Below are 62,700 nucleotides of genomic sequence, written 5' to 3'. Positions count from 1 at the left end.
TTTTAGAGTTAGGTTTTTAAATATGCTATAAGATTCGACCAATTAACTTTGATGGTTATATAGCCTACTGAATTTCATTTATTGTATATTTATTTTGTTCCCTTTATGCAGTTGGTAACGTTTTTGTAAAGGCTATGGATTCGACCCCAGATAACACATGCTTTTAACCAGGACTTTATATGTAAATTTTAAGAAACCATCAGTTTAACTCATTTTAAAGTTAATGTAAATGCAAACATTACAATTGTTAAACATTTTGGACATTCATGGTGACTTTAAATGTAACCCAAGTCTTTCCAAATAACATCATTCATGTGAAATATGAAGAAAAAAACGCGTGAACTCACTCACCAGAAGCTTTATTCCTGGAGCGCGCTGGCCACTTTCCTTCGTTTCTCTCTGGATTATAACGGGAAAGTCAGCTGTGTGTCGTTTAAATAACGCGTCCCATGAGAGGAGCTGTGCGTGGACACGCGCCAGGAGGATCTGTGACAGAGGTCGAGGGAGTCGACATCCTCACGTCCATCCCTCAGAGGAGTCCGAAATCATCACAGCCCCATTTTTATGACGTTTAATGGAGGGCATAGGCTGCCAAATGCGCTCATTTATCCTAACATATCAAGACAGTTGTGTTATTCTGCACGCATGCGTTTGGAGAGCCTTGATCTTTTCCAGCATACTTAGAAAATTAAGGGAAATGGTGTGCATAAACTATTTCTACATGAAATGGGGTCTTTATTTATTGCATAATTAAAGATCCAATCTTATTCACCTTTACTGTAAATAAAACAACAAATGTCCTATTAGTTGACTACTCAATGTACACAATTGTTTAAGTTGTTTTCATAGGCCTGTGATATACTCAGAAAACCAAATCATGTGGACACGTACGTGGAATAAAGATGTAGGTTATCTGTAGGCAGTACTCCTACCACATTTTCTCTGCTTAATATCTTGCATGTGAACTTGTTAATAGTCTGTTTGAGTAAACACACACATACCAATGTTGTGCAAATCATAACGATGTTAACGTTTAACTAATAAATAATTTTAGATCAGCTTGTACTTTCTTATTTCAAAATAAGAAAGGAGAGGTTGCGTGGTAACTAGGAGTTTTATTTATCATGATATGATGTAGTGGCAATAAGTTTCCACAATAATCTAGTTTAATTTCCATTTAGTGTACAGATAAGCGCCAGATATGATGCGACTTGACTTAAGGTTGTGACAATATTAACATTTTTAAATTAACATTAATCAAAAAGCTTTGTCTTGTCATGTTTTTTTCTATCTGAGAATGGTGCATTATGGGTAGGTGTGGCATTGTTACAGTAAAACTGGGGCCAGAAAGTGTAAGGCAGTGCTTGACCACGCCTGTAAATTACTGTAGAGTCAGACAACTGACGCAAAGCTTGTTTAAAATTTGATCAAATCCAGACCTCTGGGGAAGATTCCTGTCTGAGACAATATCACGGACAAAACAGCATTAACAGACTGAAGCACACTCATTTCCTTAAGCATTGCAATCTGTGCATATGGATAAACATATCTTCATTTCTTCTGTATCATTCTTGTAGTGGAAGAAAGTAGTTCTAATGAAGTCTACACTAGTGGTCTCTAACATGGTGCCCTCCAAAGCACATTTTATTAATAGCCTTAATTATATTTTTACATTAGCTTGGCTTCTTTTATGAATACAATTTTTGAACAATGATAAAACAAATTAACAACTAAACTAAAATAAAATCAACAAGTAAAACAAAAAATTTTAAGTAGACCATTTCAAAAAAGTAGCGCTCCAGATTGTTTTATCTATTGTGATAGCCCTTGCTCACAAAAGTTTGGAGACACCTGGTCTACACCATATAATGCTTGCCAGATATTCTTTTTTTTAAACTCTGGGACTAACATTTTATGACTTAAAGCTTTATTATTTATACACTTCAAAAAAATAAAGTGCTTAAATTGTTCTTGACAGCGATGTCATAGAAGCAGCATATTTGTTTCTGTAAAGAACCAAAGTCAAAGGTTCTTAAAAGAACCATTTATTTCTTACAGTTTTATAATCTAAAGAACCCCTTTTTACAACAAATAACCTTTTGTTAAAATGTAGGATGTTAAAGGCGCTCTAAGCGAATTGACGCGTTTTAGACCATAAAACATTTTTTGTTACATACAGCAAACATCTCCTCACTATCTGCTTGCTGCCTGTCTGCTGATCAACCTGTAAAAAAACGCAATCTCTGTAGACAGCTCAGGCTCGACAAACGGCAATATCAACATAGTGGCCAAACCTAGCACAACAAAACATAACAAAGTGTTCCAGCCAAAAAACGGCAAGAAGGTTTGGGGGGTGGGGGTTGGGCGCGTTCATGAAAGCACGGACAGGAGAGGGAGGGGGAGGCGTTAGCTATGCTCCGTTTGTTTGAAAACAGTTCAAACATCAACAGGAAGTGACGTCCCACATTATTCGCTTAGAGAGCCTTTAAGTAAGGTATAATGTATTGGCTTATTTAACAATAACATCCGGCTGTCTGTATATTATTCCGCTTATTACACGTCTATTTATCTCATAAGTAAGGTAATGAACATTAAATATTAATTAGAAATATTTTATTAGCGCATTTTAACTAATGCCTTTCGAGTTTTAAGACAAAACGATCAAATGTCACGAACACGCTTGGTAAATATTTGTAAATAAATATTTGTAAATAACAGTTTTTAGCAATAAAATAGGTGCCCTTTAATTCCCATAAAATTGTATAATATACTCACCTAAAGGATTATTAGGAACACCATACTAATACCGTGTTTGACTCCCTTTCGCCTTCAGAACTGCCTTAATTCTATGTGGCATTGATTCAACAAGGTGCTGAAAGCATTCTTTAGAAATGTTGGCCCATATTGATAGGATAACATCTTGCAGTTGATGGAGATTTGTGGGATGCACATCCAGGGCATGAAGCTCCCGTTCCACCACATCCCAAAGATGCTCTATTGGGTTGAGATCTGGTGACTGTGGGGGCCATTTTAGTACAGTGAACTCATTGTCATGTTTAAGAAACCAATTTGAAATGATTCGAGCTTTGTGACATGGTGCATTATCCTGCTGGAAGTAGCATCAGAGGATGTGTACATGGTGGTCATAAAGGGATGGACATGGTTAGAAACAATGCTCAGGTAGGCCGTGGTATTTAAATGATGCCCAATTGGCACTAAGGGGCCTAAAGTCTGCCAAGAAAACATCTCCCACACCATAACACCATTGCATTAATGAGAAATTGAACACGTGTTCCTAATAATCCTTTAGATGAGTGTAGTATCTAATATGCAGTATATCCTCTATAGAATCATGTCTGGCTCTCTCTCTCGAGGGTTTTTTTACTGATTTTTCTGTTTTCTCCTGCTTTTATCAATGTAAAGCTGTCTTGAAACAATTAAACAATTGTGAAAACCGCTATATAAATAAAATTAAATTGAATAATCAGAATTTTTCTGAAAACAACTAATACAACCAGACTGATCTTACGGAAAGTCGTGTTATAGTCACACAAAATTTGATTAATTTATTCGTGTCCATGGCACGAAATTCAGCTTTTTTGTGCCTTGAGCATGAATGTCTTTTTTGTGTCACTTGCACAAATTTCTATAAATAGTTTATCGCGTCTGTTGCACGACTTTTTTAATTTTCATTTTATGTATTGTTTTCTTATTGTTTTTTCCCTATTTTCTTACCATTGTCGCTTGGCGTTGAGGTTAGAATCACTTTCCATTACATTGTTAGACATCCTAACCCAAACCCCAACTTCAGGCGAGAATAGTTTTAAGTGGAAGAAAAACATGTAGAAACCAAAACATTAAAGTACATCCTAACCCAAACCCCAAATCTAACCCCAACTCCAGGCGAGAATAGTTTTAAGTGGAAGAAAAACATGTAGAAACCAATACATAAAAGTACATCCTAACCCAAACCCCAAATCTAACCCCAAGCGACAATGATTTAAAAATAGTAAAAAAAGAGAAAACAATACAAAAAAAATGACACAAAAAAAGTCATGCCATGGACACAAAAACTATTTATAGAAATTAGTAACACGAAAAAAAGACATTCATGCTCAATGCACAAAATAAAGCTGAATTTCGTGCCATGGACACATATAAATTAATCAAATTTTGTGTGACTACAACACGACTTTCCGTGAGATCATGTTGAATACAACATACCACAAAATTAATTGTCCATTTTCCCCACTAAAACAATGTCACTTCTTAATTTATTTTGAGATGCTGTTAATTGTGACATTGTGATCAAACAAATGAACATGAAGTCCATATATTTAACCGAGACTGTACAAATTCATGCTCAAACCTGATTTGGTGTCCCAGATTTCTTTAAAGTACAACAAATAGTTGCTCTAAAGTTAAATAAGCTTTAGTGGCTTGTGAGGAAAAACCTGAAAGATGAGTCCTTTCAATCAAATCAGTTACTGTTATCCTGTCCAGCAGGAAAACCCAGAATCCTTCTATAAGCAAACAATAAGAGGAGGTTTCACTGACATTACTAGAGTCGTAACCGAGGAAGATATAAATTGGTTAAAGATCACATACTGTATTTCACAGGTTTATGTGTACATTTTGACTCAGAGTTCAGATGCAAAACTCTAAGTGTGTGTTTTCATGTAAAGGAGCATTTTTAGTTCATGTTTAGATTCAATAATTTCACTTAAATGGCAATGAAAAAGTTATTAGTCAGTAATTTCATTGGTGTAACAAATTTGACTTTCACTGCAAAACCCTCTAAGTTCATGGAAGCTTTTTTGGCAAAAACACGCTTCGACATCAATGTAAAAAACAGTGTTGGGCTAACACATTACAAGTAATGCGCATTATGTAGTAATATTACTTTTCTGAAATAACAAGTAAAGTAACGCATTACTTTATAAATGTACATATTGATATTTGAGTTACTTTTTTAAAAAAATAATCTGAGTTACTTCTCAGTTTAATTAATTCGATGTAAAAAAAAGCAATGTACTGCATTAAACTTAACATATTAACGTAGATTTATGCACTCTATGCGTAAGCGCCTGAGCGGGAACAGTTTCAGTCCGAAACGGAGATGGCAGTATGGAAATATGCAATTTCTGAATACAGAACTTCTCAGTCGTAAAACCACCTGCAAGGCCTGAAAGAGATCAAGCCTCAGCCAAGTAAGAAAAAGAAACGCAAAAGTAACGAAAGCATTACTTTACATGAAAAGTAACTAAGTAACGCAATTCGTTTTTTTGGGGGGAGTAAATAAATATTGTAATGCATTACTTTTAAAAGTAACTTTCCCCAACACTGGAAAAACCTTTCAAGCATTTTTATTTTTAAGACCTCCACTTCTTGGACAAGACATAGTAAGCAAGTGCAAAATCACTAAAAATGCAACACGAAACTGCAAATAATGAAAGTCAGAATGTAAAAATGAAGAAATTGAACACATTGGGGTCTGCGATTCATGTCACTGCTACCTTCACGTTTTGCACGTCATTGTTCAATTAAATAATCTTTTGTGTACTTAATAGGACACATGCACAAAGTCGATGTGGCATTTAGTGGATTCTGCCAACAAATCGGTGTGGCATTTAGCAATGTCTCTGAATGGCGTGAGGCCAGGATAAAGCAGATTTTAAGCAAAGGTATTCTCATGCTGAGAGTATTCAGTCAATATCATTATCCTATTTTTGATGGTTTGGTGGCTTTTGCATCTGCATCACACGACATTATAAAGAAATTTAAAGATGAACAGAAGAGAAAGTTGTCAAAAATCTGACATCACACTCAGTTTAATGTCTTCAAGGTTCCTAATGACAGCATAAACATACAGTATCCCATGATGCGCTGCTCATGTATGGGACAGAACAGTTAATTTTGGTCCTTCAATCTGATTGGACATGTAGACTTCCATCTTTCCATCTAAAAAATAAAGGTGCTTAAAAGGTTCCTCACAGCGATGCCATAGAAGAACCATTGTGAAACGGAAAGTTTCTTTAGATGTTAAAGGTTCTTTATGGAACCATTCAGCCAAAAAATGGTTCATCTATGGCATCATGAATCACCTTAATTGAGTGTGAGAAATTTAAAGCGTTATTCGAAGTATTTTTAAACAATCACAGTTCATTGGTAACCCCTTAAATCGTTTCCCCTAAAAATATTCCTACTACCTGACAGGTATCACTGAAATTGGTTTCCTGAGAAATCACACCCATCTCTGAGACAGGCCTAAACTCTATGGGGTGGTTTCCTAGATAGGGATTAGTTTAAGCCAGACCTAGGCTTTAGTTTAATTAGAAAATACTAAACATTACATTACTAAAAACATCATTTTGAGGCAAAACAAAGGGCACTGATATATTTTAAGATTTTAAAATATAAAGTTGTTTTCAGTTTGGACAGCTCTTATATTTATTTTAGTCTAGGACTAATCTAATCCCTCTCCAGGAAACCGACCCATTAACAGTGCATCACAACATTTTGACTTCAATTACCCTATTGTCCACACCAACAATATTTGAAGCCGCCCCACTCGTAATTTCTACCTTATAAAATACTCTATAAAATAAAATAAAATGTCTTTTTTAAGTTATATTGAGGTCCCCTAGTAAACACTGATCTATATACAGCAAAAAATAATTAGTGGATTAGCTGGTGTTGTTTGTGGGCGGGGTTTTAGAGAGGAGTGTGTCTAATTCAGTTGCTAACATCGCTTACATCATATTAATAAGTATTATCTATGTGCTGTTGATGTGAAACATCCCACATCAAATATTGTTTTTTGTTCATGTTTATAACATCCATAAGTATCCTCTGCTCATACTGGTAGTTGCTAGAGAAAAATCTGACTGTTGCTTCAGGTTTCTCCAGTTTTTATTTAGCACCGTACATTCTCTCGATGGCATGCTGGTAATGAGTTTTCAGTTCCTTTCGTTTGAGTTTAAAAGCGTCTGTCACCAGGCCGGTCTCTGGGGTCCAGGGATCTGAGCTCAAGCTGATCTTTCGTGGGATCTCAAACCTTTCTAACTGGCCTGTAAAAACACAAGAATAAGAAATACACGACCATCAGACTTTAACTAGAGATCGATCATGGCAAAAACAGGAAGTTCAACATATTTGGAGATTGTGCATGCTATAGAATTTTTTTTGTAAAGGATTGCAAGAAACATTTCATACAGACAAATGATTGAAAACTTGACCAGTATGACATGAGTGTACTCTCACTATGATTTAGTCACAATGTCAGTGACTTTTTCATGTAGCCTATATTTATATCAGATGCAAAACATAACAAACTATCAATACTTTAATCATGTGCCCTGATTGCATGTGTCCGACTTCATGCAGTGCACATCACAGTACAATACATGCAACCAAATAATCTGTTTGTTATCAGGTTGAAAAAAACATTTGCATAAAAAAAGTGCTCCTGATGAATTTTTATTTTAATCTGCAATATCGCGATTAACCACTAGCCAATTTATGAAAAAAACTTTAAAAAAACAATTAATACAAATTATTTCAGCTTTTTGCTAATTTTTAAAAGCAGAGTAGGCATGTTTAAGTCTAAAAAAAGTCTAAAACACTTTTTTCCAAATTTGTTTAAACTGTCTTTATATATATCAATACATAAGTAAAATGTAAGTACTCTGAAAAAGAGAATATAAAAATCGAGTGTCTGTAGACCTCTCACATCTGTTTTAAACACAGCTAATTATTTCCATTCACTCCACCCCCTCCCTTCTGGGTTTCTTCTAAAGCCACGCCCCCAAAACACATGAACGCTGACCGCTCTGCTGGTAGAAGCATTTACCTGAGACGAGTGGAGAGGAAGGAGCGCAGTGCATGTAGTAACATCATGTCAGAATCACATGGAATAAAACACCTAACTTCATCAATATGAATATAAAACAAATACGATAGCTTTAAGTACTCACTATTAAGCTAGCATATCAATACTGGTAAAGTTTAAAAAACGATATCGATACTGGTAAAGTTTAAAATATATATCGATACTGGCAAAGTTTTGGTTGATTCGGTAACAAACGAGCTAGTTATATTTATAAGACAAAGCTAAAAACAGATTGAAGTTTTTTTATTACCATCAGTTACACTGTGATGAAGGTGAATTTCGTGGAAGATTCATAACATATACGGTGTTTTGCATGGAAGAGTTTCCGTGATGAAAGCATTGTTGACTATTGTTGAGGACTACACTCGAGACAATACCGCTACCGCATCGTCGACTCGAGGAAAAGCCACGTGATATTTGCTCTCATTTGATTTCTTCGTTTATTCCTTTTTTTGCCTTGTTTGCCTTCGCTGACTGGATATGCAGGTACTGTGAGTTCTGAATGCTCTTTCTCTGCCGCACTTTTGCTCTTTTTAGATTTCGTACCTCTTGCACGTTCAAATCAATCGGGTGTGCGCATGTGTGGGCACATCCTGTAGCAACAGGGGTGTTGTCATGGTTGCGAGAGACAGTGATAGTCGCGCAAGCCAATCATTTGTTTCGTCCCGAATGGAAATAATGAGCTGTGTTTAAAACGGTCGTGAACGGTCTGCAGACACTTGACTTTTGTCCTCTTTTTTTCAGAGTACTTACATTTTGATTGTGTATTGGTATATGGAGACAGTTTCAACAAATTTGTAAAAAAGTTTTTTAGATAATTCCTGCCTACCCTGCCTTTAAGGGTTTATAAACAGAAAAAATAAAGATAGGATGAACCTTACGTGAACTTGACAAGAAACGCTGTGCGCAGCAAGGCGTTGCCAAGTCCTCTACTTTTTGGTGGAGTTCATGTTTGGACAACTTTTAAACGGTTTCCGCAAGTTTTTTCTTTGCGCAAAAAAGGGATTTATTTCATTTATTAGTTATTGGTATTTGGGCTGTGAATAGTTATTGGGATGTTTTGGGGCTAGTTTTGAATGTTCATTGGACTGGTTTTGATTCGCGAATCTGGCAACCCTGGCTGTTCGGTTTGGATTATATAGAATGTGAACAAAATTTTTTTATCAGATCGCAATGTTTAGGGTGTATGTAAACTGTACTGTCGTAACCTGCTATCTAGGAATGACTATCGCATGCAAATTATTGCGCATCCCTACTGCTATCTGATTAAGTTCAGTCAGATTGACTAAATTTTGTGCATGTAAACATAGCTAGTGAGACACACCTATCGCAGTTGATTGTTTGTATTCTCTGATTGGCTGTGTTACCTGCCAGTGCCGTATCTTTGATGACTTTAAGCACCTCCTCCTCAATGACCGGGTTTTTACAAAGCTCCTCCCTTGAACCTCTGACACACCTCTTCTCTGCGAGTGCAAGGAGTTGCTTCTCATTCGGTACCACGAACCCAATCACGTACGACTCATCGCTGGAAAACAAAATATTATGCGTGGGTGGAAATTCAGTGTGGCAAAACTTAAATAGAGTACTATTTATTTATGCACTAATATTTTATCTAAAATGCAGTGCTCACTAGAGTAGTTTTAGTTATGGTATCGGTTACCATAGCTCAATTGGTAGAGCACTGAATTAGCGATGCAAAGCAAGGTCATGGGTTCAATTCTCAACAATGCAATGCAAGTCACTCTGGATAAAAGCATCTGCCGAATGCATAAATATAAATGTAGGTTGTGTGTTTCACCTGTTGGCATAAGCACAGATGTTGTCGATGAGAGGGCAGTTTTTCAGGACAGCTTCTACCTTTCCCAGAGAAACATATTCTCCAGCCTGTAGCTTCACCAGATCCTTCTTACGGTCTGAAACGCACGCACGCACAAACACACGCACACAAACACAATGTAAACATGTGTCCTTGCTGATATCATCTGTTGTGCATGCGACTTTGTGAAACAGGAAGTTCTCCCATTCCTCCCTCCTGGGGTTTATACTCTTATCTGCTTTCTTCAGGTTCTTATCGTTATGATTTCGAGAATAAATATACAGTAGATGTGTCATTTACAGGAAATACAGAGCTGTAGAAATAAAGGGAGTTTTACTCTCTCACCAATAATTTTCAAGCATCCGTCTCCGTGGATTTCCCCAATGTCTCCAGTGCAAAACCATCGCTGGCCGTTCTCATCCACGAAGAAATCCTCACTGTTCTTCTTGTTCTTGTAGTAACCCATGGTTACACTGGGTCCACCAATCAGAATCTCTCCTCGTGGACAGGGTTTATCTGTGCTCCGATATCCACCTAGATACAGATGGATATGTTATGAATGCATTATAAGTTTCCTTTCTTAATCTTATAGTGAGGGACGCATTAAAATGGATCGACGCTATAAGTTTCTTAGCAACAGCCTGCAGTTCGGTTAATGAATTAGATAGTGTAATTCATATATTTAATTATTCATTGAATATTTGCATTTCTTTCTTAATTGATCGATCGATCACTTGTGCTTTACTGCTTTGGTAATGATGTTGTTATATAACGGTACAGTAAATGTGAACCGTGTTTCTTTTCAAATAAATACATGCAGTTACTTACAAACATTACAGTCCGGCGCAGTTCTGCTCAGTAATGGCGGCTATAAATATTACTCTTTATTTTCTTTCCCCATTCACTCCCTCAGCTTTGTCTCACCACTCATCTTTTATTAAAGGGGGGGTTCAATGGTATTTCATGCATTTTGACTTATTAACACAGTTTAAGAGTTGTTTCCTCATGCTAAACAAATGCAAAGTATCAAAAAGCAGTTGGATTTGTTTCGTTACGAGTATTTCTGTGCGGAAGGCACTTCGCCAGGGTTTGTACAAGTTTCAGATAGTTTTTTCGAATACGGGTCCAGCAGTTGTTTCATGGGTAATCTATACGCATCATTTTTTTTATGGGCACTTCCCATCAAATGGCACTTGCGGGAACTTACCAAACCTGCGTGAACATGCAAAAACAGTTTGCACCTTTCGCAGCTTTTCATTGATGTTCACGTCGCATAACTACGTCACTTCCTAACATTGCCATGATAACAGGCTGCGCATGTGTGAAGTAAACGCAACATTTTTCAACTTTCTGCTAAGATAAATGCTACGAAAATGCGGGAATTATGAAATCATGCAAGCCATGCATATTTTGCAAGCAGATATATGCAATTTATGCGGCAAAAGTGAGGCGTATTTAATTGCGGCCCCCGCATAAATATGCGGATTATGCGTTGAATCATGCGAATGCATAAATTGCGTTTTTCTGGAGGGACTGTATTATAAACAACACAAACATGTAGTTAATCATAAGTTATCCAGTCAGTTTTGTATAAAGTGTTGACTCGTGACTCGCTCCTCCCGCAGCTCGTAACTCCTCCTTCTACTTTTTGCGTGCGTTATCGTAAAGAATCGGTAAAGCTGATCTGTATTTTATAAATCTGGTGAGCTTGTGAATTGTAACCACCGGCTCAGTCCACAGCTCACCCCTCCCCTTTCACAACGTATAGAAAAGCTATGGTAGCCACTACAAGACAAACACATCATAGTCTGAGACAACGTAATGACGAAACATAAAATATAGAGCAGTTTATCCATCTAGGGCTACTGTAGAAACGTGACTTCCATGTAAGGAGACCCGCGGTGTATGGAGATATAAACGGCTCATTTAAGGTAATAAAAACAATACAGTTCATCATATGTAAGGTCTTTACACACCACTGATAATATAGTTATGTATATAATATTGCATTTCTGTCAAGAGATCCTCCTTAAACAGATGCAGCTGTGTGATTTAAGTCATAAGACCAGACAGATGTTTGTGTAACTCACCCTCTGCCCAGTCCTTCAGTTGGAGTTCACAGCAAACCAGAGGTGCGCCGACTCTTCCCGTGCTATAATCCCAAACTATACACACACACACAAACAAACACACAAAACAATGCGTTTCAAAAGACAGTTATGTCAAACGTGTGGCAGCCTGTTTTCAGAGTCACCAGCTGTTTTACCCCCTATGAACATAAACCTCAATTATTTTAGCAGGCGACTGTCAAGTGAACATCATCTCAGTCTCTCGTGACTGCTGAAAAACAGTACATGCAGTCCTGACGTTTGAGTGAAGCGGCCGTTGACCTATTTTTACTTTAATGGTCGTCTTGATAATGCCACAACATCTTTTAAGCGTGTACAGTTTGTTCTCATATTGAACTCTGTCATAACATTCTCAGCCTTATATTAATTTCCCAATCAATTGAAACAAACAACGGAATACAATAAATGTCCCTGAAAGACACATTTTATTTGTATAAACAGCTTTAGAGATAAACAAATCTTTATGAATACTCCGTAGGCTTGTTTGAACTGGATATACAGAAATTTGTTATGACCTTTTTGTGATGGCTTTAAAAAGGTCCCAAGCTGTCACTGGGGCAGCACCCTTTAAAAAGGTCCTAATATGTACCATTTAGGTACAGAAATGCATACATGTGGTACCTTCGAGGTACTAATATGAGCTCTTTAGAAGCAACGGTGTATTTTTTGAAAGGGAACCACCCCCAGTGACAGCTACACTGCAAAAAATGACTCTCTTACTTAGTATTTTTGTCTTGTTTTCAGTGAAAAATATTTAAAAATTCTTAAATTAAGATGCTTTTTCTTGATGTAAGAACATAGTAAAATATTGAAAAATGGTGGTGTTTTCCTTTAAGATGCCGTTTGTTAAAATATTTATGTTGTAAAATTCACATACATTGTCATTATTTACGTTTACATGCATGCATTTGGCTTTTATCCAAAGTGCATTTAAAGGCGGGGGGCACGATTTCTGAAAGCCAATGTTGACATTTGAAATCACCTAAACAAACCCCAATAGAATCTGGACCTTCTTTTGATAGACCCGCCTACACATACGTAACCCAGGCAATGATGTTGATTAGTAGACACGCCCCTTAATGCTGATTGGCTACAAATGTGTTTTGGTACTCGGCCTGACTCCAGAGTTTTTTATAAATCATGCACCCCGCCTTTAATCTATATATTTCTGTTATTAGTATTTGTATTAAGCTAAAATAAAAACATTTAAAAACACACAGCTTTCAAGCACCTAGAGGGCGAGTAGATAATAAAAAAGTTTTCATTTATAGATGAGGTGTTAAATAATAATGATGTGTATGAATCTCACGTTGGCTGATGGTTCCAGCGCCGCAGGTCTCTGTGAGGCCGTACCCCTGACCCACAGGACAACAGAAACAGACGTTCATGAAGCGCTGGGTCACAGCCGACAACGGGGCTCCTCCTGATAACAACACCCGTAAACGGCCACCTAGCAATGCACGAACTTTTCGGAAGACCAACCTTAAGAAATGTACAACACTTTTGTTACATGTTGTTACTAGTCACATGTGGAAGTGTTGTTAGCGTATGCATTAGTGTGTGATGTACCGGTCACACAGGGGAGTGCTGTATCCCATTGCGAGCTGCTCCATCTTGTAGTTGTAAGCCAGAAGAAACAAAGTTCTCTGAAAAACGCTCATCTGCTCCACCTTAAGCATCACATTCTTATAGATACGATCCATGATCTCCTGCATAGAGACAAAGGGAACATATCTGTATATGAAAGGCCGCCCATACTTTCTAACTTTGGTCATGACATAACCAATGATGACTCCTAAACACATCATTATTACCTGTTAGACGTATTATATATATTGTTAAAAACCATGAACTATTTCATTAATGCAACATCCTGAATAAAACTCTTTCTGTGGTGTAGCTCACCAGAACTGCAATAAAAATTAATGTGCGTGTAACTGTATTTATATATAATTTTAAGTGTATTTAGAATTATATATTATTACTATAATCCTCTTAAAAGTATCAGATAGTTTAAAGTTTTTGAAATGTGTCAAGTTTAAAAAAAAAGACTTTTTATTAGGCACATGCAAATAAATCTCAGGGTAGAGGACAAAGTTTCTTAAGTTTCTTACTGCTGATATTTTTCATCTTTGTAAAATGGGAGATTGTTAATGTGAGTGTTTATGGTAGTTTGATTGGCTGTTTTGTTTTTATTCCACAGGGAATCTCACATCCATCCACACTAAACCAATCTGTGCATGGGTTTATATATCTACAGTGTCCTCGGGCAAAGACAATCTTCAAATGAAACATTATTAATTGTGTATCTACAGTGTGTGTGTGTCAGAGGAGTAACCACACCGTGCTTTCTCACGTTCTGTTTACAGCTGTGATAAGTTTCGGACAACCCATTCGCTGACATTCAACCTTTACAGTCCAGAAAGGAGAGAGATACATAGAGCGAGATACAAAGAAAGAGAGCGAGAGCACTTCAATCTTACTGGTACTGCTGCCATTAAACTGGGCTGCAAGACGCTACAGTCTCCTTTGCTTCCCTTCTTTATCTTTGTTGACTTTAAAATAAAAACAAAGAGAAACAGAAATAAGTTTAAAGCTTCAAACTTCAGCACAGATTCACTGTATACGAGTTGTCACAACTGGTCCCAGTTCCAAAAAACCCTCCCACAGCACTGCATTTTCCAATCACGTGGTACTGCTGATGTCTTAAATTTTCCATTGTGACATTAAAGGCTTAACTGTGACGTCACAGAGCAATACTTTGATCCCCTTTGGTCCCCTGAGTACCTAACTGTTATAGGCAAAAGGCAATGGGTTCGATCCCAGGAACACACAGATTAAAAAAATGTAAAGCTTGAATGCACTGTAAATCGTTTTGGATTAAAGCATTTGACTAATGCATGAGTGTAAATAATCTAAGAGCAGCCTTTTGATCTTATTGATTAATTGTGACATCACATGACAGTGCTTTCATCTTCTTATTGCTTAACTGTGACATCACAGGACAGTGCTTTCGTCTAATCAGTGCTGCGACATCACAGAGCAGTGCATTCATTCAATTAGTGCTTAACTGTGACATCACAGAGCAGTACTTTCATTTAATTCGTGCTTAACTGTGACATCACAGAACAGTGCTTTTAACTACTTGGTGCTTAAACTGTGACATCACAGAGCAGTGCTTTCATCCAATTAGTGCTTAATTGTGAAATCACAGGGCAGTGCTTTCGTCCAATTAGTGCTTAACTGTGACATCACAGAGCAGTGCTTTCATCCAATTAGTGCTTAACTGTGACATCACAGAGCAGTGCTTTCATCCAATTAGTGCTTAATTGTGACATCACAGAACAGTGCTTTCATTTCATTCGTGCTTACCTGTGACATCACAGAAGAGTGCTTTTAACTACTTGGTGCTTAAACTGTGACATCACAGAACAGTGCTTTCATCCAATTAGTGCTTAACAGTGACATCACAGAGCAGTGCTTTCATCCAATTAGTGCTTAACTGTGACATCACAGAGGAGTGCTTTCATCCAATTAGTGCTTAATTGTGACATCACAGAACAGTGCTTTCATTTCATTCGTTCTTAACCGTGACATCACAGGGAAGTGCTTTTAACTACTTAGTGCTTAACGGTGACATCACAGGACTAATTAGTGCTTAACTGTGACATCGCAGTACAGTGCTTTTACAACGGGGAAAATAAGTATTTGACACATCAGCATTTTTATCAGTAAGGGGATTTCTAAGTGGGCTATTGACACAAAATTTCCACCAGATGTAGCCATCAAGCCAAATATTAAATTCATACAAAGACATCAGAACATTTAAGTATACAAGTTGAGTCATAGAAATCCTCTTAATCCCCTTACTGATAATAATGCTGATGTGTTAAATACTTATTTTTTCTGCTGTAACTGCTTAGTGCTTAACTGTATCATCTCAGTTCTAATTAGTGCTCAACTGTGACATCACAGAACAGTGCTTTCATTTCATTCGTGCTTAACTGTGACATCACAGAACAGTGCTTTTAACTACTTAGTGCTTAATTGTGCTTTACTTTGTCATACAAGTTAATATTAATAATACAATATTTCTATCAATATGAATGTGTGTGTGTGTGTTTGTATCACCTGGTCAGCGAGCGTTAGTGGGGAAGAGTAGCCGATTCTACAGCCATGAGCTAAACACACCAACTCAGCGCTCAACTCTAAGACATGAGCCAGTGGAAGATAACCGATGTATGTATCACCCTTACTGCAAAAAAAGCAATCAAGCCATATCAAACAACAACAAAATATAAGGCACACAATAACATTTCTAAAACATTCATTTAAATATATGAATATACATCCTGGGTCCATAACACTCCAACGCATACATTCCCATGCACACGTACATTGTGTGCGCGGACAATATACTACACAACACAAACAACGTGTATAACATATACAAAACCCCAGAGACATACACTCTTCTCTTTCTCTCTCTTTCTCTTTGTTTATTTTGTTCACAGGGACTGACTGGTTAACAAGGAAACGCTCATAAATACATGATATCCCTCATGTACACACAGCAGTAAAGATCACGGGATGTGTGTGTGTGTGTTCGTACCCAAGGTTGGGAATCCTCTCTGACATCCCGGTGATTCCCGCAATAATGTTACTGTGGGAGATCATGACTCCTTTTGGAATTCCAGTGGATCCGCTTGTATACATTATCACGGCAACATCAGACGCACACGGGGCTCGTCTCTGCTTCGACGCTGCAGAAAGAGCAAAAGTAACAGAGAAACATTTATTAAAACCTTTTTGGAATGTAATGAGAATCATTTTAGTAATCATATCTTGGCGATCACAACCAAAAGCTAAACGTAAGTTTAAGTGTAGAAAACATCCGATTTCTGATTATACAGTGCTTAAGAAGAGACAGAACAGTTTCCTGGAAAACAGTCTATTATTACTTGACATTTAAACCGGAATAAAGAACTTTATGGTCATTTCACATATCGCTAAGAAGAGGGAAAGACACATATATATGAGAAAGAAAACAAATATGTAGAGATTGATAGAAAGAAAAATAGATATAAAAATATACACACATTTTTTTTACTATAGACTATTTTCCCAAAGCGTAGATAAACAATAAATAAATATTAGAATACAAAGAGTAATAAATGGAGAAGTAAAAAAGAAAAGAAATGAGTAAATAATTACATACACACAAGCACAGATTCACATAAACAGCCTTTAAAGTCAACTTTACAAACATATTGATTTATACCCAATTTTTTATCTGAAAGTATTCAAGTCTTTAACCAGTTTGCAATGAGTATACTCTGTGTTGATACAAGATTTTATTAATCCTTTTAAAACTGAAACAACATCAGTTGGTCCTGTACTACTTCATTTTCAAAGAGAAAGAGATGTAGAAAGAGAGATGGAATAAGAGTGGAAGAGAAAGATGGAATAAGATATGGAGAAGGAGAGACAGAATAACAGATAAAGAAAGAGATGGAGTAAGAGAAAGATAGAGATGTGGAGTAATAGATGGAAAAAAAGTGGGAGGAAGAGAGAGATGTAGAAAGATATGAAGAAAGAAAGAGAAGGAGAAATGAAGAGATGAAGAAAAAGAGAGATGGGGAATGAGGGATGGGTAAGAGACAGAGAAACAGATGTGGAGTAAGAGATGGAAAAAGACAAGAGAGATTGAGGAAGAGAGAGAAAGAGATAAAAAAGAGAGTGATGAGAAAGAGGGAAATGGAGTAAGAGATGGAGAAAGAGAGATGAATAAGAGACAGAGATGTGGAGTAATAAATGAAAAAAATTGGGAGAAAGAGAGAGATGGAGGAAGATATGAAGTAAGAAAGAGATGGAGAAATGGAGAGATGAAGAAAAAGAGATGGAGAAAAAGAAACAGATGTGCAGTTAGAGATGGGGGGAGGAGGAGAGACATTGAGGAAGAGAGGGATGGAGAAAGAGAATGATGGAGAAAGAGAATGATGGAGAAAGAGAGATGAGTAAGAGGCAGAGAAAAACATAGATGTGAAGTAATAGATGGAAAAAGTTGGAAGAAGAGAGAGATGGAGGAAGATTTGAAGAAAGAAAGAGATGGAGAAATGGAGAGATGAAGAAGAGAGATGGAGAAAAAGAGATGAGTAAGAGACATAGAAACAAAGATGGAGAAAGCAAAAGAGGGAGGAAGAGAGAGTGATGGAGGAAGAGAAAGATGGAGAAAGAGATGAAGAAAGAAAGAGATGGAGAAATGGAGAGATGAAGAAAAAGAGAGATTGGGAACCAGAGATGAGTAAAAGACAGAGAAACAGATGTGGAGTAAGAAATAGAATAAGACAAAGAGGGAGGAAGAGAGAGATTGAGGAAGAGAGAGAAAGAGATAAAAAAGAGAGTGATGGAGAAAGAGAGATGAATAAGAGACAGAGAAAAACAGAGATGTGGAGTAATAGATAAAAAGACAAATGTGAGGAAGAGGGAGATGGAAAAACATATGAAGAAAGAAAGAGATGGAGAAACGGAGAGATGAAGAAAAAGAGAGATGGAGAAAGAGAGACGAGTAAGAGACAGAGATGTGGGGTAAGAGATGGAAAAAGACAGAGGGAGGAAGAGAGATGTGTAGGAAGAGATAAGAGAGAGAGAAAGAGATGGATGAAGAGAGACTGAGAAAGAAATAAAAAAAGAGAGTGATGGAGAAAGAGAGATGAGTAAGAGGCAGAGAAAAACATAGATGTGAAGTAATAGATGGAAAAAGTTGGAAGAAGAGAGAGATGGAGGAAGATATGAAGAAAGAAAGATGTGGAGAAATGGAGAGATGAAGAAAAAGAGATGGAGAAAAAGAAACAGATGTGCAGTTAGAGATGGGGGGAGGAGGAGAGAGATTGAGGAAGAGAGGGATGGAGGAAGAGAGGGATGGAGAAAGAGAATGATGGAGAAAGAGAGATGAGTAAGAGGCAGAGAAAAACATAGATGTGAAGTAATAGACGGAAAAAGTTGGAAGAAGAGAGAGATGGAGGAAGATATGAAGAAAGAAAGATGTGGAGAAATGGAGAGATGAAGAAAAAGAGAGATGGGGAATGAGGGATGAGTAAAAGACAGAGAAACCGATGTGGAGTACGAGATGGAAAAAGACAAGAGAGATTGAGGAAGAGAGTGAAAGAGATAAAAAAGAGAGTGATGGAGAAAGAGGGAAATGGAGTAAGAGATGGAGAAAGAGAGATGAATAAGAGACAGAGATGTGGAGTAATAAATGGAAAAAATAGGGAGGAAGAGAGAGATTGAGGAAGAGAGAGAAAGAGATAAAAAAGAGAGTGATGGAGAAAAAGGGAAATGGAGTTAGAGATGGAGAAAGAGAGATGAATAAGAGACAGAGAAAGACAGAGATGTGGAGTAATAGATAAAAAAGACAAATGTGAGGAAGAGAGAGATGGCAAAAAACATATGAAGAAAGAAAGAGATGGAGAAACGGAGAGATGAAGAAAAAGAGAGATGGAGAAAGAGAGACGAGTAAGAGACAGAGATGTGGGGTAAGAGATGGAAAAAGACAGAGGAAGAGAGATGTGTAGGAAGAGATAAGAGAGAGAGAAAGAGATGGATGAAGAAAGACTGAGAAAGAAATAAAAAAGAGAGTGATGGAGAAAGAGGGAAATGGAGTAAGAGATTGAGAAAGAGAAGAATAAGAGACAGAGAAAGACCGAGATCTGGAGTAATAGATGGAAAAAATTGGGAGAAAGAGAGAGATGGAGGAAGATATAGAAAGAAAGAGATGGAGAAATGGAGAAAAAGAAACAGATGTGGAGTTAGAGATGGAAAAAGACATTGAGGGAGGAGGAGAGAGATTGAGGAAGAGATGGATTGAGAAAGAGAGATGAGTAAGAGGCAGAGAAAAACATAGATGTGAAGTAATAGATGGAAAAAGTTGGAAGAAGAGAGAAATGGAGGAAGATATGAAGAAAGAAAGAGATGGAGAAATGGAGAGATGAAGAAAAAGAGATGGAGAAAAAGAGATGAGTAAGAGACATAGAAACAAAGACGGAGAAAGCAAAAGAGGGAGGAAGAGAGAGTGATGGAGGAAGAGAAAGATGGAGAAAGAGATGAAGAAAGAAAGAGATAGAGAAATGGAGAGATGAAGAAAAAGAGAGATTGGGAAACAGAGATGAGTAAAAGACACAGATGTGGAGTAAGAAATGGAATAAGACAAAGAGGGAGGAAGAGAGAGAAAGAGATAAAAAAAAAGAGAGTGATGGAGAAAAAGGGAAATGGAGTTAGAGATGGAGAAAGAGAGATGAATAAGAGACAGAGAAAGACAGAGATGTGGAGTAATAGATAAAAAAAGACAAATGTGAGGAAGAGAGAGAGGGAAAAACATAAGAAGAAAGTAAGAGATGGAGAAACGGAGAGATGAAGAAAAAGAGAGATGGAGAAAGAGAGACGAGTAAGAGACAGAGGTGTGGGGTAAGAGATGGAAAAAGACAGAGGGAGGAAGAGAGATGTGTAGGAAGAGATAAGAGAGAGAGAAAGAGATGGATGAAGAGAGACTGAGAAAGAAATAAAAAAGAGAGTGATGGAGAAAGAGAGATGAGTAAGAGGCAGAGAAAAACATAGATGTGAAGTAATAGATGGAAAAAGTTGGAAGAAGAGAGAGATGGAGGAAGATATGAAGAAAGAAAGATGTGGAGAAATGGAGAGATGAAGAAAAAGAGAGATGGGGAATGAGGGATGAGTAAGAGACAGAGAAACAGATGTGGTGTAAGAGATGGAAAAAGACAAGAGAGATTGAGGAAGAGAGAGAAAGAGATAAAAAAGAGAGTGATGGAGAAAGAGGGAAATGGAGTAAGAGACGGAGAAAGAGAGACGAATAACAGACAGAGATGTGGAGTAATAAATGGAAAAAATTGGGAAGAAGAGAGAGATGGAGGAAGATATGAAGAAAGAAAGAGATGGAGAAATGGAGAGATGAAGAAAAAGAGATGGAGAAAAAGAAACAGATGTGCAGTTAGAGATGGGGGAGGAGGAGAGAGATTGAGGAAGAGAGGGATGGAGAAAGAGAATGATGGAGAAAAAGAGACGAGTAAGAGGCAGAGAAAAACATAGATGTAAAGTAATAGATGGAAAAAGTTGGAAGAAGAGAGAAATGGAGGAAGATATGAAGAAAGAAAGAGATGGAGAAATGGAAAGATGAAGAAGAGAGATGGAGAAAAAGAGATGAGTAAGAGACATAGAAACAAAGATGGAGAAAGCAAAAGAGGGAGGAAGAGAAAGCGATGGAGGAAGAGAAAGATGGAGAAAAAAATGAAGAAAGAAAGAGATGGAGAAATGGAGAGATGATGAAAAAGAGAGATTGGGAACCAGAGATGAGTAAAAGACAGAGAAACAGATGTGGAGTAAGAAATGGAATAAGACAAAGAGGGAGGAAGAGAGAGATTGAGGAAGAGAGGGAAAGAGATAAAAAAGAGAGTGATGGAGAAAGAGGGAAATGGAGTTAGAGATGGAGAAAGAGAGATGAATAAGAGACAGAGAAAGACAGAGATGTGGAGTAATAAATGGAAAAAATTGGGAGGAAGAGAGAGATGGAGGAAGATATGAAGAAAGAAAGATGGAGAAATGGAGAGATGAAGAAAAAGAGAGATGGAGAAAGAGAGACGGGTAAGAGATGGAAAAAGACAGAGGGAGGAAGAGAGATGTGTAGGAAGAGATAAGAGAGAGAGAAAGAGATGGATGAAGAGAGACTGAGAAAGAAATAAAAAAGAGAGTGATGGAGAAAGAGGGAAATGGAGTAAGAGATTGAGAAAGAGAAGAATAAGAGACAGAGAAAGACCGAGATGTGGAGTAATAGATGGAAAAAATTGGGAGGAAGAGAGAGATGGAGGAAGATATAAAAAAGAAAGAGATGGAGAAATGGAGAAAAAGAAACAGATGTGGAGTTAGAGATGAAAAAAGACATTGAGGGAGGAGGAGAGAGATTGAGGAAGAGATGGATTGAGAAACAGAGATGAGTAAGAGGCAGAGAAAAACATAGATGTGAAGTAATAGATGGAAAAAGTTGGAAGAAGAGTGAGATGGAGGAATATATGAAGAAAGAAAGAAATGGAGAGATGAAGAAGAGAGAGATGAGTAAGAGACATAGAAACAAAGATGAGGAGTAAGAGATGGAAAAAGCAAAAGAGGGAGGAAGAGAGAGATTGCGGAAGAGAGATGGAGAAAGAGATAAAAAAAGAGAGATGGTAAAAAAGATATGAGTAAGAGACAGAGAAAGACAGAGATGTGGAGTAAAAGATGAAGAAAGAGGGAGGAAGAATGGAGAGAGAGATGGAGGGAAATTGTGAGTTTAGTAGCAAAAGAGAAGGAGATCTCAGAACTCTTAATGTGAATCAGGGGAGCATCTACATTACTGTGTGTGTGTGTGTGTGTGTGCGTGCGTGTGTGCGTGTGTGTGTACTTTAAAGACAATTGTGTTTTCACATCAACACAAAGACACACAACAGAATTCGCATCATGTGGAGCTGTAGGAGGAAGATCAACTGGATGTCGTGTGAAGTCTGAGGCAGTGTGAGAAAACACGACACGACCTGACACACACACATACACACTGTGACATACACCACAAACAGCTGCTGAGGGGCCGTCCTTCACTTCACACAGAATTAAGAAGAAGGAAGAAACGAGGAACACCCTCGACCCCTCAGCCTTAATCTGACACAGATGGAGGATTTCTCATTCACATGACCTGAGGTGACCTCACACATACACACACAGTACCATTCTCAGGCTGAGCTCCCAGTCTCTGAACAGCGTCCATACTGTGGACAGTGATCCCTCGAGGGAAATCAGACCCCACGCTAAACTTATCATCCACAACAATGATGTGACGTAACCTCGGTACCTCCAGCAGAATATCCTGAGGATTAAAATAAAGAACTACAGTAAATCATGTTAGAGTATGTAAATAAGATCACAGTTATTTTATGTCATGAGACAAAAAGCCTGCGTTTACTGCACCTCACTGTAAAACTTTTACACTATTGTGATTCAGTGATTAACAGTGTGTCAGTAATAACTGTTATGTGGTTTATACAGTGGTGTCAAAAGTATTCATATTCACTACTCAAGTAGAAGTATAGATACTAGGGTTTAAAAAGACTTTTGTAGAAGTTGAAGTATCAACTCAAGCTTTTTACTCAAGTAAAAGTGAAAAAGTACTGGTTTCAAAACTACTTAAAGTATAAAAGTAAAAGTAATGTAAGGAAAAAAATGTCATTAGAGAAAAAAGCCTAGGCCGCACCACAGGGGCCTTTTGGGCACTACCCTATCTCCTCTAAAAAATTTTTCTAAAGGCCATAATAACTATAGTGTTATTAAAATGTTAATGTTAAAAAATTTGGGATGCACTAGGGCCAGGGGTAGGCAACGTCAGTCCTGGAGTGTCGATGTCCTGCAGATTAGCTCCAACCCTTATAAAACCTTGGTTACCTGTAGTTTCAGGTGACTTTAACCTTTATTAGTTTGTTCAAGTGTGCTTGATTAGACCTGGAGCTAAACACTGCAGGACATCAGAACTCCATGTTGCCTACCCCTGCACTAGGCTATCTGTTTCAACCACATACGGTATATGCCCATTAAAAATGAACGCATTTCAATACAATGCAAACAAATACATTAAAGTAGTGGTTCTCAAACTGGATGTCGCCAGATGGTGCCAGGGGCCCTAGTTTTATAATATTTTATGAAATACATTACTTTATTATAAATTCTGTGTAATTAAACCTCAGAAAAATAAGGCTACTAAACAAAAGCAATAAATTGTATAATTTAAAATGTTTTGTTTAATTCAAATTTTAAGTTTTAGAATGTTTATGTCAATCCACTGTACACAAGGCAGGCCGCAAAAAATGTTTGATAACAACTGCATTAAAGAACCATATATGTGTACTACTGAGCATTAACATGTGTTCAATAGAGAGGAAGATATAATGACTAGTTGCCTATAAATATTGTAATGGTGCAAAAAGTCAATCTTCAGAGCAGTGCCGCTGGTGGCCAAACTTTTACAGTGGTGCCCTCTTTAGTAAAAAAACAACAAAATCACACACAACTATAGTATGTGTGAGAATACAAATATGCTATTGTTATCATTTATAATTGTATTTTGACCGCAACACAAACTACAAATATGCAATTATATATTATAGCCTATATTTCTGCATCTGTACTTGTGTAGCTAACGGACTTTTGTATACTTTACTTTAGTCAGTATAAATCCAAGCAATTTTGGAGAATTACTAAATGTCTTTATTGTAAGTAAATTAAAAGTCAGGTTTAAGGAAACAGCTGATGTCTATTAACAAAAGCAAAAGTTGGTATGTATGGTTATGTGTTTCATTGATTTAACACTCAAGCATTCAGCTAAGTAGGTTTTGTTAATGCAAATAAAATTTACGGCAGTTATTAGCATATACAAAACAACAATGTATTTAGCCTAGATATCTTTGCCATGCTTCAAAACGCAACGCAGCACAATGTCATTTAAGTTGAACAACTGAAGTTACATGATATTAAAGCAACACCAAAGAGGTTTTTTTACCTGAAAATAACGTTTCCAAAAAAGTTTCAGTGGTTCATCCACACAAAACAGGGCGAATGGCGCTTTCACATTCGCTTTGCAGCCCTCTATCGGCCAAAACCGCACTAAAGAAGTTTCCAACCGTCGGGTAGTGGTCCTGTAGTTCGAGTGAAAACTACAAAAACTTGCTTTACGGCAGACCTACAATCCAATCAGAGCCAGCTATGCTGCAGTATTTACGACAGTGCTAATGAACAATTACGCTTCTAACCTGTAGGGGGAGAAAAGAGTCAGAGTTCTTTAGTGTTGCTTTAATTAGTATTGTTACACTATTTAAATCACACAGATGAGTTGGTGTCAGCAGCCAGCTATACATTTACACAGGCTTGTGAATGTGAACTGACCTGAAAATGATCCGCGAGTTTTATTTCGTACTTTACCATTTGAAGACAGAATGCCGCGTTCTGTTACTGTACAAACAGATGGCGGATGATATCAAAGCATCGCGAGGGGAGACACTCTGCATGCTTTCTAATCGCTCTCGCGGTTCTTTTATGTTTCTCTGTGCAGCGCTATCGAACAAACTTTTGATCATCTGCAGTCAGCTGGGGAGCGGGGATTGCGTACAAACCAATAGGGAGTCGGAATGGTGTATGTTTATACTTCTCAACCAATCACAATCGCATTCATCTGGATGATGCAATTTATCAAGATTTTTTAACGATGACAAGCCGGAATGTAAAAAAAGAAAACAAGTTGAAATTAATAGAAGTAACGAGGCGATTTTTAAAATGTAAGGAGTAGAAAGTACAGATAATTGCGTGAAAATGTAAGGAGTAGAAGTAAAAAGTCGTCTGAAAAATAATTACTCAAGTAAAGTATAGATACCCAAAATATCTACTTAAGTAAGGTAACGAAGTATTTGTACTTCGTTACTTGACACCTCTGGGTTTATATGTATCCTACAATTCACAACATTTATTACAAACACAAGATTGTAACTTTAAAATATAGACTGTTACAGTAAAGCTTACTCATAGAACTCTTATACTTGTTACATTGTTAAAAAATAAATCTAATAGCATAAAATAAATAAAAAGTAACACATAATGCCTAATCACCTTGAGTTTGGTTTTCAGAAGTTCTTTACTGGTGATGATGTGAGAAACTTCAGCTTCATTGAGTCCATGAGCAATCGCAGGACCACCAAGAGTAGAGTAAAGAGTTACCACTGTAACACACACACACGCAATAAGGAGTTACCACTGTAACACACACAATAGAGAGTTACCACTGTAACACACACAATAGATAGTTACCACTGTAACACGCATGCACACAATAGAGAGTTACCACTGTAACACGCACACAATAGACAGTTACAAAATAGAGAGTTACCACTGTAACATGCACCATAGAGAGTTACCACTGACTGTAACACACACACACACACACACACACACACACACACACACACACACACACACACACACACACACACACACACACACACACACACACAATAAAGAGTTACCACTGTAACACGCACACAATAGACAGTTACAAAATAGAGAGTTACCACTGTAACATGCACCATAGAGAGTTACCCCTGACTGTAACACACACACACACACACACACACACACACACACACACACACACACACACACACACACACACACACAAGGGGTTACTACTGTAACATGCACACACACAATAGAGAGTTACCACTGTAACATGCACACACACAATAGAGAGTTACCACTGTAACATGCACGCACACAATAGAGGGTTACCACTGTAACATGCACGCACACAATAGAGAGTTACCACTGTAACATGCACGCACACAATAGACAGTTACCACTGTAACATGCACGCACACAATAGAGAGTTACCACTGTAACATGCACGCACACAATAGAGAGTTATCAAAGAGTTTCAATATTTTTACCACTGTAACACGCACAATAAAGAGTTACCACAGTAACATGAACACAATAGAAAGTTACCACTGTAACACACACAATAAAGAGTTACCACTGCAACATGCACACAATAGAAAGTTACCACTGTAACACACACACACACACACACACACACACACACACACACACACACACACACACACACACACAATAAAGAGTTACCACTGTAACATGCACGCACACAATAGAGAGTTACCACTGTAACATGCACGCACACAATAGAGAGTTACCACTGTAACATGCACGCACACAATAGAGAGTTACCACTGTAACATGCACGCACACAATAGAGAGTTATCAAAGAGTTTCAATATTTTTACCACTGTAACACACACAATAAAGAGTTACCACTGTAACATGAACACAATAGAAAGTTACCACTGTAACACACACACACACACACACACACACACACACACTCTAAAGAGTTACCACTGCAACACACGTTACCACTGTAACACACATACACACCAAGGATGCACCAAATGTTCAGTATCCTTAATTATTCAATTATACTATTTATTAAAAATGGCAAAGAACTAATTTCAAGTGTTTGGACAATCAAGTCAAAAGACAGAATAAATTTTACTGAACAATGAGGTCTTTGATGACGCAATCAAATAGTATCCAGCGCAGAGTGAGAGATGCACAAATGCAGCAAACATGTTTGTTAGATCGCTCTATTGAGCGCTTTTTCCTCAGTTCCATCTCCTGTCAATCTTGCCATCGTCTCTCGCTCTTTGCTTGTACTTGACCGTGCACGCAGGCGCACGTCCACTGCTCAACATACAATTATATATATGGCATAGTAATAAATAGGTTATTTGCTTTTTTTCGGTAATAGAGGATCAGAATAATATCCAATAAAAAGCCCTATAAGGACTGCTGGAATGTAAAAAAAACATTGTTAAATTATGTAAAATAAATGTAGTAAAAAGGACATTCTGATTGTATTTTGTGCATATGTTAAGAAAATTGGCAAAATAATTAGGAAAAATAGAAAAACATTTGTCTGGTATTCGGCCTTGGGCTGATATTTTCATTTTATTTGGCTTCGGCCAAGAATTTTCCTTTTAGTGCATCCCTAATACACACACGCACGCATGCGCACGCACACACAAAGTTAAGAGGTACCACAGACACGCACACCCAGACGTTCACACACATACACAGACAGACAGACACACAAAAGAGTTACAGCTGTATCTCACACACACACACACACACACACACACACACACACACACACACACACACACACACACGTGCATGTACAGTATGTGATAAACTTATGTATGACTTTAAAGTTCAGTGAGTGCCAAAAACCACAAACACACATTTAATACATACATGACACATTACATGCACCCTCACTTTCTCTCACACACACAGTTGGACTGATATGGGGTCAGTGAGCTCTTTTCTGTGACATCATCAGTCTGCGTCACAGCCTGAGGGCGCGACACTTCAGCCGTGAGACACAAACAGAGAGACCATCATCACGAAACATCAACACACACATGAATAAGCTTCATATACTGTCTGCAAATACAAATTTACACAAACACATCTGTAAAAACTGAACATGTTTCATACACACTCACACACATACAAGCACTTAGACCGGATGACAGGGAGTACGTGAGCATCTACTGTTGACAGAAACATCAGGGTGCAGAAGTCAGTAAAAGACAGACTGTGTGTATGTGAGATAGTGAAATACATCAGTCCAAATCATGATTTACTTTAAATCCAACTGTCAGAAGGTTAGCATGAAGGTCATGCTTAAGAAAAGAACCATCATTAACCTGGTATAGGGTTAAGTGTGGGTTTAGGTTAAACTCAACCCTGTGTGTGAGAGCTGAAAAAAATCCCATTCCCATTAGACAGTTGGAGGAAAAGGGAGAGAAAAGGAGGTGGGGAGCATTTATATAACATCAGTGAAGTGCAATGAGGACAATCTGACCTCCACACACGCACGCACACACGCACGCATGCACGCACACACATGCACACGCGCGCACACACACACACACACACACACACACACACACACACACACACCTACTTCGGTGCACATACAGTAAACAATCACCATGTTTTACAAGGGGTGTGTGAGAGATTTTCTCTTTGAACTGAATAACCTCTTAAGGAACATTGAACGTTAACATGCGCGCGTCTGTGTGTGACTCACGTGGGAAGTTGTGCATGAAACAGGCCTGAGCTGCTATGATCCACTCGGCTCTCGTCTCACAAAAGATAGCGATGTTTGTCAGTGGTTTCTGTCCCAGAGCAGCCAGACCGCTCCCAAACGCTTTTACCTCCTTATACACCCGATCATACGACATCCAACGATATTCTCCTAATATCACCTACAGAGAGAAGATGAAAATATTATTTTACTACCATTAAACTTCTCATTCCTGATATTGTATTAGAATTCTCATATATGGATAAAGAGCTCCTCCTGTTGGTTCGTTACATGAATCACAACACAAGTCACAATTTAGGAGACCTCTCCTGAAGTCCAATTGCAATGAGCAAAAATGCAAAGAAATGTACAAAAAAAACCAAAAATCTTTTAACTTGTATGAACAATGTTATACACACAAACCCACACACTCACTCACACGTGCACTCTCTTACACACACGTGCACTCTCTGTGTCGTCGCCCACACCCACCAGCCCGACTGGCTCGCCCACACCCACCAGCCCGACTGGCTCGCCCACACCCACCAGCCCGACTGGCTCGCCCACACCCACCAGCCCGACTGGCTCGCCCACACCCACCAGCCCGACTGGCTCGCCCACACCCACCAGCCCGACTGGCTCGCCCACACCCACCAGCCCGACTGGCTCGCCCACACCCACCAGCCCGACTGGCTCGCCCACACCCACCAGCCCGACTGGCTCGCCCACACCCACCAGCCCGACTGGCTCGCCCACACCCACCAGCCCGACTGGCTCGCCCACACCCACCAGCCCGACTGGCTCGCCCACACCCACCAGCCCGACTGGCTCGCCCACACCCACCAGCCCGACTGGCTCGCCCACACCCACCAGCCCGACTGGCTCGCCCACACCCACCAGCCCGACTGGCTCGCCCACACCCACCAGCCCGACTGGCTCGCCCACACCCACCAGCCCGACTGGCTCGCCCACACCCACCAGCCCGACTGGCTCGCCCACACCCACCAGCCCGACTGGCTCGCCCACACCCACCAGCCCGACTGGCTCGCCCACACCCACTAGCCCGACTGGCTCGCCCACACCCACTAGCCCGACTGGCTCGCCCACACCCACTAGCCCGACTGGCTCGCCCACACCCACTAGCCCGACTGGATCGCCCACACCCACTAGCCCGATTCGCTCACCCACTAGCCCGACTCGCTTGCCCACACCCACTAGCCCGCCCACACCCACTAGCCCGACTGGCTCGCCCACACCCACTAGCCCGACTGGCTCGCCCACACCCACTAGCCCGACTGGCACGCCCACACCCACCAGCTCGACTAGCTCGCCCACACCCCACCAGCACAATTAGCTCGCCCACACCCCACCAGCACGATTAGCTCGCCCACACCCCACCAGCTCGACTCGCTCGCCCACACCCCACCAGCTCGACTCGCTCGCCCACACCCACCAGCCCGTCTCGCTCGCCCACACCCACCAGCCCGACTCGCTCGCCCACACCCACCAGCTCTACTAGCTCGCCCACACCCACTAGCTCGCCCACCTTACTCACACTCACACCTTGTCACACACTCACTCAAACACGCTCGCTTGCACTCTCTTTCTCTCTCAGTAACCTTACTCACGCTCGCTCACTCACACTAGCTCACCAACCCGCCTTACTTGCTCACCTTACATACAGGCACACTTCTCTTTCTCTCTCACACACTCACAGATACTCAACTGACTTACTCACAATCACTCAAACATGCTTGCTTGCACACTTACTTGCACACGCAAATGCACACACACACCCCTCACCTAACTTGCTCACACTTAGTTACGCAGTCACACATTCACTCACACACACTCACCTTCTTGAAGACTCTTCCATCCTCCTGTAGCTCATCTTCCTCACTCAGCAGCTCTCGGGTGCCCAGGCAGTCATGATCAGGATATCGGCTCACAGATGCTTCAAACACCTGATCGAGCGTGTTCACCCCGGGCTGAACAGACCCAGTGAGCTCCCTCAGGGCATTGATGTCCCGGTACGGACCCGCCGCGTGACCGCTCGCAGAGCGGGCTTTTACTCTCCGCGAGCACTGAGACAGAGACTCCGAGCCGGATGATCTCAGCAACAGGTACGGCAGGTAGGAGACCAGAGAGTACAGCCAAACCAGCACTCGAAATAAGAGCAGCACTACAGGATTCACTTCATGTTTAAACTTCATACTGACACGCAGAAATCTAGACCGAACAAAACAAGAAGGACCTGTGATGCTGATGTCACTTCCTTCTGGTTTATCTTTAGGTCTTGTGCTGTTCCTGCTTCCCTATGATGGGTCCTAAGGGAGGAGGTAACCTGCACCGAAACACAAACGTCAGAACATTCCAGATCTCAGATTTACATCCGATGAAAATTTCACAACTTTGACCCTTTGGCACAACGCGGCTTAACAAAGAAAAGCATGGATCAATGTGAGGAAAGAAAGATTAAAGAGGCAAACAGTGCATGAACATGTGCATAACAACGGCCGGCTTTACAATCTCAGAACAGATTTCAGCACAAATCCACAAGTGGGAGAAAGGTGAAAACAAACCAAGCATGTGCATGAGTATAAACAAGAAGCATCTAGATGTGTAAAGACGTCTTGTGATGCTATATGGAACTTTTAATAAACATATCATTTGCTGTGCTTTACATAACATCAGCATATTAAAAACAACCCATCCAGGTTATTAAATTAACATTTTCCGGTACTGCCACAACAGGTTGACACTAAACTATTTACTTCTAGAAGTCCCTACAAAAGACCTGGTCTGACAGGTAATGATGGGTCCATATATGCATGCACACGGTACATTTTCCAGCTACATAAAATCCACAGAAGCTATTTCGGCAGAGATAATAACCTATTATTCACAGTCATCTGTATCTGTAAGGCCAGGAAGACATTTCATCTTCCCCATTAATATCCCACTCAAGCATTCTTGCTCAAGAGACACATGAATAACTCAGCAAGTGAATGATTTTCGCTGTCCCCATACTGCTCCGTTTCCCAGAATCCTGTGCAGGTTTTTTTTGACACTGTATTGTTTCCCTTGAGATGTTGAGCAAACATCTAAGCTTGTGTTTTCTATACAAAACAGATTATGAGTCATAATGCCAAGGTCTTAATGGACAAATAGGGGCTATAATGATTTGAGCTCTTAAATCTCAATCACACTAAAAACGGTACCTGATGACATCACAGATGCATCTACCGCTGGTTCTTATACGCGTCACATGACTGATGCAGAAGTACTTTACGGTAGAGCTCATTTAGTCCGTTTCTAACCTACAGTAAAGGGAAGCATGGCTTCACAAGACTAGGAATAAAATGCATGGGTATCGACTAAACTTATACTTTAATAGAGAACCATGCATTTGGGTGAACTCTCTAATTATTTCTCTTTACCTCGATTCACTCATGCTTTTTAGACACTGAATCACATCAGGTTTTATTCAGTATGTTAAAAAGTGGAAATATGATTATTTAATCTCTTGTCCAATGTGCAAATCCAAAGCAGAACAATAGGAACAGCATGTGAAAGAGTCTGAAAGAGTCTTTGTATCACAACACTTACCCTCGTACAAAAGAAGGGGTTGAGCGAGAAAGCAAGTGAGAGTGTGTTACTATTACAGTATGTCATGCTCTGTAGCATAACAATGAGCTAGACATGTGTCTGTTTTTGTCAGTTCTTGTGCTCTGTATAAATGCATGTACTATAACTGTACAATGTGTCAGCATGTGGTGTGATGTCACAGAAAAAGTCATATTTCAAAACCACAAACACAGGATAAATTGCACTATAAAATTGGCTGGGTTATTTTTAACGCATAATGGGTAAATATTGGACAAAACACGTGCTGGGTTAAAATTTGACCCAATGCTGGGTTATTTTAACCCAACTGCTGGGTTATTATACCCCATGGTTGCATAACAACAACCCAAAATTGGGTAATTTTTAACCCAGCATGTTTTTAGAGTGTGCATAAATAAATTACAGACCTTGAACATCATGATTTTTAGGCATCGTAACACTTTCATGCTAATTCACGACAACCCATAACTCTATTGTGACTTTTTATTTCCAAGATTTTCCCAACAAATAATAGGGCTTAGATAATCGTTTCATCGCAATTGTTTGACCTCATCGCAATGATTTCAAATCACCGCAATGATTGCACATCTCTTTAAAAAACACAAGAGGGAGCTGCAGCGCCTGTATAAACGAGACAGTATCAGATGGCGCTCCTTAACTGATATATTGCAAAGCTATTCAATACAGTGAATAAACAGCATGTAAAAAGTAATATGGACTACATAAAAAATATCAAAACAGCAATTCCAAATTTAGGGAAGTGAAGGATGCTATTCTTAGGAATCTGTAAGGAATTTATTTTTTTGCAGGCACTACAGAGATGTGGTTCAGTACTCTTATGACCTTAGTAGGATTGGCTACTATTTAAGGCCTGTTCTGGTATAGTCAGCTTATTTTATGTGTATTAATATTTACTGACAGGTAAACCTTGCAAAATATTTCATTTAAATAATCTAGGGCTGCATGACAACTAATCGCGATCATTTGCAGAATTAAAGTTTTTGTTTACATCATATATGTCTGTGTACTGTTTATAATAATTAGGTGCATATATAAACACACAAACACTTGATGCAAACAAAAACTTTTATTCTGCAAACAATTAGTTGTGTGAAAATTATTTCATGAACAAACAAAAAATGTATGAGAATTAAATGTCAAAGCAATAAAACAGTCAATTAATCGTCGTAATCGACACAACTTATTAGGCAATTAACCGTCAGGTAATTCCACAATTGTGACAGCCCTAACAAACAACTCATTAACACAAACTAGGGCTGTCAAAAGATTAATTGCGATTAATCACATACAAAATAAAAGTTTTTGCATAATTTATGTGTGTGCAATTATTAAATAAATAAATAAATACACATACATTAATGTTTGTATTTAAGAAACATTTACATGTATATTTATATACATTTTGATACATTTTATATTATACATATAAATTAAAAAAATACCTAAACAAAAATTCTCTTAAATTCATACATGTATGTTTGTATTTATATATACATAATATATCCACGCACACAGTACATACACACATATATTATGCAAACACAAACTTTTATTCTGTATGGGATTAATCGCGATTAATCTTTTGACAGCCCTAACAAACTGACCGAGCTTCAGTATATGTGCATGTATAAATATTTTATAGTGTGTGTGTGTATAAAATTATCTAACGCAAAAATATGCTATTGGATATATGATAGGCTATATAAACATTAAAGCTTGAAACCAAAAAATTACATGAACACAGCTTTTGTGAGATTAATTTATCCATCACACACTTTCCTTTTGATTACCAGCAGTGTTGCTATAGCAAAACCTCATTCATTGGGTGGGACAGTGACAAGCGTAGGCGAGAGACTGCGCACGAGAGAGAGAGAGAGAGAGAGAGAGAGAGAGAGAGAGAGAGAGAGAGAGAGAGAGAGAGAGAGAGAGAGAGAGCAGTAGAACTTGAAGAACAGGACTCAAGGCAAGCCAACTGAAAACTTACAAAATGAAGACTCTGAGATTTCGGATGAGGAAACTGAATGGGTTTCAGTGCAAAAAATTAAAATATATACAAATAACAAAAAGTGTTTAAGATGCCAAATACTGACCACACCTCACTCCTCATGACAACCTCATCTATTCATCTGACTGAGACCACACATTATTCTCAACAAAACCAGCTCTGTGTCCCGAAGTCTAATCAGATTTCTTCAGCCATGATATCCCAGATTCTCTGTCAATTAAAAATGTCCCAGCACACTATAGTCTCTGAAAAGTCTCTCTACAATCTCTCTAAGAGATCAGATTGAGTTCAAAATCAGACTGATGCTTGGATGTTTCTTAGGCAGCCAATAATCTCAATGGAAAGATATCACAGGTGAATTTTGCATTCAAAATTCAACTTTTAAACATTTCACACGAAATTTCTATCAACTCCATCTATCATATTCATGCAATAAACATTTGACATTTCCTAAACGTCCCTCTGTGGTAACAATTGTAAAAGAAAAAGATCGGACCAAAAGATCCACAACTCAAAAATGTTGAACTCATACTGCACAGATGCCTGGAATCCTGCACACATTGTTCTCCATCTTACTTTTATAAACAAACTTTCCAAGAGAAAATTTAAATCAACTTAAATAAGATTCAGCACAGACAGACATACAAAAAAAAACTTTCACCGTAATTATTCCCGCAAAAGAAACACACCTTTCACGTGGCTTCCGATGGGCACCTGCTGCTGCTCACCTGTAAAATCGCACTCGCGCCTGGAGCATCAAACCGGAAGTCTCAAGCGCGCATAACCGCAGTGGTTTGTCACAGGAGCGCGAGGGTGTGGAGGGCACACATTCCTCCGCGCGCGCTGTGATTGGATTCTCGGCGGTGGCGCGTGCCAGCTGGGTTCAAGAGAGGTTGCGTGAAGGTCACAAAATCAGTTCACTTCCCGAACAAACATGAAAGTTTATGAAATAGTTTTTATTGTATAAGAATCTAAACTTTACAGCATGATCAAATACGCATTTATTCAATCGTTAACCGAACGCTGGTCATCTTATCAGTTTTCCAAATTCTGCATTCCTTCACGTTGCATAAGAAGATCTAAAGTAATATTATTAATGAATGCACGTGTGTTTGATTATGTGTTTAAGTGTAAACCTGTGCCTGGCCTAAACATCACTTTTGATTATTTTGTCTCATCATCGTATAGGAAGTTGGAACAGTACAGAAGAGTGGGAGGTGAGGGAGGGAGATAATTATTTTTGCAGTTAATATACTAATAATAAAATTGGCAAGTAATGTATTAATAATTTTCCATTTATTTTCCTTATTTCAATACCTTATGAATGCGCATTTACCAAAGCTTGCAGTGATGTTAAACTGTGAAAGGTGCTATAAGATTTAGTTACGATACATTAAATAATACGGAGACATGAGAAAATATGTTTTTAATACCCCTATAAAAGTTTAAAGAGCTTCAAGTTTGTCATTAATTTTGCTTTTCATACCGTTTCAACTTATTTGGACAATGTACAGTTTTATCAAGATACAGCTCTATCTAGTGGTTGTAAAATAAAATTACAGTAAACCCACAAAGGATATAAAATAGGCCTATCCTGGATATTTATAACCTCGCTAATGGGCCAAATGGGACATTTTGGGCCTAACTTGGTGTTAGTTGCTTAAACAAATATGTGACCCCTGATATCAGACATTGATTTCAATCTTTTACATGACGTTACTCAGTCAATAATAAAGATATCAATGTAATATTTTTTACAGAATGATCTTTACATTAGAATGATTATGTAAATAACAAATAGGCCTACATGGTTTTAGCTGGGTTTTCACAAGCAGGATCACAAATTGTTGTTTTAACTTAATGTCTTTTTATTTTATATTTAAGTACCAATGTATACTGTAAAAACCAGTCCCTATAGTAAAGGATATTTATTATACTTTTTTTACAGGTTTTCAGTCTAAATATGTACAATTAATAGACATAAATTTAAATTCATGTGCATATAGCAACAAATATAATTGTTTTAAATATAATTTTAAATATAATTCAAAATATATTTGCTGAAATATATTTACAAAAATGAAATTTTTTAAATATTTTGAATAATATTTTAAAGTATTTTTATTCACGATGAATGAATTTGTAATAAAAACTTGTACTTTATAAAATTTTAGATTTTTATTTTACAAACATTTATATTTTGGCCAAAATATATATATATTTTTTTGCCATATATATTGTAAAATGAGGAATGCATTAGTTGCCCCTGAAATACATTTTGAAATATATGTTGATATATTTCAAATTCAAAAATATATTTATTAAGCTTTACTTTCTTCCAATGTATTTATCATAAATATAAAACAGATTTTTGCCCAGAGAATGTTTTTTTTTTTTTGCTGTATTGGAAGAGGAAAATGTGGATTTCACTGAATTGTTTAATAAAACCACTCAAGGACACAAGATGTTCAAAATAAATAATTTATATTCAGTAAGATCTGCTTAAACTCTTGACAGCTACATCATTATTTTTCTTCTTAAGACACAATCAAATCATGCCGTGTTTTCCGAATCTCATTTGCCTTTCAGTTTTAGCCTCGACTTTTTGCCCTACTTCTGTAAAAACTAAACACAATAAAACATAAAACCTTAAATTTAACTTTCTAGTAAACGTTACAGTATTTCATAAATATTAATGTCACAACTTCTTCATTTCTGACATCAGGTCAGTGATTATTCAAAGGAATATAACAGGCAGAGAGAGGAACGGCCACATAAAACTATGGAGGGAGAGCAAGACCAGTTCAGAGACAAAGACAACATACAAACCGGTGAGGACAAGAAGACAGATTTATAACAAAACTGTTTCTCACATTTATAAAGGCAGAAAGCATCAAGAACCATCCGGTTTGCCAATACATTATTTTCTGCAAACAAATAATAAATACAAAACAGAAATGAATGTGATTTGAATGTAAACTTTGACAACAGCTCATGCGTACAAACAGGAACTTCATGCATTTTGCACATCAGAGACACATGTACAAAAAACACATTTACAGTAATGAAGAGAGTCTAGCAGCACACGGACATCATTATCAAAACATGTGAAGACAGACAACCCTTCACACAGTCCAAAAAACAAGACAGATCACAACTACAGTGTCATTTACTCAGTTATCATGAGACAAATATTCATTAGAAATAAATGAATAAATATTATACAGCCTTTGGCCCAGAGCACAAGGACAGATTTACAGAGAAATATTATTTGTAATTCAAGAAGCAAAGAATGAAGATGATAGATAGATAGATAGATAGATAGATAGATAGATAGATAGATAGATAGATAGATAGATAGATAGATAGATAGATAGAGGCAGTACCCTTTAGAAAGGTCCTAATATGTACCATTAGGTACAGACACGTAGACATTTGGTACCAATTTGTACTAATATGAGCTCTTTAGGTATAAAGATGTACTTTTTGAAAGGGTACCGCCCCAGTGATAGCTTTTGTACCTTCTTCTGAGAGTGTAAATAGGCATAAGTTATAACACAACATTTGCTGACTGTGAGAATATCTAAAGATCTCGGAAATAGTTATCAAAACCATCAATTCAATAACTACTGGTCAACTTGCGTCAACTGGAAATAGAAAAATCACCCACTGAAAATGTCACAAAGTCTTTTTCCAAAAATTGTTACAAATCTTTTGACATTAACAGAGTCGTATAAAGAGTAAACATCCGACATTCAGCGTAAAAAGTGATTTCTACTGAATCAATCTCGATTTCTACAGCGGTGACTATTGGAATCGGTCCAAAAAAAGACAGTGACAAATAACACAAAATGAAATCAGAAACTCTGGACCTTCACCAAAAACTCCTGACTCATTTCTCACATTTATTGCACATTCTCATTTTAGTGTTCAACAAAAGCAGTGGTCCTCAAACTTTTCGGTGTATGGAAAACTGTATAAAAGTTAACTTTTTTTACCAGCTAACTGTTAAAAATTCCTTGTTGCACTTAAATTTTCAATTTCATTTCAACTTTTTTGACTAGTGAGGAGTTGGTATAAATTAAAAAAAATAAAGTTAAATGAACTTAAGCTATTACAACTTTATTTTTTGAAATAATAGCAACATATAACTATTCAATCAATCAGTAAATCAAGTTGTTTAAACTTAAACATTTAAGTGCTTCAAGGATTTTTTTTACAGTGTACACTTTTAACCCAAACATTGCACTGTAAAACCTAAAAGTTAACTCAAACCATTTAAGTAAACCGGTTGCACTAGACCATTCAAGTCTCAAAACACATACATTTTAGCGCTGTGAACTTAAACAAATTGAGTCATATGCAGTTTACAATACTTAAATATAAGTGCATTAATTGCACATGACTCAAGTTCACAGCACCCAAATGCATGCGTTTGCAACTCAAATGGTCCAATGCAACCAGTCCACCCAAATGGTCCGAGTTAAGTTAACTGTTAGGTTTTACAGTGTGTCTTTACTTAAACAATGACGTAAACATCACTTACAGTAATATTTAAATTGTTATACATATACTTAAAAAATATTAGTTCATTTAACTTTCAACCGTGTACGATTCATTAAATTAAAACATTCAGGTGAAATGAACTTAAAATTATCAGTGCATGTGGTAAGGAATACCCATAATCATTTGTGCCTGAATATTTTGATTATTTATGCTTTTGACTCTTACTTAAATAGGTTTAAGCTATTATATAAAATTATTATATAAAAATTAATTCAAAATAAAAATCATTGAACTATTGTAAGTGGAGATGCTGGACAATTGACATTACAAATTATTTCAAGTTAAATCAACTTATATAAAAATAAAGGACATCCCGCACACTATCAACCTGCAAAATATACAAAATATTCATCCCTGCATGGCATGCAGCAATAAATATTTTGTATACTTTGCAAGTCCATAGTGCGCGGGACATCCCTCATTTTTATATATGTTTGGACTTCATTGTCTCTTTATCCAACGCATATATCCAGAACTAACAGGTGTGCGACATTGTTCTTCTAAAGTAAATTAAACTTTAGTGAACTTGCTGAAATATAGTGGAATTACTAGAAATTTTAAGTTAAATGTACTTTTGTTGTACTTCACATTACTTAATTTTTTTAGTGCAAAAACTTTCCTCTAATTTTTTAAGATGAATTCAACTTGTCTGGGTTTACAGTAAATGGTGCATCCTTTTGTGGCCTTCCAAAGCAAATTAACAACATAAAATAATCTCAAACTTAGTATTTTAATTAAACAAAACATATTAAATAATACAATATGGTGCTGTTAGTTAGCAGCCTTATTTCTCTGAGGTTTAATTATGAGAATTTATGATTATTCTATTGTTAAAAATTCATAAAAATGGGACTCCTGGTACCATCTTATGCCCCCCAGTTTGAGAACCACTGAGCTAAAGAAAAGCTTAAAGCAAGCGACAGGGTCGTACGGAGGCCCTTAGGGGACATGGAGCAAAAATTAAATAAAGTTTAGTTTCACGTGCGCACATGAAACTAAACTTTAGATTTTTCCTACTCCAATGTCACCTTAGGGGCTCGGTAGTGTTGAATAGGCACGAGACGAACTGAAAGGGCTTTACTGCGACGCCAGTGCACGCAACAAACCGCACGACGTATTGCTGATGCTCAGGGGATGACAGCAGATTGCACGCTCTGAATGAATCATTTTGGTTTCTGTTGCACTCGAAGAAACACAAACAGCTTTGATACAGAACACAATACAGAGACAATTAAAACGCGGCTATGCTTCATTATTAAATGATAAATAAATAATTAATAAGTCCCTTAGGAGGAAACAAAAGATTGGTTACTGTTAATGCAGGAGTTTTCCATCATTCCATACAGATATCAAGATAAATCATGAAAATAAACAAAAAAAAAAACCTTTCTAAACTACAATAAAAAGTTGTCACTGTTGTAAAGTTTTAAACTAATGACCGAATGAGTAACAGTCTGTTTGTGAAATATCTGAAGCTGAACGTATGAAACTGAACATCTCAGTCAGAGGATTATATCTCTTACTGCTGAACTGTAAACAGAGACGATATTAAAAATGAAAAATACAAAAACGGAAAAGAACATATACAAGACAAAAAAAAAGAGACAAGAATAATATTGTACACTTGCTCTTCAATAAATTAATGTTTAAGTTAATATATTAAATAAGGTGTTTGCAAACCAGGATTACTGACCTCAAAGCAGTGCTTATATATCACAAACCACACAAATCTGACACAGGCAGCCATCATCATTATTTTCTTTCATCTAATGTAAATGAAAACATTGTCCATTTTAGCAACAAACACTGTAAACTTCAAATTCATGCATGTCTTTTGAGTCAAAGCATGCCGTTTATAGTTCTGCCAACACGTGGTCCATCATGCAGACTAGACCGCGGACAAAAGTCCAGCCCTGGAGGCGAAAACCAGGAGGACGACACACCACATACAGTAGCTTTATACAAACACCTACAGACAGACATAAAAAACCCTTACGTATACGTAAACGCACAATCCTGAGTGCTCTACAGTAAACATTTTATTGTGAATCTGTCAGGAACCGAAACGCTTCAGATTCAGGCATGACTATTTAAGGGACGATCAGCTTTCACATTAATGTCAAGTTAGTCGGTAAACCTTCCAGCATCTTCGTTCAAGAAAATGTAGCACGAAAGCTCCAGACAGGTTTACGCAATCTTAATAGCTCGATGAGTATTTTAGATTAACATTTTTAGTTTCTTTATAAATCTGAGGTGATATGCGAGCATGTTTTTATATGATTCACATTATTTAGTCACACAAATAAACGAACGTGAATGCACACCTTGCAGACCAAGCAAAAAAAATCTCAGTTTGTTTGAAGGAGTAATCTCCAAGAAGTCCGAATAAGACTGTATTGTACGTACAGTACAGTACATCACACCAGGCAGCGATGTGAAATAATCGGCGTCCGATGTCAGGGACGATATGGAGATGCAACTGCATGATCTTCTGGAGACCAAAGTCGTCATTGTGATGTCATAAAGATGAGGTTTCCATTGCATTCGTTAAACTACACCATTTGAGTCGAATATGCATGAACGTGTCATATCTGGACACGGTTGCTTTAAGCTGTGACTACGCTTCAGAGGTTCATTTAGGTTCACTTCCTTCATTGTCAAAGTTTTGTCGTCTGATACACATTTTGGGCTTCTGACAGATATCTGGCAGTGACGATATCGATGCAAAACAAATATCAAGTGTGAGCAGTCCAAATGCCTTTTTTTCAAAGCCATGCCGGATCTTCATTTTCTAATATTGACAATATTAGTGCAGGAGTTTCGTGGGCAATGTGTGCTACCGTTTGAACATGATATTGGATTAATAATGTAATACCTCACTGTCGCTCAAAGTGACTCTAAATGTTTGCATATGCTTTGTAAGATCTCCTGGACCATCGTGATTGACGGCCAAGTATACACCCAGGTTTAGCGGAAATACCCCTTTAAAGTATTCAAACTTTAGAGCGACATTTGGCGTGCACCGCAAATGCATCAATTGTTTGTCACTGTTGAAGAAAATGTCTCGAAAGATCTTGAATGTGGTGTTTAAAATCTATCTACATGAAACACGCGCTTACTCTTGTGCCCTTGAGCTGAAGAGACGACAAGATTAAAAATGAGACTATTTTACAGCAGTTTTCTTTCTTCACACCCATACTTGTCTCTCTTTGCTACATACAATATGTTTCTTTTATCTCCATCTTTTCCTCTCTTTATGTATATTTTGTAGTGTTGTACTTGTTATAGGTCTGTGTGTAGATTTCCATGAAGATGCATTCAGCTAATGAAACATGGCTTTGGCTTTCAGGCTCATAACCCTTGTACGTATCAGTATGTGTGTATTGTGTGTTTACGCCTTTATTTGTTTGTTCGGTGGATGTTTAGAAACCCTCGATGTGGCAATACGCCTCCAAGCTGGAGAACAGGATATACAGGAACCACAGACCCAGAAAGAGGATGATAGTGATGATGCGTGAGCTCCGGGGGCCGCCCAGCTCTCCCCCGATAGACGGCCTGCGCCGAAACAACAGCACCCCCATGCAGATGAAGGCGAAGACGGTGAAAAGCGTGACGGAGAAGGCCAGCGACCCGGGGTCCACTTCAAACTTCTTGCCCTGGGCGGCCCAGTAAACGGCCGCCACGGACCAAGCCACTCCGATGCCCAGAAACACATTGACGGCGTTGCTGCCCGTCACGTTTCCCACGGAGGCGTCGGCGTACTGATCCTGAACCGCGGCGACTTTACTTGCAAACGTGTCTGAGACAGAGAAATAAAATATAGGGGTGATTATTGATTTGTGCATATTTGAATTCATTCCATATTTTACACATTCATGCACACACCTGGGATAGAGGTGCCCAAAGCTACGAACACCACCGCCGTGACCGTGTCGCGAAGCCCTATGGTGCAGCCGAAGTGCGACGCGAGGTCTCCTATGACGGCAGTGAGGAGGCCGATTACAACGATGGATACCACGAAGCAAGCCCAGCCGTTCCAGTATTCTGTGGGTGGAACGAACGCAAACAGAACCTTCCAGAAGACCGTCAGGAAGTGCATGATGTAATCGGAGCAGGACGGGAGATGCTGCTCTCCGCCCTCCTCTTCATCTTCATCCCCGTTACCTGAGGATGATGCACAATTTGAACACATTAAACAATCATGCAAGTAGATATAACTGCACACCGGAGATCTCTTAATGAGGGCGGGACCTCCAAAAAGTGGTGTGTAGTTTTTGGGTTGGTCAATGGTTAAACACCACGTCCATTTAGGAACTCCCACCATGTTTTGGAGTTTGGAAATCTAGAGGTTCCAGTTGTATATTTCTCCTTTAAATGACATTGTATTTACCATAAAAAACCATAAGGGGGCAGTGCTAAATCATTTATATTCACCTGCAGACACTAAACATCTCTATAGATCTGAGCATTACAGACACGTTTTAATTTTAAAAGATAACTAACATACTGTATGAGATAAACATTTTATGAACATTTTCATATATGCATTTTGGCTAATGCTTTAATTTAAAAGGACACTCCACTTTTTTTGAAAATATGCTACTTTTTCAGCTCCCCTAGAGTTAAATATTTGATTTTTATCATTTTGGAATCCATTCAGCTGATCTCTGGGTCTGGTAGTAGCACTTTTAGCATAGCTTAGCATTGAATCTGATTAGACCATTAGCATTTTGTCATAATTAAAGGTGCAGTGTGTAAATTTTATCGGGATCTAGTGGTGAGGTTGTGAATTGCAACCAACGGCTCAGCCCACTGCTCACCCCTCGCGTTTGAAATGCATAGAGATGCTACGGTAGCCGCCACTGGACAAACATGTCAACGTCGGAGACAACTTAGTAAAAAAGTTTGTCCGTTAAGGGCTTCTGTAGAAACATGGCGGCCCAAAATGGCGACTTCCATGTAAGGGGACCCTCTGTGTATTTAGATAAAAACATCTTATTTTAAGGTAATAAATACATAACGGTTCATTATAAAAGGTCTTTATACACCCCTGATAATATAGTTTTGTACATTATTTTGCCTTTCTGTCAAGAGATCCTTTTAAAAATTACACACTGCACCTTAAACTTTCATGTGTTTTAAAAGTGCATGCTTTTTTAAAATACTAAGATAATGCATAATGTCTAATGTGGATTTTTATACCATGCAGGCTGAAAATAAGTAATAGGCAAATAATGACCAAATTCACATGTCTCTGGATGTCGCCGCATGTAAGCGTCTCATTATGTTTTCACGCTTGACAATCACAGAGGGAATCAAATGAATTCGGTGTGATTCATACATCATGAATCACCCAACACAAGCGGATGTGTTATCAGACCTGCGCTGACGGTCACGGCCTCCACAAACTGCTCTCTCCACGAATGAGTGCCAATCAACAGCGCCAAGTTGGTCTTCTTGATCAGTTTATCAACGGTGCTCTGAAACACAAGTGACAAACCAAAGCATCCTGTTTTCATGAGGTCGCTCAGATGACCCAGTTAATGTGACTCATATAAGAGACTATCTATATGAGAAATCCAAGCTAAAGTCTCACAATCTAAAAATGAAATTATGAGCATCAAAGTTTGATTTCAATCTTTGACACGACTCAATCAATATAAAAGATATCAATGTTATATTTTCACAGAATGCTCTTTACATTATGTAGAAATATTTTATGAAGTAAAAAGTCCCCATGACTTTAGATGGGTTTTTACAATCCGATTGAAATAAAAATCCTAATACACTTTTACGCTCTTCTTACTTATTTTTTTGTCTTGATTTTCAGCATAAATATATAAACATTTCTAAATCGAGACACATTTACTTGAGATGCAAAACGACATATAAATTAAGACATATAAATATAAATTAAAATTATGAAATTATTAAAAATTGACAATCGAACGAGTTTATGTGTAAAACGGGTAAAAATATCTGCCAGTGGGGTAAGAAATATAAAATTTAATTAAGTTTATTGAATTAAATTAAAACTTAGCTTAAAGTGTGTTTTTCTTACCCCACCGAGGATATTTTTACCTGTTTTATGCATAAACTAAAAATACCTTTCATAATGTTTTTCAGTAAATAAGACTTTATCTCTTTGGTAATTTTGCTACTAAAAAACATGACGAGTTCAGATGTTAAACCCTCTAAGGCAGTGGTTCTCAAACTGGGGTCCGGGGCCCCCAGGGGGGCCACGAGATGGTGCTAGGGGGGCCCCAGTTTTATGACATTTTATAAAATACATTAATTTATCATGAATTCTGTGTAATTAAACATAAAAAATACAGCTACTAACCAACAGCACTACTTTGTATAACTTAATATGTTTTGTTGAATTAAAATGTTACATTTTAGAACATGTTTTTTGTCATAAATTTCTTTGGGGGGCCGCGAAGGAATGCACCGCACCCAGGGGGGGGGGGGGGGGGGTGGGGGGGGCGCATGCGGAAAAAGTTTGAGAACCACTGCTCTAGGGGGCAGATCACTAAAAACGGGTTTATGGCAGTTGCAGGTGCCTTTTTTGACGAACTTTTTATGGGCAGACGTGAATGATGTCAGGCGATTTTCAGCTCTCGGCACTCCTTTCAAAACTCGTGCTGTGGCAGGCAGCAAAAACCGCAAGGTGTTTGGCATGCATAATGCTCACTGCACATAGAAAATCATTCAAAAAAGGCACCTGCTATAAACGTGATAAACACCATTAACGTGTTTGGTGTGATTGGCTCCTAAGTCGTTCTGATCTGTTTTGTGGCAAATGGGCATTTTTTTATCAGACTCTTATGTTTAGGTTCAGTATGTTCCCTTTTAATGGCAATAAAAAGATTACTAGTCAGTTATTGAAATTCCTTATTTTTACAAATGTCACTTTAGTCATTTCATTGGTATTCAACAAATTTGATATGTCAAACGCTGCAAAACCTTCTAAGTGCATGCAAGGTTTTTGGCAGAAACTTTCATTTTTAAATAAAAATCCACTTCTTTGAAAAACACAGTAAACAGTTGCAAAATCACTAATGATGCAACTAGAAACATTGCAAGTGATAAAAGTCAGCATTCAAAATGTAAACACAAAGATAGTGAACTATACACTACACTGTAAAAAGTGAGAAGTTGGTTCAACAATTGATCAAAAATATTTGTAGTCACAAAAATTGTAATCAAAAAATTACTTCAATTGGTAAAACCTAAAAAAAGGTTTTTTTTCAACTTAAAATTTCACTTTAGTTACACTTTAGGTGAACATTTTAAGTTAAATAATTTTTACATTTTTTAAGTGTTACCAATTAAAGTAATTTTTTAAGTTGAACCAACTTTTCAATTTTTACAGAGGCACTGTGCTGCATGTGGCTGCCATATTTTGGTTTTATTCAGGTTCAAGTACTCACAAGGGACACAAGTTTGTAATCCACAATTGTTTCACATTCGTCTTCCTTGAACTATGAGGACTTCTTGAATTGTAAGTGTTTGATAAACGTGTAATTCGTGTCGAGAGCATTTGGTTAATATCATTTTTGACGGTGATGGCGTTTAGCGGCTTTTGCATATGTGCTCTTAAAGAGCACCTATTGTCCGATTCATGTTTTTACATTTCCTTTAGTGTGTAAGTGTATATTAGTACATGTTAACAATATGCAAAAGGTATAAAACACAAAATAAACAATGACGCGAGTTATCATCTTCAATGTAAATCTCTTTTCTTGGACTACAACAAACACACGGATTGTAGACAACAGATGGTAAGATGCGTCACATTTCCGGCTGAACAAATCAGTGCGTTTCAGGAAAAGAGTGAAATCTGGAGCTACAAAAATGTACGGTATGTGGAAAATAATTTTTTTTTTAACCATAAACCACTCAGAAACATTGTATTATACCAAATACACAAATAACGTTGTTTTTTAGCAATGAAATAGGTGCTCTTTAATTTCTCAATTTAAGAATTTTCAGATATTTATACTGGAAAACAAGACGAAAAACCGAAAAGTGTGGCACCACTTATCTGATAAATACATTTACACTCATCCATTTGCCGTTTTTAGTAGAGCCCGACCGATATGCATTTTTTGGGGCCGATGCCGATACAGATATTAGAGAGTAAAAAAAGACCGATAACGATATATCGGCCGATATTCATTATGTGCATATTATAGTACAGTACACATATACTACAGTATATTATACTACTACAGTACTGTACATAGAATACACTATATACATTAACAGAATATACTATATATAAATACTTTTTGCAATGATCACTCTATGATCACACCACAAATGTGATGATCAAACACTTAAAATGACGTGACAAAGATATGTAATATAGGCAGGTGTGTTTTACAAGTTAACAATAAACTTTATTATCCAAAATGATTCTGATATAAGTGCACAAAACAGTAAATTTGACTTATTATAAATAACTTTAAAACACAAACAAAACAAAATACATATAACTTAAACCATTGTCAGTTTTAACGAGAATAATGTTATATTGGGCTTATTTTAAAAAATGGAAACTTATAAAGTCATTGTTTATTAGCTTTACAGTAAGTTATACTTCACAAATTAAATAGAAACTTACCGTTAAGACGACAATGCTTGAATTACTGACAACATACTGATGTAGGCTAATGTTTAATGTACTGCACAACGTTTTTATAACACGAACCCACAGTGTTCTGCCGGGACTTTAAACTTTTATCAAACTAAGCGTCTGCTCTCCGCGACTCCACCTCTTTTATTCAAGAAAGGGTGTAAAGTTGCGCGAGCTTATTTAATCAATTGCTTTGAAATGAGCATGTACTGTAACAGCACAAGCAGCTGTACTCCCACAGACTGCGCGTCAGTTTAAGCGCGTCCTTTCTCCGCCTCGCGTCATTTCTTCCGCTTGCGTTTGAAACAACTCGCAAGTGGACAAAAAAGACTGATTAAAACCACCAAATGTAAACAGGAATGTGTCTCTCTCGTCCACTTATAATCCAATCGACCAAAGCGCGTCTTAATACCAGGTGTAAAATGTTTTGAAGAAACCGCGTGACTGCCGCGGCCGCCACCTAAACTGAGAGACTGACTGAAGTGAAGAGGGTGGGGGATTGGCTGATGTCACTACAGTGAGTGACCTGAGTCGCCATTAGCAACCAATAGGGCGCACTCTGCTGGACAAACAAGTACTTACATCTTTCAAAAGCATTTAATGTGTTCTGTAAGGAACGTTCATATCGGCTTCATATCTGCGGCTAATACGCCGATACAGATATATCTGCGACATGCTCATATCGGCCGATAAAATCGGCAAAACGATAAATCGGTCGGGCTCTAGTTTTTAGTATTTTTTTGTATAAGTGTTCCCTAGGATTGAACACACAATGTTTCCGTTTCTTAATGCTACCAATTGAGCTACATCATAATTCATCCTTTCATCCCTAAAAATCAAATGGCATCTTTGTATATAGTCAAACATTCATCATTTAAAATCATCTTTTGCAGCAAGAGGAAAAGTATTTGTGTGCAGTGAGTATCTGCATGCTGGGAATCTCCGCCTATGGAAACTCCTTTTTTAATAAACATGCATGTTTCATGCTACATATCAAATGACCTACATAAGAAGCCCTACTGTATGCCGTACATGAATCAGACTTTAGCATGAATGGTTTCACCATGTGACTCCCTGTCTTGCCGTTTCGGACGCTAGAGAGCCGATGAGCTAAATAAATGATATCACCATCTGATAATTTTCAAATGACTGCTGTATTCATGTATTTGCTCTGATATTGCTTATTGACATGCTAGGGCTTAATAGGTGGTTGCTTGCTAGGCAGTTCAAGGTGGATGCAGGCTGTTGCTAGCTGGCTCTGGATGATTGCAAAGTCGTTGTTTGGTGGTGGGTACGAGTTTGCCCTGCAGTACTTACAAAGTTGTCTACTTGAATACAAATGCATTGTGAATACCATCATGGGACTGTTAGCGCATACCTTGAATTCATAGGATTCCTCGATCACCACCTCCAGTTGACTGTGCTCTCCTAAAATGGGCTTCCCCATCTCTGCTATCCTCCGCGCCTCCTCCTCTTCGGCGCTCAGCTCCCCCTCAGGACCATCTGAGACACCAGACAAGAAGAAAGACAAAGAAGAGAATGAGATACAACAGACAGGAAATCGAGGGCATACCCCTTACCTGTCAATCAAAAAGACAACAGCTAGGTACATCACAACACACACACACTGTACACACACAAACAAAACGACAAGGTTTTAAAATAAAGTTTTGTTCTGGGTGTATGCAAAACCTTGATGTCATACTGCAGATATGGTTCAGCGTAACTGAGATTTACTTAGAAAGCTGAAGGTCGTTTCAGGTGAAGAAGCGATACAACCACACTGAAATTTCCATTATTTTAGGATTTTTTGGATTAGCTGGATTTGATGTTTACATCTTTTTTTCTGGGATGCCTTCATTTGAAAATAGAGATTTAAAGGAACAGTTCACTTGAAAAAAAAGTCTCACTGGCTTGCCATACAAATTCATTACTTTTCTTTCTTTAATAAAACAAAACATGAGATGTTATGCTATGTTCACACCAGCCGCAGTAGAGGTGTCAAGTGCAAGTGATTTCAATGTTAAAGCAACACTAAAGAGTTTTTGCTCTTTGCTCCCCCTACAGGTTGGGAGCAGAATTGTCTATTACCACTGTTGTATATAATTTAGCCTACTGCTGCAAAGCTGGCTCTGATTGGATTGTAGGTCTGCCGTAAAGCAAGTTTTTGTAGTTTTCACTCGAACTACAGGACCGCGACCCTACGGTTGAAAACTTCTTTAGTGCGGTTTTGGCCAATAGAGGGCTGCAAGGCGAATCTGAAAGTGCCATTCCCCCTGTTTCGAGTGGATGAACGACTGAAACTTTTTTGGAAACGTTATTTTAAGGTAAAAAAACTCTGGTGTTGCTTTAAGTCCATCTAAAGACGCGTTGATGGCAGTCTGGAGGTCTCTCTGTACGAATGAGGTGGCTAGCGTGGCGTGGTAGAAGCGTTTCTGCCTCATTCGCGCATCTAGTTAGCGTAAATGCTGCGAATTGGACGTTGCAGCGGGAAACCACGAGTTGAAAAATTTGAACTTTGGCGGAAAAACGCGCCACGTTAACCAATCAGGAGCTTGCTCTAGTAGTGACGTGATTACAGGAAGCGAGTTGAGTCGCAGAAGCCCCTCCCATGGCACAAATTTCCGTGTGAATCTCTCGATGACTAGAATTTCATGTGCGAATGAAGCGAGTACACTCAAAATGTTCAAGCGTCCAACTACGCGTGGTGGACGTGATTTTGACGCCTCATATGCGTCTGGTGTGAACCCAGCAGTAGAACTCTCAAGCTCCTTATTTCCATATTATATAAAAGGATGGGGACGTAAGGTAAAGTTTACTGTGAAATTATACCTGCATTCTGCTTAAGACCTTTTCTTTTGTTTTATAGATAAAAGAAATGAATAATGAATGAACTTGAACTTTAAAAAGGTTGGTTGAACTCAATGAACATATTTCATTTTTATTTTAACTTCAACTGTTCCTTTAAAGTTTCCTTATAGTATATACAATAAACTTAAATTGAGCAGTTTAAAATAACTAGAGGTCTTCTCGGGTGCAAAGAAATGTACCCGACCTGAAATGACCCGAATCACTTTATACCCAAACCCTGTGTGCATAAATCTTTTTTTTTTTTAGAAAAACCTGACCCAAGTCCGACCCAGAGGCAATTGTTTTTAACCCGTTTTTTAGTCGGACAGCAAGAAACCCCGGTGGCATCACAACAAATTTGACCCACTGCTCCATTTATTTTCATTTGTTATCTAACGACAACAACAGCAAGGTATCTGCTAAAATGTGCATTAAAAATTGATTGACAGGTGTGACGATGTCACAAGCACTCTTGACAAACAGAGGAGGGGTTGGAAAAGGACACGAGATTGTTCTGGTCTTCTCGGGTCAGTTCGACAAAACACATACATTTTAAATTACCTGAGACCCGAGGGCGCTAATATTATACACGACCCATGTCTGAGGCACACAAGACCCGCAATCACTTTTAGACCCGAACCCACTCGGGTCTCAGGTTGGGCCCATAAAGACCTCTAGTTTAAACACTTTTAAAGGTCCCGTTTTTTCCTGATGTGTGTAATGTTGCTGTTAGAGCATAAATAATACCTGCAAAATTATAAAGTTTAAAGTTCACTGCCAAGCGATATATATATTATTTTTTTAAAGAAGTCCCCTTTCAAAGCCTACAGCGAACGGCCGGTTTGGACTACAGTCCTCTACTTCCCGATTGAATGATGTCAAAATAAGAGTTTTTGACTAAGCTCCGCCCACAGGAATACATCAGTCACCAGCTAAGCTCAAATGGCTCTGGCTAATCTAAGGTGCTGTCCAATCACAACACACTAAACAAAGTACACAATCAGAACTTGTTACGTATTTCTGAAGGAGGGACTTCATAGAATAAGGAAGACATCCCATACAGCAAAAAATATATTTTTAAATATATTTCAGAATATACAAAAAAATGGCCAAGAAATATATTTTGGAATATGTTTACAAAAATATATTTTTTACCTATATATTTTTGTATATTTTAAAATATATTTTAAAAATAAATAAATTTAAAAGCATAAAAAATAAAGCCCTCCATATATTTCAATACAAAGAAATATATTCATGTTGCATTAAAAGAAAAACATTTTTGTTACGAACCTGTAAACCTAACAGTTTAAGGTTAAAATTAAATATAGTTTTCACTTCAAAACTATACTATATAAAATTAACTTGCATTTAGCATATATTTAAAAAAAATATGGGAAATGTTTGCCATAAGGGATCTAAAATTAGAAATGTATTTGCTTCCCATTGAAATACATTTTAAAATCTATGTTGATATATGAAGGTTAAAACTAAATATATTTCCAAATTAAAAAATATATTCAATTGAGCATTACTTTCTACAAAATGTATATTTAAAATATATTTTTGTCCAGAGTAATGTATTTTTTTGCTGAATGGGATCAGCCTGTTTTTAGGACAGTGAAAACAGCGCATTATTTTTGCGTGCCATAAACTCAATCATAGCTTCAAAAACACTGGAAGAACGGGACCTTTAACACTAGTGTAGCTCTTTTTCCCCAAACACAGACATTAAATCATGAAAAATGTCCCCGAATCGTCCTCAACTCAGAGGGTCTATGCTGCTTCTCCACCTCTTGAATCTTTTGACCTCCTCTCTTTTAACACTGAACGTCTGATCCATCAAGGTCACAGTCGCGCCTCTAATAGGTTCAGGAAAGCTTTTAACACCCTCTCTGCCCTCTCTATGACCCGTGGAGTGTTTAAATGAGAGTTAGTGGACGCATGTCAGAGGTGATTCAGAGCCCTTACCTTGGTTCAGCAGCAGGGCTGCGTGGTGTAAGAGGGACAAGAGAGATGAAGTTAGTGCTGAAGATGAGTTTACTCCATTAATAAACACACACACACAGAGAGAAACACACACACACACCATTTGCACCTGTCCACTTTTAAAAGCATAACAGAAGCAGGATCTGAAAATGTGCAGGGTTTAGCAGCCTATTGGTCTGCTTTTATTATGGGTTGAAAGAATGAATCCCTTTGCTTTTCAGTTTCAGTGTGTAGTCCATTGATGTTAATGTTTCTTACAGTCATTTTTCAGGTGTAAATTATTGTCAACACTTGTCAAGTATGATTAGGGTTGGGTATCGAGAACTGGTTCCATTTTAGAACTGGTTACAAATGTAAAAAAAAAAACATTATGCAGCTACAAGACATCATAGTTTATTTAAAATTATATCAATTTGTATTATTCATTCTGGAACTTTGATGGCCCGGTTGCATAAACAACCTTAAGTATGATGCTTAAAGGAATAGTCCATTTTCCTAAAAAAAATCCAGACAATCCACTCACCACCATGTCATCCAAAATGTTGATGTCTTTCCCTGTCCAGTCAAGAAGAAATTATGTTCCTTGAGGAAAACCTTCCAGGATTTTTCTAATTTTAATGGACTTTAATGGACCTTACAGTTTTAATGCAGTTTAAAATTGCAGTTTCAAAGGACTCTAAATGAGCTCAAACGAGGCATAAGGGTCTTATATAGTGAAACAATTGTCATTTTTTGCAAAAAAATAAAAAATATGCACTTTTAAACCACATCTTCTCGTATTCCTCTGGTCCTGTGACGCACCAGCGTGACCTCACGTAATACGTCATCACGTTAAGAGGTCACGGATGATGTATGTGAAACTACGCCCCAGTGTTTACAAGTGTGGAGAAAGAGGAACGTTAAGACATTATTGTATGTGGAATGATACTAATTAATGTCTTTGTGTCAGTTTATTGTTTAAAATGGTCCGCAAATGTGCTTTTCATATATGTAACACGTGACCTTTCAACATCATTACGCAATTACGTGAGGTCACACTGGCTTGTCACACGAATGAAGGAAGACAAGAAGTTGTGGTTTAAATGTGCATATTTTTTATTTTTTTTTGCCAAAATGAAAATCGTTTCACTATATAAGACACTTATGCCTCGTTTGAGATCGTTTAGAGTCCTTTGAAACTGCAATTTTAAACTACATTAAAACTGTAAAGTGTTGGGGTCCATTAAAGTCCATTAAAGTTAGAAAAATCCCGGAATGTTTTCCTCAAAAAACATAATTTGTTCTCGACTGAACAAAGAAAAACATCAACATTTTGGATGACATGGTGGTGAATAAATTAACGGGATTTTTATTTTAAGAAAATGGACTAATCCTTTAAGGGGCAATTTCCCCTAACATAAGAGAATAACTGTGCGTCGATTCAAATCTGTATTCTTGAAACAATTTTTCATCGCTAAGATGGTCCTCCTAATTCGCCTTGGTACAAAATGATCTTCCGCTGGTTCTATAAACTCGACCATATTGTCTACTTTTTGTCTATGTTACACTTAAGGTTACGTTTTCCAAACTTTAAGTTAAACTTAGGGAAATAACGGTTAAGGGGTTTCATGCAACACTAAATCCCATTTAAGGGATTACTTAATTGAAAAACAGCTATTTAAGGGAAATAAGGTTGACGACATTTCCATTAAAAGTAATACTTAAGGTTTATTTTGTGCAACACCCTTAAGTTTAAGGGAAACATAAGGGCGAACTTCAGGGAAAATTACACTTAAGATGCTTTATGCCAGTGTTTCCCAATCCTGGTCCTTGATTCCCCCTCCCAGAAAGTTTTAGATGTCTCCTTATTTAAAACACCTGATTCAACTTATCAGCCTCCTTCCAAAATGGTAAACATGTCTCCCTAACAAGCTGATGAGTTAAACCAGGTGTGTTAAAAGGAGACATCTAAAACTGTCTGGGAGGGGGGCTTCGAGAACCAGGATTGGGAACACTGCTTTATGCTACTGGGCACTAGTGTTTTATTGGTAAAAAAAAACTTTTGTTAATGGACAACCCATAGCTTTGAACGACTCTGAATGAATGATTCAGATTTTTAATGTATTCTAATGTATTCAGTATTTTTATTTTGAAGAGAATTCGTTCACTGTAGCCATGAAGGGTTTTATTTTTTCTTACTGTACATTACTGCCTCCAATAACAAACTGCCTGTTATATCTTTTATGTTGTATTGTTTTGTGTTATACCTAAATAGTTTTGGTTTGTAATCATTCCTTAATATTGTTATTTATTTTATTTTTAAATGAATTGTCAGAGTTACAGCCAACAGGTTATAGACTAAATGTGGCAAGAAAAAAAAAGAAAAAAAGAATTTGCTTATTTTTCCTCTCACTACAAATAGTGGAATCGGAACCAGGAATCGATAACAGGCCTATTTGATAAGCGAAATTGGTATAGAAATCGCTAAAATTTAAACGATATCCAACCCTAAATATGATGCAAAAAATGTATCCTATAATATTTTTTATATAAATATGTTGGTAACATTTTACAAAAAGGTTGTATTTAAAGAGATTGGTTCCAAAATGAGATAACTTTTTTCAAAAATCTTGTTTTTCAATTTTTTTCCCAAAACTCTTGTTTTTTAATTGTGCATTGTAAACTGAAGTTGGTTTGTTTTGATTTAAGTCTTTATAACTAAAAAATACAGCTAAGTAGCATAATACAACGCAATAAAAACATGATTACATAATAATAAACATGTTTTGACAAAAATTTAAAAAACTGAGTTATCATTTTGGAACCAAACTCTTAATTGGTTAACAATTAGTTAATGCATTCACTAAATTGAACTAACAATGATCAATTCTTCTACAGCATTTAATAATCTTAGTTCATGTTAATTTTGGCATTTACTAATACATTTATAAAATCAAGTATTGTAACTGTTAACATAAAATTAATGCATGAGAACTAACATGAATAACTGTATTGACATTAAAGCAACACTATGTAGTTTTTTTTACCTTTAAATAATGTCTCTAAAATTATTTCAGTGATAGAACAACTTTTAACTGGACAAATTATATTGTTGCTGCAACCTGAGCAGCCTCCTAGCTGCTACAAGCACACTATGAAAGTGGCGGTGGAGGGTAGAGCACACAGCCCCGCCCCTCCCCCTGCCTGCAGAAGAGTGTCTGATACCAGGCACTGTTGCGCTTTTCAACCACATGGGGGAGCTGTAAGTCATTTTTACATGGAAACTACATAGTGTTGCTTTAATATTAATACACAAATTAATACATGTTACGAAACTATATTCTTCATTGTTTATTCATGTTAGTTAATGCATTTACCAATGCTTACTAATACAACCTTTTGTAAAATGTTAGTGTTACCAATATGTTTATAGGCTAGTTTTTAAAAATTATTTCAATGCTTTCAATGCAATTAAATAAATAATAAAATCTACATTTAAATCTGCTTATGTTGCATCAAATGTTACTTTATATTCACCGTTTTTGCAGTGTTGATCATTACAGCCAATCACAGACGTCACGTGACTGTGAGCGCATGCGTTTTCATTAATGCGTAAAATAACTCAAATAATTTATAAATGCTTCTTTTTTGTCTGTATAGTCTATAAGAATATATACCCTATAAAAGGTTTTGATGTTTAATTGACCTTAATAATTATGATTACGGTATGAAGGGTAGGTGTACACACTTTTCCCCCTTTAAAAAAAATTGGTGCATGACACCCCTGGCTCTAATGTATATGCTTGCATTGGAAAATCAATGTTAGAGGTCCCATGATGTTTCTGTGCATGTCATGTTTTAATGAGAAAATGGTTGATTTTTGAAATGCATAATGTGAATGCATCCATCAAGCTCTCAATGAAATGCAGCATTCTTTCAAATCCTTTAAAAGAGTTAATCTAGAGATGATCTAATCCACACACCTGATATTCCTCTCTTCAGCCAGCGAGGTTCCTCAAGAACAATGAAGAAGTTCTCATGTTTCTCATACTCCTCATCGTCAATGATCCTCACCTGGATAGTCTGACTGCACAGAGAGAAAGAAAGAGAGAACAAGAAAGAAAGAGGATGTGAAAGAGAGAGAGACCTTCAGGTGGTGGCACAAATTGCATCTAAATGGGAAAGACCTTGAACTGTATAATGAGACACACATTCACACACATGTGCACACACAAACACACACTTATAAATACTTAATGTTGTTCCTCTGGGGTCATACACAGCAGCGCTCCACATTGACACCAAACCACATTAAAAGAGCAAATAAATGACCAACTCACACATACACATGCAAACAGAACGAAAACCTTACACAAAATCACTGGAAATGTCAGCTTTTAAATCACTTCAAAGGTTGCATGTCAATATTTAATCATCTACACATACATTCATGAACACACAAACCACGGGGAAAAATCTGAGTAAAAGGAAAATCCCAAAACTGATCCTGTGTTAAATTGTTTATGTCTGACTGTCAGACACAAACAGGAAAAGCATCACACTTAGTGCTCATTCATAATGTAAAGCAGTGCTGTGTCCATCCGGAATAGCCTGAAGACTCCAGATGGCGAGTTGGAGAGCTAATTGAGGGACATCATTACTCTAGAGGCAACACAAACACTCACGTCGTCTGGTCATTGGTGAACTCCAGCTCGCCGTGCGTGTCCTCGTAGTCGACCCCGTCCCCTTGGGCCGTCCCGGGCTCCGTGTGGTACGGGATGATCACGGTTCCCCTGGCGCCGGAGTTACGGACCACCGTCACCTCCATGGTACCCACGCTCTCGCTCACTCGCATCAGACGTTCCGTGAACGTGAAGATTCCAGCGTGGTCGTCGTCCAGGATGGTGACCGTGGCCATCAGCGGTTCAACCAATCGAGCCTTGGGTCCCTGGTCCGCATCATCGCTCTCAAACATGCCCTCGGCATCACCGATGCGTAGATTCAGCAAACGCACGAAGAAATGTTCGTCCTCTTCGAAGATGTCGTCATCTATGATGCCCACCTACAGTATGCAAACAAATAATTTTACTTGTAATTATATTCATTTTACAAAGTTAACAAAATTAGAAAACAAAAAAGATTGATTCATATCAGAGGTTGAATAAATGCATAATAAAGTTAGTTCAACTTCTTAAGAGTTTTGAAAGCGCCTCCGTATGCTTTTCTTGAACTAGTTAGTTGTTAGTAGGTCTACCTCTAGTTGCACATTAACCCAAGATAGGATAAGGTATTTTACAATGAACATTAATGGCCAAACATAACTCACAGCTTATCTTAGGACAGTAGTTCCCAAACTGGGTGGGGGGGTGCAAGATGGTGACCATTTGTTTAGTTCAAATTCTAAATTTGAGATTGTTTTATGTCATTAATATTCTTTGGAGGGGTGTGCAAAGGAATGCTCCCTACACAGTGGGTGTGTGTGTGGGGGGGGGAGGATGGCACGCCGAATTCAGCATGAACCACTGCTTTAGGACAAACGCACCAGTTGTACATCCGGCACTGTCGATCAGTCTGTTCTTTGCATCTGTTATGCTGAATCCTCTCACTTTGTCTCCATGACAAACAGACTGTCAATAATTGTCACTCAACCAATGACAGACAGTACAGCATTGTTGCTATGGAAACACAGTGATGTCCATCTCAGTGGAGTGGACATTTGTCGAGTTTTATTACATAAGAGATAAGTGAGTTTTTGTCTGGAAGCTGTTGGTACAGATGTAAGTGTCGTCTTGGCACTTTAGTTTGATACATATTAAAGAAAACAACAACAAAGCTGAAACGTTTTTCATTTGGTCTCATCATTTGGTCTCGAGCTGTTTGTGTCCTTGGACTCAAAATTGACGTTTCTATGGCAATGCTTGTTACGCTAAAAATGGATCATGTTTAGCTTTGTTAATGCTGATAGTTCAAAAAAACACTGTGTGCTTCTCAGTTCTTATTTGAGCATCCTCTTTTCCTTAGTTACATTAGTTCCAACCCCTTATGGGCGTACCCAGCAAAAACAAATTCAACAATCTGTAAATGCAAAGACGCGATTGCCGCAAACACATGCACTATTTACATCAAACACATCTTCGCACAAGTTGACAATATTCAACAGAAGAGAAAAAATTGCATATCATAAAGTTAAAGCAACACTAAAGAGTTTTTGCTCTTTGCTCCCCCTACAGGTTAACAGGTTACAAGCGTAATTGTCCATTACCACTGTCATAAATGCAGCATAGCTGGCTCTGATTGGATTGTAGGTCTGCCGTGAAGCAAGTTTTTGTAGTTTTTACTCGAACTACAGGAACGCTACCCGACGGTTGGAAACTTCTTTTGGCCTGCAAAGCGAATGTGAAAGTGCCGTTCATCCTGTTTTGAGTGGATGAACAACTGAAACTTTTTTGAAAACGTTATATTAACTCTTTCCCCGCCATTGACGAGTTATCTCGTCAATTAAGAGAAAACGCTTCCCCGCCAATGACGAGTATTTCCGTCTTTCTGCATTACCGCTATTATCCACCAGGTTGCGCCCTTCCGCAACTTTTTAAACCCGGAAGTATTGCACTATGCTGCATGTCCGTGTCTGTTTTAAAGATCGCTCTGAATGGGAACTCTATGAAAAGGCTGTCACAAAAATTGTATTATCTCTGCTTTTTGCTCAAAATGTGGTGTTTTTGCAGAAACCTACCCATATTCAAAAGCTGATTACAAAAGAACTACTGAAGGTATGATGAAACGTGTTTTTTTTTGTATGAAAGCAGAGGGTATGTTCTTTCATTTGATATATTGTATGTTTATATATTTAAAGAAGAACATTTTCTGGAAGGCATTAAACTCATCCTCATCACTCCTCGTTTCTCACCTCCTCACGGTGCAATTAAATCATCGAGATGTTCCTACAAGATGGCAAAGCTTGATTGGTTTCCAGGTCAGGGGTTTGAGAATGGAGGAGCACTTATGAACTGATGTATTGATTTAGTATTTTTCCAAAATAACCTCATGGTAACATCGGATAAAAAAACATCAGACCGAAGTGAATATTTCCAACTTGTGTTTATGAAATACAAATGTTTTTAATTACTCTAAAAGTTTTATTAAAAGGTGTGTGGGAGATTTGTACTACCTGAATTCAAAACTTTAATAATATAGCAGATGCTTTGGTCCAAAACAGCTTATGGTTCAATTACTTTAGCCCTCTGGAGCAACCAGAGTTGAAATGTTTCGCTCAAAAGCACAATAATGACAGCAAACAGTTCCCAATCCTCTTGCCAGTATGGAGCTTTAACCACTGCATCACCTTACCGCAACAATCTACTTTAACTTCCAGCTGTTTATTGCATGTCTAAGGAGTAACCAGCATTAACCAACCAATTCCAGTACACCAGTTATTGTGACAGAGGTGTCTATTGGAGATTCTCCTTACCTTTATTTCTTTCCTGGTTTCTCCTGGTTTAAAGACCAGCGTCCCCTCGCAGTACTTATAATCCGAGCCGGCGTTGGCAGTGCCGTCTTCCGTACAGTAGTCGACGTAGAACGTGCTCTCACCTAGACCACCCCGACACACCACAGCTATGGAGATCACGCCACAGTTCTCCATGCACTGAGTGTGAGAGCTCTCGAATGAAATACGACTGCAGGTGGCCAGGTCGCCATCTTCCACGGCTCCATCGGTGGGTGTTGCGGCCGCGCGGCGAGCATTATCCGCCGCGTGCTTCTTAAGCACGTTGCCGGCTCCGATCATCATGCGCGTGGCCTGGACGCGGTAGAAGGCTCGGCTCTTCTGCTGGTGGAGGAGGGCGTAGTAGTTGGCCAGCTCCATCAGCTGATCCAGTTCCTTCTCTGGATACTTCTGCTTCAGATCCTTCAGGATACGAATGACCTGTGAGAGAAACATTTGATTTAGCTCAATTGATAGATTGTATTAGCAGTGGAAAGGTTGTGGGTTCGATCCCCAGGGATCACATTTATAGCTTTAAGATGACAGTGCTCGCCAAATGCATAAATGTTTATTAAGAAGACATGTGGTATTGGCCATTGGATGTCAAATATGTATCTTATTATGAGAAGAAAGCTTTCAATATAAAAATAAAACCATTAAGCTTTAAAAGGAGACTTTTTCCATGTTTAAGTGCGATAATCGCGTCCCCAGTGCTTCTATCAACCTAAAAAATGGGAAAAGGAACCACCCAGTAACTTAGTTTTGGTAAACCATCCTCTGCAAGCATAAGAAAAAAATAGCTCATTGAAATGTGTCTCCCCTTGTGATGTCATAAGGGGATAAAACCGCCCATTAATCTGCACTATCCAACCACGGCACTGCCATTTAGTGCAGAGATCAACTCATTTGCATTTTAAAGGACACACCCAAAAACGGCACGCTCTTGGTCACACCTACAAAGTAGGGCTGCATAACGATTAATCGCGATTAATCGATTGTAGAATAAAAGTTTTCGTTTACATCATATAGGTGTGTGTACGGTGTATAATAATTATGTATATATATAAACACACACACAATATATACATAAATTATTATACACAGTAAACAAACATATGATGTAAACAAAAACTTTTATTTTGCAAACGATTAATCGCGATTAATCGATTGTAGAATAAACGTTTTTGTTATGCAGCCCTACTACAAAGTGTCAATTTTAACATGTTATAATAAATATCTATATTGCATTTTGAGCTAAAACTTTACATATGAACTCTGAGGACACCAAAGATTTATTTCACATCTTTAAAAAGTGTTTATCACGTCTCACTTCTTTGCGACTCTCATCCAGCTCCTTGACGCCCTCCATATACACGGTCGCGCTGCTGGAGTTGGGTAGGGTTGCCATGTTGCCATCCTGGCAATTTTCGATCCCCGTGGCTCCGCCCCTCAGCGGAAACTTCCCGTCTATCATCATCTCCACGCCTTTGGGCGTCAACTCCCCCTCCGTCTCCACGACGACCCCCGTTCGTTTGTCCGCGCGGTAACGTTTCGACATGTACTTGTAGAAGAGAAGGCGTCGGTCGGCGATCCAGGCCAAGATCACACAGACGGGAAAAAAGCAGAGAGTAACCAGAGCTTCCCATACCTGAAATACACACAAACATGCGCACGTCAACCTGACTAATGGACCTGTAAATAAACAGCACGGTTCAGCTGACACAAGATGACGACCGGGAACAAACAGCCTGATATAAGACATAATGTGGCATTTATAGCTACAATAAACTTGAAAAGACAGAGAAAAATGACGTTTACAGTCATTTACAGTCACTATTACAGCTGCATTAGCAACTCAAAACTCATGGGTTCGAATCCCAGGAAAAATTCATATTAATAAATGTATGCAATGTAAATGCACTATAAGTGATTTTGGATAAAAGCTTCTGCCAAATGCAAAAAAGATATGTCTGGTTTTCTCATAATCCTAAATGCAAAAGAAAAACGTTTTGTCTATTTGTCTAGTATGTCTATTTTTGCAATTTTAAGATGATCTTGCAATCATTTACATTTACAATTATGCACATAAATATGATCCAATGTTCTTGACAGGTATACAAAGTTCACCCACTCACATCCACGATGCCAGGTGTGATTACAGAGAGGATCAGATAGAGCCAGATGTAGGCGAAGATACTCCAGAAGGCCGTGATGAAGAACACCCTCAGATGTTTAATCTTTCTCACCTCACCGTCAGGTATCACCCACACGCAGATCCCGATGATCACAAACATATTAAAAGCAGCGCTGCCCACGATGGTGCCGGGACCCAGCTCACCAGACTTGAAACCGTGACCGCACACCTAAACCAATCACACATGCACATCAAGTAAAGCCAATAAGAACAGATTAAATATATACAATTGTGTGATTTCAGCTTTCAGACCAGTAAGATTTCACTTTGGGCGGGGCTACTAAGTATGCTTGTTAATATTCATGTTTATTTTTATATAAATTATAGATATTTAGTCTGTGAAGTCCAAGCTAAAGTCTGTAATTCATTTCAATCTTTGACATGATCCTCTCTTGGGTTCGACCCCAAGTAACTTTAACACACTAGACACTAAAATATTTATAAGTACACTAACTTCTTGGAAAGTGTGCTGTATAATTCGCTCTGTGCCTCAGCTCAGATTTCACACATCACCACCAAAATATTAGCCTGCGTGTCTGTTCCATGCTCTTAATGCTATTTTTCAAGATAAATGATGCTTTGTTATGTTTGGATAGCAATCTGTATGAATCTCGCCCCACTGTGATGTTAAGCGTCGTGAGCAGACTCAAGTCTCGAAACATTAGAGCGACGAGCATCATGGAGTGACAAATGTTCATCAATAAAGCTCAGCTGCGGCTCTGTTGATGTGCTAAATGTCGTCCAGCGCAGTGGTACGCGACG

At 38.0% G+C, this 62,700-nt stretch overlaps 3 protein-coding genes across 7 annotated transcripts in view; all 3 read right to left on the bottom strand.

Moving 5' to 3' along the window:
• kcne4 (potassium voltage-gated channel, Isk-related family, member 4) overlaps window positions 1-506 on the bottom strand; it is a 1,607-nt gene extending 1,101 nt beyond the window's left edge. Inside the window, exon 1 of the mRNA XM_055195522.2 lies at window positions 352-506. The gene's annotated coding sequence lies outside the window, so the exon portion shown is untranslated. The remainder of the gene's footprint in view (window positions 1-351) is intronic.
• Window positions 507-5,350: 4,844 nt separating this feature from the next.
• Window positions 5,351-35,112, bottom strand: acsl3a (acyl-CoA synthetase long chain family member 3a). 2 transcript variants are annotated; one of them, XM_055197445.2, is made up of 15 exons: window positions 34,965-35,112; window positions 30,440-30,927; window positions 28,587-28,764; window positions 25,526-25,635; window positions 22,604-22,742; window positions 16,449-16,599; window positions 15,968-16,091; window positions 14,320-14,391; window positions 13,406-13,545; window positions 13,146-13,318; window positions 11,798-11,872; window positions 10,053-10,241; window positions 9,690-9,804; window positions 9,259-9,416; window positions 5,351-7,070 (listed from the first exon to the last, which is right to left on the bottom strand). In XM_055197445.2, the coding sequence occupies exons 2-15, from the start codon at window positions 30,794-30,796 to the stop codon at window positions 6,913-6,915; spliced, it is 2,139 nt and encodes a 712-aa protein (XP_055053420.2). In that variant the 5' UTR covers window positions 30,797-30,927; window positions 34,965-35,112; the 3' UTR covers window positions 5,351-6,912. The 2 variants fall into 2 exon arrangements, with proteins under 2 accessions (XP_055053420.2, XP_055053419.2); XM_055197444.2 differs by having other exon boundaries at window positions 34,926-35,084.
• A 4,095-nt stretch (window positions 35,113-39,207) lies between these two features.
• The window catches only part of slc8a2b (solute carrier family 8 member 2b), a 122,330-nt gene continuing 98,837 nt past the window's right edge, over window positions 39,208-62,700 (bottom strand). For 3 of the 4 annotated variants that reach the window (XM_055197440.2, XM_055197442.2, XM_055197441.2), the window contains exons 4-13: window positions 61,880-62,107; window positions 61,075-61,392; window positions 59,730-60,185; window positions 56,947-57,323; window positions 56,245-56,348; window positions 52,265-52,282; window positions 48,822-48,946; window positions 44,183-44,282; window positions 42,688-42,966; window positions 39,209-42,601 (exon numbers count right to left, since the gene is read on the bottom strand). In XM_055197440.2, the coding sequence (XP_055053415.2) occupies window positions 42,225-42,601; window positions 42,688-42,966; window positions 44,183-44,282; window positions 48,822-48,946; window positions 52,265-52,282; window positions 56,245-56,348; window positions 56,947-57,323; window positions 59,730-60,185; window positions 61,075-61,392; window positions 61,880-62,107 (2,382 nt within the window). In that variant the 3' untranslated portion in view covers window positions 39,209-42,224. Of the gene's footprint in view, window positions 42,602-42,687; window positions 42,967-44,182; window positions 44,283-48,821; window positions 48,947-52,264; window positions 52,283-56,244; window positions 56,349-56,946; window positions 57,324-59,729; window positions 60,186-61,074; window positions 61,393-61,879; window positions 62,108-62,700 lie in introns of all 4 variants that reach the window. The other variant, XM_055197443.2, reaches the window with a different exon arrangement.

Source organism: Misgurnus anguillicaudatus, chromosome 24 (genome assembly GCF_027580225.2).
Source record: "Misgurnus anguillicaudatus chromosome 24, ASM2758022v2, whole genome shotgun sequence".
NCBI lineage: Eukaryota > Metazoa > Chordata > Actinopteri > Cypriniformes > Cobitidae > Misgurnus > Misgurnus anguillicaudatus.
The sequence above is the reverse complement of the archived record's forward strand: the minus strand, read 5'-3'. Positions and strand labels throughout refer to the sequence as shown.

What these genes read in the sequence shown, in the direction of transcription:
- acsl3a (XM_055197445.2), bottom strand. Translation starts at nt 30,796, where the DNA reads ATGAAGTTTAAACATGAAGTGAATCCTGTAGTGCTGCTCTTATTTCGA. An exon ending in GAGAGGATTCCCAACCTTGG is followed by an intron (nt 16,092 to 16,448) that starts GTACGAACACAC and finishes CTTTTTTTGCAG; the next exon opens with TAAGGGTGATACATACATCG. An exon ending in ATCTGTGCTTATGCCAACAG is followed by an intron (nt 9,417 to 9,689) that starts GTGAAACACACA and finishes TTTGTTTTCCAG; the next exon opens with CGATGAGTCGTACGTGATTG.